The sequence below is a fragment of the Podarcis pityusensis genome, assembly GCF_964106645.2.
Source record: "Podarcis pityusensis genome assembly, contig: HAP1_SCAFFOLD_121, whole genome shotgun sequence".
Taxonomy (NCBI): domain Eukaryota; kingdom Metazoa; phylum Chordata; class Lepidosauria; order Squamata; family Lacertidae; genus Podarcis; species Podarcis pityusensis.
In genome coordinates this window covers 1-71,471 of record NW_028293473.1, presented here as the reverse complement: position 1 = coordinate 71,471, position 71,471 = coordinate 1, and the positions used below count along the sequence as shown (strand labels likewise).

Genomic DNA, 71,471 nt, shown 5'->3' with positions numbered 1-71,471 from the left:
TTTAATCTAAGTGCCATTAAAAAAAGACATGTACCAGCAAAATTGGTAACTGGGTCAAGTGAGTGACGCCTGAATAGGGGCCAATGTTCATCATTAGCATTTAGGGGACCTATTCCACTTTCGTTGATTAACTGTTCGTCTGAGTGGCCTAACCTTGCATTAAAATCCCCACCAATAATTAAGGAGGCAGAGGGAAACTTATTTGAGACAAGGAGAATGCAGTCTTCCAGTTCGTTCCAGATGTTTTTCAGATCAGTTTGTTTCATAAGTGGGTGAATATAAACACTGATGCATATGATCTTAAAGTGGGTAGAGAATATTTTAACAGCCAAAATCCATTTTTTATCGATTTTCAATTGGATAGGAGAGGTTCCTAGATCTGTCGATACGAAGGTGCTCAGACCTCCCGCCGGTCTTCCGCCTTTTGGGCCGATTGAGGCACAGGAATGGAAAGCAAAATAATTGTGTAGTTCAAAAGGATTTTGCATCCAGGTTTCTTGGAGCAGGATGATCTTGAACTGTGATACATAGGATAGAACGTCTTTGTCCATTGTTTTCGATTGCCATCCAGCAACGTTCCAGGATAGTAGTAGAGGTGAGGGACATTTTGTCTCTTTTAACAGTCAAAACGGAGGGGGGGCAGACTCTCTGTTAAAGACAGAAGATGTAACAAAAAAGTCAGTTATTTTACTTTGGGAAGATGGTAACTGTGAGGAGCCCTCCAAATTAAAGTTTTTAACAATTTGGTTCGACTGTTGGCACACCGTGGATGATCCACTGAGAGTAGATCCCTGAACAGGAAGTCTCTTCATTTCGAAATTCTTGGTACAACTTGACAGAGAAATACCCAGGGAGGGGGAAATTGAGTCCGTCGGAGTAAACCCTCTCGCAGATTTATCATCCGACATTCGGATGATTTTATTGATGCGTCCCATCGGGTCTTCAATCATTTCCGACGGCGGGTCCCGAGGTGTAACATTCGCAGTTTCCTTTGAAGGAGGTAATTGAGGGGGCATCACGGGGGTGGGAATTGTGGAAGACTCTCTCAGGGGCATCACTTGTGAACTACTTCTATCTCTGGTCGAAACTGGAGAAGATTCTAGCTCTGGCATAGATGAGTGAGTTAAAGAGGGATTTGAGTCAAGCAGGGAAATCAGAATTTCGTCCTTAGGTATGTTGGTCGATGAATATAGATGAAAGTTCAGTGAGGATGGCAGAGCCTGGTCGTCTCGTGATGTAGCGCACGGGGCAGAAACAACTTGAAGATTTGAGTCTTGTCGGATGGTTTTTGATTTCAGAGTGGGGCTGAGCTGAAGAAGGTCGACCACTTCTGTCCGGTGAGCCCAAGTGGGATTATTTGAGACATCATTAGTATCTTCCCCTCTATGTAGGACTTGCAAAAGCTGAGATTTAAGCGTGTCAAATCTTTGCATCATCACCGACTGTTCTTTCGGAGGGAGGGCTCTGAATGAATCAATAAGTTCCCTTTCGTCAAGGGCAGTCCGCAGGTTATCGTCCTCATATATGGCTGTTTGAGAAGGTATCGAGTTTGGTCGAGGATGGCACGCTGCAGAGTCATCGCGGTTGGGCCTGACAGTATTTTGAAGTAAGGCAAAGTCTCTTGTCCTAATGTCCTCACCGCCAGGGCACCTATTTAGAAGGGGTTTGATCTTGCTGTCTGTAAAAACCCTCGTTGCTACAATGTCGGCCATGGACAAAAGCGTTTTCCTCCTAACAGTAATAGATGGTATCTTTTCAGAGTGGAACGCAAGTATCACCTTCAAGAAGTTGGTCTGCCGGGGAAGGAGCATCACAGCATATAGGTCAATCTGATGTTTCTTAATTTTTAAAAGTTTGCTTGAACAGTCTTTAGCCCCTTCTAGCGTTGACCATCTTCCTATTTCCGACCTGACAGAAAGGCAACTTTTCTTGGGTTGCAGAGTTAATATCTGATTGTTCAATTGGGAATTTAAGATATATTTAATTTTAGTCTCCTTTATTTTATCTGAATTGGGGTGAGGCAATAAGTTTTTCACCTCACAAACTGAAGATTGTGTTGTTGATTCAAGTTTTTCGATTTTCATCAGGATATTGGGTAATTGTGAAGATACCTCGTCCAGCCTTTTAAAAATACAGTGAAGGGTCTTAATTACTAAGTGTAACTGCTCACAACCGGGGAACTCCCCCATAACAGATGCCAAACCATCTTCCTGTGATGAGAGTTTTTCTTTCGTATTCTCCTTTACAGGCTTTACTTTTGAAACATTTTGAGTCATCGGAATTGGAGTAGCTTCTAAATCAATTAGAGGTAGGAAGCGATTTTGGGTTTCCACTGCAAAGCACTGCTCGGCATGGTCACTCCCTCCTCCATTCCGGTGTGGCACCAACCTTGATAGTTTTGGTTTAGGGGATGATAGGGGCTCGTCAAAGTCTCTCAAGCGTTTTTTCTGACCCATGCTTTTCCTCATAACACTTGACACGCAATTAAGATAATGGCGTTCTCAACTCTTTTAGCAGCTAAAGCCGGCCCGCTGATACGAGAGAAACAAAGAGCAGCTTACAGCAGTCTGGAGCAGGGCCAAATCTCTCAGAGAGTTTCCATAGCATGCGGCTGCAGCAATTATAAAATACCTCAAAAACTGACTGAGTCAGTTAAGATAAAAATATAAAAGATTAAAAGAAGATTAAAAGAAGTCCGAAGAGCACCGGCAAGCGCGTCTTACCTCGACGCCATGTTGTTTCGACCTTCTATTTTCCTGGCTTGGCTAATATTCCCTATGACCTGAAGCTTGTTATGAACACTTCTAAACATCCAGCTAACAATACTTTCAGTCCTTCTTTACTACCTCTGAATTTTTTCATGACTCCCTCCAGGAAGGGATTTATATCTCTGAAGTCCCAGATCTTCCACTTCAGGGCAGGAGGAAAAGCCACAGGAGGATCCTCTAAGTTCTCCTTCTCCTGAGACCTGGGAGGAGAAGAACAAAGTCAAGCCACCATCTTTCCAATGCAAGGAGCTTTCTGACAAGGCAGACGTCTCATCCTGATGATAAAGGCACCATGGAAATATCATGAAGACTTGGGAGCAGGGTTTTCCTATGGCAAAAAGGAGCATCTAGAGAGCACCTAAGAAGCTGAAGGAAAACCGACACACCTGCTTCCAAAATATACTGAAGGAAATATATGAATATGAGATTGAAGGTTAAGAAGCTGATATATGCAAATTATTTTTTTGAAGAAAAAACAGTACTGGGTCCCTATGCAGAGATTTTAGGACTGCACTAGTGTTAGTGATGCATTTAAAGTGATTAATGAGCAAAAGAAAATAGATTTGGTATGTGCATTTCTGAAATATAAGGAAGTTCAGAATGCTTTAGAATGGCTTTTGCAATTAACATTATAAATGTATTTTAGCACAGTGGTTAGATTTTCAAAATGGAAGATTCTCAAAATTCATGAGTGTCTAAAGTTGTTTGGACTCGGATCCTGATAACCGCGGATTTCACACTGGCATCTGGTTAGGCACTGTGAAAACAAAATGCTGGACTAGATGGGCCGCTGGCCTCATCCAGCAGGGCCCTTTATCACATTCTTATGTCTGAGGAAGAACCTGCAGGAGCCAGAAAGACACTGGATATTTAAGGGTAAGTTATAGTGAAGATATTTACAAGCCCCTTTGGGATGTCCCCCCTTTTTGTATCAATTGCAGAGTAAATGATTCCATCACAGAGAAGGGCCTCCAGAAATATGCAATGGGAATGGCTTCCTGTCTGTGATTGTACATAGATGGGATCAATAGCGACAAATTACCACAAAAACGTGTCCCTATTTTTGTCTGTGATTTTGTGAAATTGACGATGAAGTCCTAAGCTATCTCTGGAAGGAGAAACTGGAGAGTGAGGTTCTCACTTGTTAAGCAGGAACTTTCCTAGCATCAGAATAAGGCAGGGGTTTTCCATCACTTACCTCTGCAAGAAGCTTCCAATATCCTGGAAGGAAAGAAAGAAAGATGTCAGTGGAGCCATTTCTGCAGTCAGTTATAAATACTAAGCAGCTGAGTGGCAACTGCTGGGGATCACAGGTTTGGAGAGCACTACTGTTTTTTAGGCTTCTCAGAGACCTCTGGTTGGCCAATGAGAGAACATGATGCTAGAATGAAGGGGCCTGTGGTTTCATCTAGCAAGGCCCCTTTTGCAACCCCAGGACTGACGCCTTTCACCCTTCATGTACTGTTTTCCTTCCAGCAACAATTTTATGTGACTAAGGAATGCCTGTGGTTTGAAGCAGCACATTCCACCCTCTCACATCAGGATGAGGCCTCACCTGCAGGAGTTCACTCTCTGGTTCCTGAAGCTTCTCCTCCATCTCCCGGATGAGGCTGTCAAGAGAGGAGAGTTCCCTGGATAGTCTGGCCAGGTGATCCTCCCTTTGGGCTGCAATCTCCTTCTCCACTTCTGCCATCTGGGCCAGAAAAAGCTTCTCTTTTTCTTCCAGAAACTGGTGCAGTCGCCTGAACTCAGCCACCATCTTTTCCCTCTCTGCACCTGTTTGTTTCTGCAGCAAAGAGATTGAAAGAAGAGAAGAGTGGGCCAAGATCAGGCATCTAGTCTGCTCTTGCAGGATGAAGAGGCCAGTTATCCAAATTCCACTGGAAAGCCACTTCTGACATATTCAGCAGAGAAAGAGCTTCATAAAAACTTACAAGCCCACCCTCACCTTTAAATGGCCTTTCATGCTCTGTAGGAGATCAGGCCATTCAAAAATAAACCTCTTTCTGTATTCCATATTCATTTCCGCCCCTCTCACCCATATTGATTTTAGACTATAGCATTTTTCACCTTAAAACAGTAACAATGGTGCTTACAAGCAGGTCCTGGATTTCCTTTTCTGTGTCTGCTTTAAATACTAGAATTTTCTCTCTCTCCTTCCTCACATTGTCTAGGCAGCTGCTGATCTGATCCTGAAAAGAAACAGAATCCAAGTTGGGCTGCATTACACATTAACAGGGAAGCTGAATCTTATGTTTGCTCCCTGCCCCACATCCCTGGGTCTTTTGCAGAGGTTCCCCTTTTTCATCCCAGAGGAGGCAGAAATGGGGCTGCCCTATATCAGAGCTGAGAAACATGGGGGGTTTGCTATTTTGAGAGATCTGCATTGGCTCCCAGTACGTTTCCGAGCACGATTCAAAATGTTGGTGCTGACCTTTAAAGCCCTAAACGACCTCGGTCCTGTATACCTGAAGGAGCGTCTCCACCCCCATCGTTCTGCCCGGACACTCAGGTCCAGCGCCAAGGGCCTTCTGGCGGTTCCCTCGCTGCGAGAAGTGAGGCTACAGGGAACCAGACAGAGGGCCTTCTCGGTAGTGGCGCCCGCCCTGTGGAACGCCCTCCCATCAGATGCCAAAGAGATAAATAATTACCTGACATTCAGAAGACATCTTAAGGCAGCCCTGTTCAGGGAAGTTTTTAATATGTAACACGTTACTGTTTTTAACACTGATTGGGAGCTGCCCAGAGTGGCTGGGGAAACTCAGCCAGATGGGCGGGGTATAAATAATAAATTATTATTATTATTATTATTATTATTAATCCCCCACACTGAGCACACCTCCAACATCTCCCTCCTCCTTTTTATTAAATTAATGCTTGATGTTGCAATCTTTCCTCCCAGGGGAGTTACTGCAGCCTGCATTCAGGGGGTCACTGGGCACACTTTAATCCCTCAAAAAGAAAAATAAATGTTTATTGTATAAAGTTTCAGAAGTTAGTTTTATCAGGCTGCACAAGAATTCCCTTTGGGCTCCAAGTGGAGAGAATACACTACAATATTATTATTATTATTATTATTATTATTATTATTATTACTACTACTACTACTACAAGCCCCTCTAGTCTGCAGCTCTTCCACCCCCAAGAAAGACCCACTGCCATTTCCCACCTTGTACTCCTGGGACGCCTCCTCCAGAGGAACCACCTCGTGGCTTTTGTGCTCCTTGGATCTGTCACACACCACACAGATAGGGGCTTCATCCTCCTTGCAGAAGAGCTTCAGGGGCTCCTGGTGCTTCTCACAAACTCTCCCCTTTCCTTCTGCCTCCTCTTTTCTGCCCAGAAGGCTAAATTTCTTAATTATTTCTACAAAATTTGCCAGCTGCTGGTTTCTCCTGATGCTGCCTTGCTCCACTGTTTTCCTGCACTGAGGGCAGGAAGCCTCTCCCTCGGATTTCCCCCAGCACTGGGTCAGGCAGGATCGGCAGAAGTTGTGCCCGCACTCCGGGATGATCACTGGATCCCTGAAATACTCCAGGCAGATGGGGCAAGTGGCTTCCTCGCAGAGATCCCGGACGGGACCCCCAGAAGCAGCCATGGCTGCTGCCTCGCCAGGAAGAGAGAGCTGGTTTCGTTTTCTCTCTTTTGCGTCAGCAAATGGGAGGGTTTCCTTTTCAGGAAATTCAGGTGTCTCTGTTGCCTTGGAGTTGGGTGGAGCTCCAAGCCGCTCTGATATAGAGGAAATATATGGTTTTATATATTTTATTTTAAATGTTTTTAAATGGAATGCTCATTTTTGGTGGCTGGTTTTTTAAGGAACCATTTCCCTGCGAGAGCTGGTGGAGTTTATTGTTGTTGTCGTTTAACTATCAGCATGTCAGCCTCAGACTACTTTGCAAGCTGATGAATGAATTGCCCCGCCCCGCCCCCCCCCCGCCTTGCTCCATTGACATCTCCTTTCTAGTTAGCAGCCCCCACATACAGAGGAGAAGCAGCCCAGCCCTCCATCCCGGTGCCAGTTTTTAGTGAGTCGGACTGACAGAATCGTCGCGTCTGATAATGTGCAATAACCTCTGGAACCAACTCTGCAAACGGCCTTTGCAAATCATAGATCAACTAAATGGTATCCAGATATTTGCCAGTCACACCACGGGGCACCTATTAACAGCAGGTGCTTTCAATTAGCCCTTTATCAGTGAATTTTAAGGTCTCAAATATAGAATAAAGATTCATAAATGCACACATATCTAAATATATGAACCATGTATCTAAAATACTACGGGAGAGCAATCCTGAAGCGATTTTGACTCCCCCAATGACCCCAAATATTATTCTGAAGGAAGGGAGTCAAATGGGGAAATTCTTCTCATTTTCTCTTTGCTTGCAAATCCTGTTTTAAGGGCATGTTTGTGTATGAATAGGGTGAGCCTCTGACCTGGACTCAGGAACTAAACTATTAACCATCACCACAGAATGGCCAGGCTGCCCTTTCTTGTTTCCAACTTCAAGCTTCAAATGGGGTGGGCTGAAGTAATCTCAACAAAATCCCTGTTTCCTCTCCATCCTCCCCGCTAAACCAATGAATCTTCCTGCAGTCCAGGTGAATTTTTAAGCTGCTCTTCAGGTCCAGCTTCCTCCATTTTCCCCCCATCCACTGATCCCATCTCCAGTCAGTCCATCCTCTCAGAAAAATTAACATTAACCATGGAACCTTTTATCTTTCTTTTTTATTTTTTGGTGTAGGGGAAGAGTTCTCACTCTTTTCACTTGTGATTTTTTTTATCTTTATGTACTGCTGAATTATTCTTTTTCGGTGGTTGACACATTCCTCATAAAATTCTTTACAAATCACACTTTAAAAAAATAATTCAATGTTGATGCTCTGAACATTTCCCCCTGACATTTCATTTGATCCATGCTGAAGTGAGGGTCCCCTTCTTAATTTGGGTCTATGTTCAAGCGTAAAAATGAAGACAAAACATTTGAGGCCATTACAGATCCACCCAAAATTGTTTTCCGTTTCATATTCTGGATCCTTGTGGATTATTATGATTCCTGCTGTCTCTGTGTTGACATTTTGCAGAAGGGTCTTTAACTGAATAAAAGGCTGAGGGGACAGTTCTTTTGGGGTGGATGTCCTCAGGCCCGTAGTCAGCCTAATAGTTCCAGGAGAACAACAAAAAAGTAGCACAAGCAGCAGTTTATCCCAACGGACACACTAATGTTTTTGTTGTTTTCATTAAGTCAATATTAATGAGGATTATGATAATGATAACTGTAACCTGCACAGCTTGAGAGTACTATACCAGGCCAAATGGGCATCCCAAAGTGGGAAAGGGATCCTGAGGGATCCTGACCAGGGCTTCAACAGAAGTGCCAGTCATATCAGCTGGAAAATCCTCCAGCCTCTGAGGGTGGACCATTCTCATGGGTGCCCCACCTCTGCAGAGGGGAAATGGTGCTGAAAAAGCCTAATTTCAACAGGAAGTGATTTGACCAGGACAACAGACTGAGGTCAATTATCTCCCAGTTTCAGATCACTCTCTTCCTGCCCGGTCAAAAAGACAAGAGTCAGAGTGTGACCTGTGATATTAATCAGGCCAACAGCATGTTGGGACAGCCCCATGGTTGTCAAGGCAGCCATGAATTCCTGAGCCACCACCCCCAGAGTCAGTCGCCTCAACATGGAGGTTGAAGCCCCCCAGATGCAGCAGTCTGGGAGCCCCCAACTCTGCCACCAAGACTGGCTCTGCCACTCAGGCAGGGGGACTGCTGGGGAGCGAGGCCAGCAGTAAACTAGCAGAATCCCATATCTGTCCCAATTACTCAGTGCCAGGAACGAACACTGTAGATCCCTATTCATCTGGAGAGAGAAAGAGGAATCTCTCTGGACCACAGCAACCCTCCACTTGCTGGCTCTCAAGTCTGCCCTGATGCTGAAACAAGTACCCAGGTAGGCACAACTGGGCGAGACCAACTCCATCTTGTTTATCCACCCAGGCCTCAGGAATACAGACCAGACGTGGGTGACATTGTAGTCTAAACCACTGAGCCTCTTGGGCTTGCAGATCATAAGGTGGGCAGTTCAAATCCCTGCAACGGAGTAAGCTCCCGTTGCTGAGTCCCAGCTCCTGCCAACTTAAGCAGTTTGAAAGCTTACCAGTGCAAGTAGATAAATAGGCAAGAAGGTAAATGACATTTCCATGCACTCTGGTTTCCATCACAGTGTTCCATTGCACCATAAGTCGTCTAGTCATGCTGACCACATGACCCGGTGATGTAGACTGAAATGAGGGGGCGGGTACTCTATATGAAATATGTCTTCTCTAACAAAACCTGACACTGTGGTGAAAGAGTACTCAATGCTAATGTCAAATGTATACATATGAAGAAAAGGCAACGATGTGAAATGTGTTAATGGCTGATTAAGAGTAATGTTTTCCACAAATGTAGTCACGTATGTATTTTCGCCTGTACCACTGTATACTGAGGAATTAATCCTTCTAATGTCTGATTTCCGAAGATGTATGCCCCACACTTCCATCCACCGGGTCTGCAAGGAAACTATATCCATTCATAAAATCCACACACATTTATTGAATGAACCATTCACAAAACTATATAAAACACCAGACACCAATAAGGGCAGCATCTCCCTCAAAAATGGCCCATCTAGCTAAGATGGTGAGAAGTTGTTCACACCCAGGCACTGCAAGTAAGGGTTGTTGTCCACAGCTCAGCGATTGCGTCTGGCATCTGTCCTATGAAGCAAAATGTCATGGCCTAAAAGGTAGCTGCTGTTTCTTTAAACGAAGAAACAAAAGGAACTGAGGCCCACCATGAATTGGCAAAGCCTGCATGACACATGCTGCCTTTCAGCTATAAATATATATACTGTGCATATGGGATGGTTGTTGGTTGGTTGCATTTGAGGTGTGTAAAGCTGTGTCAGAGGTGATTGGAGACGAAGACTTCAAAGAATAAAAGCTGCATTCTTTAAAGCACTCTTTTTTAAAAGACTATTTGTGCCAGCTAGCGATAAAGAACCAGGCAAAGGAGTCGAATGAGGTCACTTCTTTTTCTAAGACACTGAGGAAATAGTCATTAGTAAGGTCAGACACCAGCACCAGGTAGTTAAGGAAACATGAATATCAACTACAGTACTCAAACATCAACCACCATCACCTGTGTAAAAGTTATCTGTAACCTTATCTCCGACACCTCCTCTCTTGACATTTCTGTGACACGCATGATGGGGAAGGGAAGGAGAGAGGGACACCTGAGGAGGGAAATTATAAATATGTGTTTATCCTTTTGTTCAGGGTTCTTGCCTATCTTGCATAAGTGGGTCAAGACCCTGCTGCAGCAAGAAAAAAAGAAGAAAAAAGAAAGAAAAGACCCTGCTGCAGCAGAAGATAAAGATCGGGTGAAACTGCCGCTTTGCTCCGACTTGCCTTGATTGTTCTGTTTCCCTCCGGCCTACTGAAACTCCTACCTGGGCTCCTCTGACATTCCCATAAGGAAAAGGAGTATCGTATTTGATTTGTCTTCTTCACTGGAAAGCTGCCTGTGGACAAACACCAGCTCCCTTGGCCTGAAAGCGAGATGAGCGCCGCAACCCCATAGTTGCGTTTGACTGGACTTAACTGTCCAGGGGTCCTTTACCTTTACCTATTATCTCATCCCCAATCAAATCATGGAAGAGAGGAACTTTATTCACAGCCAACCTGGCATTAACCGCCAGTCAGGGCTGGCTGATAGGATATTGGTTCCTCAGGTTGGAGGGAGTGCTGGAACATGGCACCTTCACCACCGCCCTCTGCTGTGGGCCCTTGATCCTTTCTTCCCTGTCTCCCACACCATACTTCCCTTTGAACAGGGCAGGAGATCCGTGGAGTTGGAGATGTCCAGTCCGGAGCTGAAGGGCTGAGGTGTCGGAGGAGACACATTGAAAAGCTTTTGGGGGGTGGGTATCCTCAAGCCCATAGGACGCGGGTGGCGCTGTGGGTTAAACCACAGACCCTAGGCCTTGCTGATCAGAAGGTCGGCGGTTCAAATCCCCGCGACGGGGTGAGCTCCCGTTGCTCGGTCCCTGCTCCTGCCAACCTAGCAGTTCGAAAGCACGCAGAGCAAGTAGATAAATAGGTACCGCTCCGGCAGGAAGGTAAACGGCGTTTCCGTGCGCTGCTCTGGTTCACTGGAAACGACTTAGTCCTGCTGGGCACATTACCCGGAAGCTGTACGCCGGCTCCCTCAGCCAATAAAGCGAGATGAGTGCCGCAACCCCAGTCGTCCACGACTGGACCTAACAGTCAGGGGTCCCTTTACCTTTATCCTCAGGCCCACAGACTGCCTTTATGTTTTGCTTGTATTCATTAAGCCTGTATTAATGATTATGAAGTAATTATAACTGTTACCTGCACAGACCCAGCGGCAGCAGTTGGCCAGGTCAGAGGGGAGTCATTTCTGGTGCTGCCAGAGCACAGCATCCTGCTCAATGAAACCTCCTGGGGCAGAGGCAGTCTACCTCTGAATCAGCTGAAGTTGTAGAGGCGAACCACAGGAAAGGGCTTTTGGTCTCAAACCTTTCGTCTCACCAACTTTAAAAGGATGTGTAAGTTAGTGTCCAAAATCATATGATGTGCTGTATGAACAAGTCCTTTCTCTCTAGGCAATCACCAAAACCCGTGAGCTAATCCTTTTTGTCTACAAAATAAAATGCACTCCTATGTCTACTTAACAGTAAGTTCAAAGGGACTTATCCCAGGACACAGGGCTATAGGCTTGATTTCTTGTTTGTGCCATAGAGCTCAGAAGAGATTAGAAAGATGTGCTGCCTTCACTTCCTCTTCCGACTTGCGAATTACCATTCGGAAGACCATGATAAAAATGTTGAATGAAAACGCCTCTCCCTATTTGTTGCCCCATCTGTTTGGCAGTGGTTGCTATGCTTCCGTTGAAAACAAGGCGGGGAACTATTATAATTGGCATTCTTTTCATCCCCCCTTCACTTTGCCCACAACTGACTGTATTTTAAAAAAATAGGGTGTCAATAGGGTAGCTGCTCTCTCGCTGAAATGGCAGGTACGGCTGAGACTCACTTCTCTCCTGGTGGTGGGATTCCCACAAATAAAGGGATGGGCAGACTTCTGACTTGGGGGATTTGCTTTCATTTTTAATCAGAATGCTGAGATCAAGAAATGGATCCAGGTGCAAAATATGAGTTTATGCAGGGAAGCCCCTGAAATCAGCCACTCAAACTGGATCAACTCCTCCTGCAGACATTCACGGTAAACACAAGAAAGTCTGAATATGAGCTTCCACATACAGGAACTTTGCAGGAAGGGCTGTCAAGCAAATCTCTGAAGGGATCCTTGTTAAGATTTCAAATTCTGAGTGCCCAGACTTGGGGTGACAAGGCCCAGGTTCAAATCCCTTTTGACCACAAACTTTAATGTGTTTCCTTTTTTCTAAGTCTCTCAGTTCAGCCTCTTCTACCGCACAGGGTTTCTCTGATATCACCCTCTTAAAATCCCTGGAGAAGTGTCATGGGGAATGGATGGGGCCATTATACTGTTGAGTTTGAAACAACAAAGGAACAATGAGAAGGACAATCTTTAATAAAATCAAACATGCTAGCACATGAAACATATCCACAAATTCTTCCAGTTATACAAAAGGATAAGAAGAGGTGATGAGGAGAAGGCCTTAGATCAGATACTCCAAAACTCAGCCCTCCAGATGTTTTGGGACTACAACTCCCACCATCCTGACCACTAGTTCCTGTTAGCTAGGGATGATGGGAGTTGTAGTCCCAAAACATCTGGGGGGCTGAGTTTGGGGGTGCCTGCCTTAGATAATATCTTGTGGAACTTTATGAAAAAATCTATAGAAATAATAGGGCTCGGGGAAAACTTTAAGAGAGGCATTGAGGCAATATATTGAAACCAGAGAGCCAAACTGATCCTTAATATTGAAATAATGGAAGATTTAAAGATAAGTAAAGGGAGCAGGCAAGGCTGTCCTCTTTCACCTTTAGTATTTATTGTGAACGCAATAAGGTAAGATCAAAATATAAAAAGTATAACAGTGGGAAAGGAATCACATAAGATGAAGGCCTTTGCAGATGATCTGATCCTAACTACCAAAAATCCAGAAGAGAGTGTACCAAAAATAATATAAAGGATTCTTTAATTAGGAAAAGTGACAGGATTTAAACTAAACAAGAATAAAACCAATATGTTAGCAAAAATACGTCAATGCAGGAAAAAGAAGAACTGCAGAAGATATCAGGATTAACAATAGTAAACCAAACTAAGTACTTGGGAATTTGGCCGACGATTAAAAACAGTAACCTATTCAAGGATAACTATATAAAAATATGGAAATAATTCAAGAGAGATTTGGAAATTTATAGTTAAGATAAGTTAAGATGATCAATGTGTGGCAGGATATCAGTTGTGAAAATGAAAGTGTTGCCTAAAATGATGTTCTTATTTCAAATGATACCAATCATTGGAGGGGTGGGATTTAAATCTTGGCAAAAAGATCTATCAAAGTTTATTTGGCAGTATAAAAAAATTTATTTGGCAGTATAAACTTTTAATAGATAAAAAAATAGGGGTGGATTGGCATTACCTGATTTAAATTTGTACAGTGGTACCTTGGGTTAGCCCCATTAGCTAAAGTGATGCTTCAGGTTAAGAACAGTTTCAGGTTAAGAACAGACCTCCGGAACGAATTAAGTACTAAACCCGAGGTACCACTGTAGAGGGGACACTACTACATGTGTGGTGGACATGTGACAAAATTGGAAGCTTTTGGGACATGGTATACGAAGAGCTAAAGAAAATGTTTAAAGAAAACTTTGTTAAGAAAACAGAAGCTTTTTTATTGGGGATATTAGATACGAATATAGCCAGAGAAAATAAGAAAATATTCCTTTATGCTACTACAGCTGCGAAAACATTAATTGCTAAATATTGGAAAAAAGAAATAACACCAACAAGAAAAGAATGGCAAGATAAATTATTTGATTATATAGAATTGGCTAGAATGACAGATGCAATTAGGGGGCAGCCCAAACAAAAATTTCAAAAAGAATGGGGAAAATACAGGGATTACCTTAAAAAGCAGTGCCCTCAAATAAAAAAAAATAAAAACAAAAATAAAGATGGGTAAAAAATATACAAAAAGGAGGAAACAATTTATCAAAAATGAAAATGCAACTGTGCTGAGGATGAAGGAAGTCAACTGGAAGAAAATAATTGAAATATACTTCCGGGTTGGCGCCATCGCCGAATGGCGGACTCCCTCCGAGCTCCGGAGGGAGCCTGCTCGGCAGGGGCTGGGTCCTACCGCACCGGCGATGCGGGGACCCTTAAAAACCACGGCCACGAGGGCCGTGGACATGGAGACTCGGCTGGCACCGTCAGCGCCCTCCCGACTCGTGAAGGAGCCTTTTTAAAGGCTACGGATCGGGTGCCGGGGAGAAGCGTGGTGCTTTGAGTCCTCTGCTATCCCTGCCGAGCGCAGCCGCATGCCATCCGGCGGAGAGCGCTGACTTCTTCCATTGAAAATTCGGACTTTTTAACAACAACCCGTGAGTAATTTGGAAACTGGGTTTAAAAGGAGGGAAAAAAAGAATTTCTTTTTGAATTGGACACGAGCGGGGGGGGGGATCCAAAAAGGAAGTCAGTCCCCCCCCCTATTGTAAACCTTCCAAGACAAGGACGGGGAAACCAAGGTCCAAAAAGATTTGTATTGCTGATAAAAACTAAGAATTCCACGATGGGGAATTATAAGAACTGTGCTGGAGGACGAATTGAGGGAGAAGAAACGTAACCCCCCCCCCCTGGGAACCGGGGTGATTGAAGAGAGAGCCTGGTGAAAAGAGTCGGAGATTTTGACAGCTGTCAAAGTAGCTGTCAAAGTCGGAAAGTAGAGAGGATTTTATTATGAGAACTTTGCTGGCTAAATTTGATACAATTTGTTACAACTTGTTAAAACTTGGATACAAAATGGCGAAAATATGGATAACAATCGGACTTTTGGACTAGAGAAAACAAAGTTACAACAATCCCCCTAGAGGAGTTTCGGGACATTACAAAGATGGTCGTAAGTGGAAAAATACCATTGGAATTTTACAGAACTGGTTATCTTCTGGGAAAGCTGCAAAACGGAAATAATATTTTGTCTACAGGGTGTTCAGCTAAAGGAGACAATAGAATTTTCTATTGAAGAAAGGAAGGGACTGAACGCAAGTTTTTGTTCCTGAATAACAAGAATCCCTGCAGACTTACTAAGCTTCTGAATTAGAACGTTTCAGCAGCGGAACAAGAGGAAACTGGACTACAATTTGGAAAGAACAATGGGGGGAGCTTTATTAAAGATCTGAAGTTAAGTGTTTTAAAAAATAATTATGAAAGGGGAAAAAAAAAAAAAAAAGAGCCAGCAAGGAGTTGGGGGAAATAGGCGATTTATGGATTGTAAGAATTCCAGGCGGATAACATGGTTTGGTGGTCAGGGGGAAATTAAACCGGGGACAGAGGGGGAGAACTAAAATCCAAAGGCTTGTCAACTTCTTTTTTTTGAACTGGCTTTGTTTCATCTATTATATCTTTTATTTCTTATTTCTGATATTTCTATTATGTGGGGTGTCTTTATTACTAAAAAAAAAAAAGGGAAATTGTGGAATGAAAATGGGGTGGGCCCTGGGAAAGAAGTTTTTGGTTTTTTATTAAGGGTATTGATGAGGAATCTAGAAATTTTAAATTCGAATAATGGTTTAAACAAATTAAGTTTTTAATCAGAACCGAGAGCTTGTGGAGCCAACAACATGAAAAATGAATATGATAGGGGTGGGGGAAGGGGGGAGTCCCAGAAAGTGGATATATGAAAAAAAGGATCTGAATGTATTTTAATTTTTACTTTCTGTATTTTTGAAAATTTTAATAAACATTATTTAAAAAAAGAAAAAAGAAAATAATTGAAATATAAAAAGGTAAAGGTAAGGTAAGGTAAGGGACCCCTGGATGGTTAAGTCCAGTCAAAGGCAAGTATGGGGTTGCGGCACTCATCTTCCTTTCAGGCCGGGAGAGACAGCATTTGTCCACAGACAGCTTTCCGGGTCATGGGGCCAGCAGGACTAAACCGCTTCTGGAGCAATAGTTTATTATTTGTATTGTATGAGTTTTTGTATGCTATGCTGATATTGCTTATTCTTTTCACTAGTATTCTTATCTTTTATCTTTTAATGTCTTTTTACCTTGTCTTTTACTACTTTTATGTTTAGTTGTATGAATGTGTGTGCCTGTGCTGCAAAATTTTACACACACACACACACACACACATAGTGGTACCTCTGGTTAAGAACTTAATTCATTCTGGAGGTCTGTTCTTAACCTGAAACAGTTCTTAACCTGAAGCACCACTTTAGCTAATGGGGCCTCCTGCTGCCACCACACGATTTCTGTTCTCATCCTGAAGGAAAGTTCTTAACCCGAGGTACTATTTCTGGGTTAGCGGAGTCTGTAACCTGAAGCATCTGTAACCTGAGGTACCACTGTATAAACAAAAAAAGAAGAGGTGATCTCTAAAAATACAGATAAGTATCTGACTGTTCACTACAAAGCACCTTGGAGAATATAATTGTATACATGGGAATTTACAGGGGGAAAACCCACTCCCCAAAATCCTCTAGATTGTCACTGTTCTCTCCTCAGAACTTCTGACAGAGGCTCTTCACTGTCAGAGGGGATTTTGTTACATCAAGGCCCAAAACCTGTGGGGGGATTATGTTTCTGGGGTCAGAATGCAAAAGCAATATTGGATAAGTCAGGAAGACCCCCGAAAATGCGCCCCAAGCAACCATCCCTACGTGTCCGAAGCCAGAGATCTTGAGAGCTTTATGCAACCTTTGTAGAGGCCAGTAAGCAAGGTGGACTTAGAAACCCTTTCTCCCACTGCCAAAGCGCCCCCCCCCCAATTGCCTTCTGGGCTTTGGAGACTCTTGTGAGATCTCACACAGTCCCTTCCAAGAGGTTTTCCCATCTCTCACCCTCTTTCTATTTATTTATTTATTTATTTATTTGTTTAGACAAAGTGCTCCAGGCTGCAATCACACAAGTAAGTTGTGCGTTCTGGACCGACTAGCAAACAGGTCTCTGATTTTGCTATATTGCCACATAAGCTTCCCTGAGTAGCAGCAAAAAAAAAAGAAAAAAAAGGGGGGGGGGGATTTTGGAACTTCCATTCATGGTCAGTGGAGGTTTTGGGGAAGGAAAGGGAATCTGAGAAAGGGATTGAGGCTGAGGAAGGTTTTAAGTGATGCCCGTGCATAATTCTGGTTTTATTCATAAAAGATGATGGTATTGTCTCTAGAAAACTCAAGTTGGAGGTTGGAGAGAGAACATCAAAACAGGAATATTGCAGGGGGTGTGTGTTGCTGTTGTTTCCTAAATTATTTTCTTGCTTCTTTCCCCCTTTGCACCTCCTGCACTGACAGAAGTAGCCTATTCCCAAGGGAGAGAAAACAGGCAAGTTTGGGGACTGACAGGGGACCCAATCAATCAGTGTCATTTACAAAGCTGGCCTGAGAAGGGAGAGTTGCATCATGATTGACACAAGGGATGGCCAATCACCGTTCTGCAAATATGGTTTCTCCTGAAGTGCCTGTCAGCTCAGTCCTGAAGAGGAGACTGAATGTGCCATGATGACAGTGAATATATGCTTGTCTGTCTGCACCTTCAGTCAAGAGAGTCTCAGGTTCGCTTTCTCGCTCACATAAAAGTAGGGCTGGAGGGTCTCTCCTGAGAAGGGGGCTGCTGTATCTGCATGGAGAAGGGCTGCTGTATCTGCATCGTAAAAGGACACCCGTCTCCCTTCACAGTTCAGGGTCACTCGGATCCTCTCAGGCTCCTCACTTGGAACAGGGTCCTCATAGGGGGAGCATAACTTGTACCCACCGTCCCACTTCCCCAAACCCCAGATCCCTTCCGTAGTATCAAAACCTAAATCACCCTTCCTCTTCACAGACTTTCTGGCCACCCCCACCCCCCACCCCTCCTCTCTTCCCACAATGACCTCCCAGAAATGTCTGCCTGATGTGAAACCCTCACATCCCAGCACATCGCCATGTGTGTCAAATCTCTCAGGGTTGTTCGGCAGGCGTCTACGCACTTCTCCATCTCTCACACTCTTTCGATCCTCAGACAGGATGAGGTAAGGATTTGCTGTGTCTGGATCCAAAGTTACGTTTTCTGTGGGGGCAGAGGAGGAAAGAGAAGAGAAACGACGTCAACGGGGAAGCTGACTCTGTTTTAGGTACATGACAGAAATAGCATCCGCTCTGAAATGAACAGGGTCTCCATGGCTCTGCATTCAGGACAGGTTCTTAATGATTCTTGAAATATTTGCAGTTCTTTCAAGTGTTTGAAGTACTTAACACACATTCTCTACATAGAACCCTTGCAAGTTCCCAGTAAGTTAAGTCAATCTTACTATGGCCATTTTTCAGATGGGAGGACTGAAGCTGAGAGACAGTGGCTTGTCTAAGGCCAAACCCACAGTTCATGGCAGAAGGGTCCTCTAGTCCAACCCCCTGCTATGTAGGGATCCCAACTAAAGCATGCACGACAGGGGGCCACCCAACCTCTGCTTAAAAACCTCCAAAGATGAAGAGTCTACCACCATCTGAGGGACTCCATTCCATGTTCTGCAGTGCAATGCAGTAGTCCCTGGCAGGTGTTTGGGCCTATGGTTTGTTTCCCCCAGGAAAACTATAAGCAGTTAGCCAAGAACAAACTCAATTTTAGCTTGCAGTTTGGTTAGAGCAACGCAGAATATTGATGGTTCTATTACATCGTTGATATGAATGGCTTTCTTTTCCTATGAATTGTGTTAATCGTTAATGCATTCACACACACACACACACACACACATTTGTCACCTTCAATGCAAAGACCCCATCCTGGCTCCCCAGACCTGATTTGGCTATATAATTCATCTTTTTCTTCACTGTTCCTCACATTTATGGAAAAGGGGGGCAGTGGAAGCATCACGAGAAACCAATTTAAAAATTGGTCAGGCTGGTGGACATTAGAAAGAAGATCTGCTCTGCAGTCCTCCCTACCCCTGCCACGTTACGGAAAGTAATCAAGTGATTTCTTTTTAAAAACACACTTTTGCACTTTGGAAATTATGTGGGATATTGGATGTTGCCAGTGCTGCTATTAGTTTTTTGTTTTGTTAAATGTAATGTGTTTTTCTAGTTTATTGTATTGATTAACTTTTATGTATTTTACTAAGTGTTTTCTAAAAGAATCCCAGAATATGATTTTAAAGGTAAATAAGAGTTTCCTTTATGCTGCCATTTTTACATCTTTTCCAGCTCTTATGATTCCCTTTTTGTGGTGTCCAGAATCAGGCCAGACTGGACTTCTATCTTGCCATTGAGCCTTTTCCCCTGGTCTGTGGTGTAATTCTGCCCTGCTCTTTTAGGTTTACTCAACTTTCTCTTGTTTTAGCAGAGAAGTCATGTCTCCCCTCCAATACAAAAGCTGAGGGAAGACCCCCAATCTTGCAGGGACGCTGAACCACTGCAGTTCACACTCAGGCAGCCCCCAGCTCCCTCCACTGACACCAGAACCCATTCACCTTCTAGCCCCCAAAGGTTGTTGCAGCCATTTTCTGAGCTATTTGTGTTCATGCATTTCCCACTCTTACATAAAAGGGGTGGGGATCTTGTATGGCTCAAAGGGATATTTCCCCCTCATGTGCCGGGAGCCTTTGGCTTCACACCACCCCTGTGTCTTATTGAGATTCGGCACAGAAAAGCCAGCCATCCTGGGCTGTGGGCTTCCTAAGAGTCTGCAGGATCAGGCCATGAGCCCCTGTAGCCCAGCAAGCTGCTCTCACGGAACAGATGCCTCTGGGAAATAAGGGAAAATACGGCATGGACGGAAGAGGTGCAGTGGCCTGGTCTTTTGAGATGCGGATCCCATCTCTCCCTAATTAGTGTCTGTGCTTCACCCGGAAATGTACCTTTTCGCAGCTTAAGTCCATATTCCACAGTGTCTGGGAGAGAAAAGGGAACAGAGATTTAGCATCACACCATCATTCAGACAACAAACCTGGAATGAACAATATGAGCTCATGAGATAGTAGCCAGGTGTTGTGGACTACAAGTCCCATCCTCCCTAACCACTGGCCACACCAGCTGGAGATTATGGGAGTTGTAGTTAAAACTATTTGAAGGTCTCCATACTGGCTATCCCTGCATAACCAGGGCAGGGGTGATGTCAAAGGTCAGTCCTGCCCAAATCTTGGGAGGAGGAGCAGGACCCCCAGAAGATCTCCCCATCAACAACAAGGTCCAGACACCCCTGTTCCAGGATGGGAGGCCTCAACCCCAGTCCCCTCTGCTCCTGGCTGGCTCCTGGACAGCCCTCCTCTCTCCTTCTGCCCCCCTTACATCAATCTCAGGGCCAAAGAAACAGGTGAAATGCCCGAAAAGTGAGATGTGTGAAAGCACCCAAAGCCTGGCTGAGAGATGTGAAGAGTTCAAGTACAACTTTTTACAGACACTCACCACTTGAGGGAGGCTTACATTCCTGAAGATTGTGCATAAAGGCAAATGGTGCAAAGTCAGAATGACTCCCGGAATCACCCCTGCCATCAGAGATCTCAAAACGGTCCCTTGAGATCTCGCAGGAGCCTCTCAGAACCAAGTAAGGTCTTAAAAGCGATTTGCACGGTGGCCAAACCCTTCATGGCAAGAGCTTTCAAGCCCTTTACCTTGCTGACTGGAATCTGGGAGGCTCCCCCAAGATCTCGCAGGAGCTTCCAGAGCCCCGCAAGAAGGGTTTATCCTCCTCTTTCAATTGCCTAAATAAAATCAGTTGTGAGTCATCTACATAGCAAAGTGTGGTTTCTAGATATTGAAAGAGAATAAATAAATAAGCCTTCTATTTTCCAGGCATGGCTAATATTCCGTATGACCTGGAGCCTGTCATGAACACTTCTAAACATCCAGTACAAAGTACTTTCAGCCCTTCTTTAAGGTAAAGGTAAAGGGACCCCTGACCATTAGGTCCAGTCGTAGCCGACTCTGGGGTTGCAGTTCTCATCTCGCTTTACTGGCTGAGGGAGCCGGCGTACAGCAGTAAAGTAATGCTTTTCCCTGGCTTGGGCTTAGGATATTTCCGTTTCACCTTAAAAGGGAGCAGGCTTTGTGAGTCACAGAGTCTGCGTATTTCCTGTTCACAGGAAGTTTATGTTTTGTCTCTTGCTTTCGTTTCTCTCTCTGTGTCTGAGACACTGAAGCAGGCAGTCATGTTTTTTCTTTGTTCTGACCAACGCTGAATAAACTTGTAAATATGCTCTCCTGAGTGCGTCTTTCGCTGTGCGAACTCTGCTGAAGCCACCATCCTTCCAATGCAAGGAGCTTTCTGAGAAGACAGGTGTCTCATCCTGATGATAAATGCACCATGGAAATATCATGAAGACTTGGGAGCAGGATTTTCCTACGGCAAAAAGGAGCATCTAGCTGACGTGTGGATCTAGAAAGCATCTAAGAAGTTGAAGGAAAACCGAAAGACACCTGCTTTTGAATTTTGAATGAAATATATGAATAGGAGATTGAAGATAAAGAAGCTGATGTATACCCATTATTATTTTTTTAAGAAAAGTGAACCATACTGGGTCCTTATGCAGAGATTTTAGGACTACACCAGTTTTAGTGAAGCATTTCAAGTGATTAATGAGGAAAACAAAATAGATCTGGTATGTGCATTTCTGAAATATAAGGAAGTTCAGAATGCTTTAGAATGGCTTTTGCAATTAACATTATAAATGTATTTTAGCACAGTGGTTATATTTTAAAAATGGAGAAAATATTAGAAATTAAAGCAGTATTTTCTAAACATGCAAGATTTTCAAAATTCTTTAATTTTTGAACATGTTGTAGGTGTTTGGGGGAGAAGGCTCTCAGCGGCTACTCTTCACAATGGCTGAGTCAAAGGCAGTGGTGCCTCTGAACTCCAGTTGCTGAAACCACCAGAGCAGAGTGTCCTCTGGGGCTCAGATCCTGCCCACTGGTTTCCCACTGGCATCTGGTTAGTCACTGTGAAAACAGGATGCTGGACTAGATGGACCACTGGCCTGATCCAGCAGGGCCCTTTCTCACCTTCTTATGGCTGAGGAAGAAACTGCAGGAGCCTGAAATACACTGAATATTTAAGGGTAAGTTATAGTAAAGATATTTACAAGCACCTTTGGGGTGTCCCCCTTTTTTGTATCAGTTGCAGAGTAAATGAATCCATCACAGAAATGGACCTTCAGAAATATGCAATGGGGAACGGCTTCCTGTCTGTGATTGTAGCAACAAACTACCACAAAAATATGTCTCTTCTTTTGTCTGTGATTTTGTGAAATGGACGGTGGAGTCCTAAGCTATCTCCGGAAGGAGGAACTGGAGAGTGAGTTTCTCACTTGTTAAACAGGAACTTTCCCAATACAGTGGTACCTCGGGTTAAGTACTTAATTCGTTCTGGAGGTCCATCCTTAACCTGAAACTGTTCTTAACCTGAAGCGCCACTTTAGCTAATGGGCCCCCTGCTGCAGCTGCGCCACCAGAGCCCAATTTCTGTTCTCATCCTGAAGCAAAGTTCTTAACCTGAGGTACTATTTCTGAGTTAGCGGAGTCTGTAACCTGAAGCGTATGTAACCTGAAGTGCATGTAACCCGAGGTACCACTGTACATTATCTTAAAGCAGTAGATTTCCATCACTTACCTCTGCAAGAAGCTTCTGATATCCTGGAAAGAAGGAAAGAAAAATATATCCGTGGAGCCATTTCTGCAGAGAGCCCTGCGGTCAGTTATACTAAGCAGCTGAAGCAGAGAGAGGTTAGCCAAGCACAAAACAAAAGACCCCCAATAAAATACACAGCGCCATATAATTTTGGAATAACCATCAGATGGCAAAAGTCAGCCATTCCAGTGATGACTAATAAAAGGTCCCTTTCTTCTCTTTTGACCAAGTCACCCAAACACCGGAGAGATTCAATCCCACCTCCCTGATTTGCCATTTTGCCCTGCAGCGCATGCTGGTTCCATGTTCACATGCGACCAGTCGGTTTACTGGTTTGTACGTCCCACACTCAATCATATCCTATGAACCACCCTGAGACTTGTGGGTATTGGGTGGTACACAAACTTATTTTAATAATAATGATAATGATAATAATAATGATAATGATGATGATGATGATGATGATAATAATAATAATAGGTCACCCCCTCTCTGGCTGGACCCAAGACAGCATCTGAATGAAAAGATGTTGCAGTGCCAATTTGGAATGCCTGTGTTGGAGACAGTATTGGTTGTTTTCAACTAGCTTTTACTCAGACACACTGAAATTAATGAACCTAAGACAGTCTACTCTGAGTAAAGGTTAATTGAATACAGAGTTCTATTGGCTTGTGGGCTTCCGAGAAACCTCTGGTTGGCCAATGCAAGAACAGGAAGCAGGACGGAAAGGGCCTGTGGTTTGATCTAGTGACAACTTGAAGAAGATATTGGGGGGTGGGCAGGTAAGCCCCACTCCACATAATCAATCACAATATGCAGTACACACACCCCATTTCAATAGAAATGCCCATTATTGGTGGCGGGGGGGGGGCTGGCCCCCTCAAATATTTTATTGGGCAGTCTAAGGGACCTTGGCCCCTCAGAGTTAGCTGCTATGTCATGTACTGCTTGTTCCTCTGACAACAGTATTTTTATGTGGGGAAGGACTAAGAAATGCCTGTAGTCTGAAGCAGCCCACTCCACCCTCTCGCATCAGGATGAGGCCTCACCTGCAGGAGTTCACTCTCTGGTTCCTGAAGCTTCTCCTCCATCTCCCGGATGAGGCTGTCAAGAGAGGAGAGTTCCCTGGAGAGTCTGGCCAGGTGCCCCTCCCTTTGGGCTGCAATCTCCTTCTCCACTTCTGCCATCTGGGCCAGAATACGTTTCTCTTGTTCTTCCAGAAACTGGTGCAGTCGCCTGAACTCAGCCACCATCTTTTCCCTCTCTGCACCTGTTTGTTTCTGCAGCAAAGAGGTTGAAAGAAGAGAACAGTGGGCCAAGATCAGGCATCTAGTCTGCTCTTGAAGGATAAAGAGTCAAGTTATCCGAATTCCCTTAGAAGGCCACTTCTGACATATTCAGCAGAGAAAGAGCTTCGTAAAAACTTACAACCCCACCCCCTCCTTTAAATGGTCTTTCAGGCTCTGTGGGAGATCAGACCATTCAAAAATAAACCTCTTTCTGTATTTCATATTTATTTTCCCAGATTTTGATTTTGTTTGCTTCTGCACCAGCAAAAAGAGAAAGAGGAGGAGAAAACCTGGCCAATATTAGGCATAATACTGCAGGATGAAGAGACCAGTTATTAGAATTCACTTGGAAGGGCATGTCTGCAATTTTAGAGAGATCACTCCAGCAGGAAAAGAGTTTCGTAAAAATTTACAAGCCCACCCCCACCTTCAAATGGTCTTCCATGCCCTGTGTGTGATCAGACTGTTCTAAAATACTGTAAACTTCTTTCTGTATTCCATCTTCATTTTTCCCCAGATATTATACTACAGTATTACCTCCAGGTTGCGGATGGGATCCATTCCGGAGCTCCAGTTGGATCTTGAAGTTTCAGCAACTGGAGGTGCCTGTTCTGCGCATGTGCGTGATAGACCGCTTCTGCGCATGCGCGCAGTGAAACCCAGAAAAATACTTCTGGGTTTGCCATGTTCGCATCCTGAAGTTTACATAACCAGAGGGTTGTGTAACGCGAGGTACTACTGCATAACATTTTTCACCTTAAATAAAAATAATGCTTACAAGCAGGTCTTGGCTTTCCTTTTCCGTGCCCGCTTTAAATTCCAGAATTTTCTCTCTCTCCTTCTTCACATTGTCTAGGCAGCTGCTTATCTGTCCCTGAAAAGAAAATCAAACTTTGGTTGTTGTTTTTCTTTGTTGGAGTTTTAGTATTCATAATAACAGGAAAGTTGAATCAGATGCTTGCTCCCTGCCCCAAAGACTGTGGTCTTTGCCTTCGTCATCCTGGGAGCCTGTGGCGCAATGGGTCAGTGTGTCTGGCTGTTAACCAGAAGGTTGGTGGTTCGAGCCCAACCAGGGACGGCTGTGGGCAGAATCCCTGCATTTCGGGGGGGTTGGACTAGAATGCCCTCAGGGTCCCTTCCAACTCCACCATTCTGTGATTCTATCCCTGCCACCTCCATTGCTCCTCCCTCCAGCCCTTTCCTAAGGGAGCTGCTTCCAGAGGATGAACTGGGGGTGAGTTTCTCCTGCAGGGGGACATTAGGGGCACTGTAATCCCCAGAACGGTAAAAATAAATTGAACAGAGTTTCAGAAGTTTACTGACAAGAGACTCTTTGTCTGCAGGAGGGGGAGAATATATTAAAACATTGTCCTGCAAAACCCCCTTCTCTGTAGCTATTTCGCCCTCATCAAACCCAAAGGAAATCCAGAGAGATTTCTTACCTTGTACTCCTCGAAAGCCTCTTCCAGAAGAATCGCCTCGTGGCTTTTGTGCTCCTTGGACGCAATACACACGACACAGATGGGGCTTTCGTCCTCCTTGCAGAAGAGCTTCAGGGGCTCCTGGTGCTTCTCGCAGATCTTCCCCTTTCCTTCGGCCCCCTTTCCCCCATGAAGACGGAGTTTCCCGAGTGTAAGTTTTTCCAAAACATTTGCCAGCGGCCGATTGGGGATGAGGTTCCTGTGCTGAATGATTTCCCTGCACTGAGGGCAGGAAGCCTCTCCCTCGGATTCCCCCCAGCACTGGATCAGGCAGGATCGGCAGAAGTTGTGCCCGCACTCCGGGATGATCACCGGATCCCTGAAACACTCCAGGCAGATGGGGCAAGTGACTTCCTCGCAGAGATCCTGCTCGGGACCCCCAGAAGCAGCCTTGGCTGCTGCCTCGCCCGGAAGAGAGAGCTGGTTTCGTTTTCTCTCTTTTGCGTCTGCAAATGGGCGTGTTTCCTTTCCAGGAAATTCAGGTGCTATAGCTCGAGATCACTGCTGCCCGAAGAGTTGGGTTAAATGGGAGACAGAGTCTTCCCGCCATGGGAATTTATATTTTTTAAAAGGAAGGGTATAATTCCTGGCTGCCGATTTAAGGAGCCGTTTTCCAAGGAGAAGTGGAGGAAGCGAGTTTTTTTTTATGAGCTTCATGTCAGCCTCACTCATTCGAAAGCCAGTGAATGAATTTGAATCTGAAGCCCCTCCCACCCTTAGTAGCAACCCATGCGTAAAAAGCAGGAAAGTCCAGCATGAACAGAATTTACACTGATCTCTAAATAGGCATGAGGGTGGTGGGTGGGGTGGAGTCCGGGACTCCTGAGCTCTCTGGAGGCCAAGAGGGAAGCTGGACATCTTTTCCAACATTTATTGCGCGCGGGCACCCGGCTCCCTTTGCTTTACGAATGAATGGCGCTTTCGCAGGGGACGTTGGGGCGTGAAAGAATTCAGGGCCGACGGCTTACGTGGCTGGAGCTAATGTCAACACGAGTGAAGGGTGCGACGTGGCACAAAGTCCCGGCCCCACGCCCTGGCCCATCCTGCCGCCAGGTCAAGTCACTAGTCCTCGGTGAGGATACCAAGCGGCGTCGAGGCACCGCCGCCCCCTAGCGACCGGGTATGGAAACGCGGAGTGTGTGTGTTAAACAGCACCCTTTCCCCGCTCCATGGAGAGGTTTCAGCTCTGAAGTTGTTGCTTTCGGAGCCCCTTTCCCGCTGTAAGACACAAAAGTTCAGACTCCAAGGAGCATCGCAGCCGGAGCCCAACCATCCCCTGTGATGCACATTCCCACGGGACCATTGGACACCCATCCACAGCCCCTGAGAACATGGGATGGAGGCTAGGGGGTTTCGGAAGAGATTAAGAAAACAATCTGTCTTCACTTCCTCTTCCCATTTGAGGAGTGGGACTCTGTCAGAAATGTTCCTGTCATGTTCCCTCTCCTTGGCCGTTGGCCCTGTTCCCGGTTCTTCAGTTGTCTGGCTGCCATGGCAGATAAGGCTGAGTCTCACTCACCCAAAGGACTTGGAATGCATGCAGAAGTTGCGGAGACAAACATCAGAAAACAGTTTAATAAATCTCCCGCCACCCCTCTCCAAGGAGCCCCTGCAGTTCAATAAAAGCCTCCAGAATTCTCTCTTCAATCCCATTTTCATTAACATTTATTCTGGCAAAAGTGGGTAGTATTTCAAGTCCTGCTCAGAACAGACTCATTGAAGTCAATAAGCATGACTAACATTGGCTTATTCATTTAAATGGGCTTACTCTGAGTAGGACATACTTGAAGCCAACCCAGAGGGTGTATAGGATTGCTAGCCATCCTAGCCCAGACGTTTCTCCCATGCATTTCAGCAGAATCCACCCGAATTCTCTCTTCTCCACCTTACAAGTTTTGCTCCAGGAAACCTGCTGAATGGGGGAACTTGGTTCTCAAAAGCCCCTTTTTCTCACAACCCAGCTGATGACGCAGGCACCCTCCTAAATTCCCTGGAGGAAGTGTCATGGGAAATGGATATTATACTGTTGAGTCTGAAACAACATAGGAGCAACAAGAAGAACAATCTTTAATAGAATCAAACACATTAGCGCATGAAACATATCCCCAAATTCTTACAGGACCATTACACAAAAGGATAAGAAGAGGGGATCTCTAAAAATACAGGTAAGTATCTGACTGTTTGCTACAAAGCACCTTGGAGAAAATAATTGTATACAGTGGTACCTCGGGTTACAGACGCTTCAGGTTACAGACGCTTCAGGTTACAGACTCTGCTAACCCAAAAATATTACCTCCGGTTAAGAACTTTGCTTCAGGATGAGAACAGAAATCGTGCTGCGGTGGCAGCCGGAGGCCCCAGTAGCTAAAGTGGTACCTCAGGTTAAGAATGGACCTCCAGAACAAATTAAGTTCTTAACCCGAGGTACCACTGTACATGGGAATCCCCCCCCCATGCGAAATCCTCTAGATTGTCATTGTTCTTTCCTCAGAACTTCTGACAGAGGCTCTTCACTGTCAGAGGGGATTTTGTTGCATTGAGGCCTGAAACCTATGTGGGGGTTACATTCCTAGAGTCAGCATGCAAAGGCAATATTGCACAAGTCAGGAAGACCCTCAAAAATGCCCCCCACGCAATTAGCGTGGTGTAGTGCTTAAGAGTGGTGGACTCATAATCTGGTGAACCGGGTTTGCTTCCCCGCACCTCCACATGCAGCTGCTGGGTGACCTTGGCCAGTCACACTTCTCTGGAGTCTCTCAGCCCCACTCACCTCACAGAGTGTTTGTTGTGGGGGAGGAAGGGAAGGGAGAATATTAGCTGCTTTGAGACTCCTTAAGGGGAGAGATGGGGAGGATATCAAGTCCAAACCCCTCTTCTTCATCATCCCTACTTGTTCGAAGCCAGAGATCTTCAGAGCTTTATGTAACCTTTCTAGAGGCCGGGAAGCAAGGTGGACTTAGAAACTCTTCCCCCCACTGCCAAAGGCCCCCCCCCCATTGATTTCTGGGCTCTGGAGTCTCTTGTGAGATCTCACACAGTCCCTTCCAAGAGCTTTTCCCGGACTCACCCTCTATTTACTAATTTGTGTTTTGACAAAGGGCTTCAGGCTGTGATCATGTAAGTTAAGTTGTGCTGAGTTTTGGACTGACTGCACCCAACTAGCAAACAGGTCTCTTTGGATATGGGGATTTTGCTGAATTGCCACCTAAGCTTCCCTGAGGAGTAGCAAAAAAAGGGATTTTTGAACTTCCATTTCCCTGGCCAGTGGAGGCTTTGGGGAAGGAAAAGGGAATCTGAGAGCAGGATTGAGGCTGAGGAAGGTTTTAAGTGATGCCAGTGCATAATTCTGATTTTATTTAGCAAAGATGATGGTATTATCTCTAGAAATCTTAAGTCAGAATTGGAGGTTGGAGAAAGAACTACATTGAAACAGGAATGTGTGTGGGGTTGCTGCTGTTTCCTAAATCATTTTCTTGCTTCTTACCCCCTTTCCAACTCCTGCACCGAAAGAAGTACTCGATTCCCAACGGAGAGAAAACAGGCAAGTTTGGAGACTGACAGGGGACCCAGTCAATCAGTGTCATTTACAAAGTTGGCTCAAGAAGGGAGAGTTGCATCATGATTGACACAAGGGATGGCCAATCACCGTTCAGCAAATATGGTTTCTCCTTAAGTGCCTGTCAGCTCAGCCCTGAAGAGGAGACTGAATGTGCCATGATGACAATGAATATACACTTGTCTGTCTGCACCTTCAGTCAAGAGAGTCTCAGGTTCCCTTTCTTGCTCACGAAAAAGTAGGGCTGGAGGGTCTCTCCTGAGAAGGGGGCTGCTGTATCTGCATGGAGAAGGGCTGTTGTATCTGCATCGTAAAAGGACACCCGTCCGCCTTCACAGTTCAGGGTCACTCGGATCCTCTCGGGCTCCTCACATGGAACAGGGGCCTTACGGGGGGAGCAGAACTTGAGCTCACCATCCGACTTCCCCAAACCCCAGATCCCTTCTGTAGTATTAAAATACAAAACCCCCTTCCTCTTCACAGACTTTCTGGCTACCCCCACCCCCCACCCCTCCTCTCTTCCCACAATGACCTCCCAGAAATGTCTGCCTGATGTGAAACCCTCACACCCCAGAACACAGCAACATGTGTCAAATCTCTTAGGGTTGTCTGGCAGGTCTTGACGCACTCCTCCCTCTCTCACACTCTTTCGATCCTCAGACAGGGTGAGGAGGGGATGTGCTGTGTCTGGATCCAAAGTTACGCTTTCTGTGGGGGCAGAGGAGGAAAGAGAAGAGAAACGACGTCAACTGGGAAGCTGACTTTTCTTTAGGCACATGTCAGAAATAGCATCCCCTCTGAAATGAACAGGGACTCCATGGCTCTGCATTGGAGACAGGGATGTCCATCAAGTTCTTAATGACTCTTGAAATATTTGCAGTTCTTTCAAGTACTTAATGCACATTCTCTACATAGAACCCTTGCAACTTCCCTGGAAGTTAAGTCAATATTAACTATGCCCATTTTTCAGATGGGAGGACTGAGGCTGAGAGACAGTGGCTTGTCTAAGGCCAAACCCACCCACCACAGTTCATGGCAGAAGGGTCTTTTGATAGTTCTATTACATCGTTGACATGAATGGCTTTCTTTTCCTATGAATTGTGTTAATCGTTAATGCATTTATTGTTGCAATCCTAAGATAAAGGGTGACACACACACACACACAAAAAACCCACAAAAAAAATTATCACCTTCAATGCAAAGACCCCATCCTGGCTCCCCAGACCTGATTTGGCTATATAACTCGTCTTTTTCTTCACTGTTCCTCACATTTATGGAAAAGGTGGGCAGTGGAAGCACAATGAGAAGCCCATTTAGAAATTACCGGTAGTCAGGCTGGTGGACATTAGGATGAAGATCTGCTCTGCAGTCCTCCCCCTCCTCCTGCCACGTTGTAGAAAGTTAGTCAAGCAATTCCTTTTTAAAGACACACATTTGTACAGTGGCCTTTGGAAATTAAGTGGGATATTGGATGTTGCAAGTGCTGCTATTAGTAAAAAAAAAAAGTAAAATGTAATGGGTTTTGCTAATTTATTGTTGTCTTGATTAGCCTTTATGTATTTTACTTACTGCTGTTTTCTAAAAGAATCCCAGAATATAATTTTAAAGATAAGTAGGAGCTTCCTTTATGCTGCCACCTGCTGCCCCTTTCCCAGCTCTTATGAATCCCTTTTTGTGGTTTTCAGGATCAGACCAGACTGGACTTCTGTCTTCCCATTGAGCCTTTCCTCCTAGTCTGTGCTGTAATTCTGTCCTGCTCTTTAAAGTTTACTCAAGTTTCTCTAGTTTAAGCAGAGACGTCATGTCTCCCCTCCAACAGAAAAGCTGAGGGAAGACCCCCAATCTTGCAGGGAAGCCAGACCCCTGGAGTTCACACTCAGGCAGCCCCCAGCTCCCTCCACTGACACCAGAACCCATTCACCTTCTCGCCCCCCAAAGGTTGTTGCAGCCATTTTCTGAGCTATTTGTGTTCATGCATTTCCCACTCTTACACCTTACTCTTACATAAAAGGGGTGGGGATCTGGTATGGCTCAAAGGGATATTTCCCCCTCATGTGCCGGGAGCCTTTGGCTACACACCACCCCTGTGTCTTATTGAGATTCGGCACAGAAAAGCCAGCCATCCTGGGCTGGGGGCTTCCTAAGAGTCTGCAGGATCAGGCCAAGAGCCCCTGTAGCCCAGCAAGCTGCTCTCACGGAACAGATGCCTCTGGGAAATAAGGCATGGATGGAAGTCCAAGTCCAAGCAGGGACTCCCTAATTCACATCAATCTTTTACCTCACATCACATGGCAGACCATGCTTGACAGGACAGGTAAAACTGGCAGCAGGTGCTCTCACCCTCCTTGAAACCACCATTCACGTTTCAGTTACATATTAAATGTAATGTTATAGCCCATCCTTCCAGACAGATTATAAAAAGAACAACAGTACCCAAAAAAGTATTTCTGTGCTCTGATTGACACTCCCTGTCTAAAATGTCCGGCTCGGGATTCTTGACAGGAGCGGTCAAGCAAGAACAAACATGATTATCTCTTGTGTTTGGTTAGAGCATTGCAGAAAATTGATAGTTCTGCCCTTTAAATTGACATCTATTACATAGTTGCTTCCTTTCGCTATGACTTGTTTTAATGCATTTATTGTTGCAATCCCAAGATAAGAGGCCTTTATTAAAGCCAAACCCAGTAAAATCTAGGAAGTGCCATTCCCACCCTTTAAATTGCCACCTTCAATGCAACCCACCTTCAATGCAAAGACCCCATCCTGGCTCCACAGACCTGATTGGCTGTATGACTCACATTTATGGAGTGGAAGCATCATGAGAAATTCATTTTAAAAGTGCTCATTTAATGTGTCAACATGAATAGAAGTTATAAATATTGCAGCTGTTGTATAAGGGATTATGATGATGACTGGAATGTCATTGAAATCGATAAGATTTTAGAACACAGAAACAAAGAAAATTATCAATTCTAGCACCTTAAATAAGTTATATAATTTGATATTTGAGTGATTTACATTAGAATTGTATTATAAATTGGTATTGTTATAACGATGCTATTATTATAATTGATTTTTTTTAAAAAAATTAAAAATTGGTCAGGCTAATGGACATTAGAAAGAAGATCTGCTCTGCAGTCCTCCCCCCCCCCTGCCATGTTAAGGAAAGTTAGTCAAGCGATTTCTTTTTAAAGACACACATTTGTACAGAGGCCTTTGGAAATTAAATGTGACATTGGATGTTGACAGTGCTATCAGTCAAATTTTTTTTTGTTAAACATAATGGGTTTTTCTAGTTCAGTGTTGTATTTATAAGGCTTTATGCATTTTACTCACTGCTGTTATATTTAAAATTATATTCTGGGATTCTTTTAGACAAGTAAGAGTTCCCTTTATGCTGCCATCTGCTGCACCATTTCCAGCTCTTATGATTCCCTTTTTGTGGTGTCCAGGATCAGGCCGGACTGGACTTCTGTCTTCCCACTGAGCCTTTTTCCACGTTCTGTGGTGAAATACTGTCCTGCTCTTTTAAGTTTACTCAGGTTTCTCTAGTCCACCATCATCTCATGTCTCCCTTTCAATACAAAAGCTGAGGGAAGACCCCCATCTTGCAGGGATGCTGGACCACTGGAGTTCACACTCAGGCAGCCCCCAGCTCCCTCCACTGACACCAGAACCCATTCACCTTCTCGCCCCCAAAGGCTGTTGCAGCCATTTTCTGAGCTATTTGTGTTCATGCATTTCCCACTCTTACATAAAAGGGGTGGGGACCCTGTATGGCTCAAAGGGATATTTCCCCCTCATGTGCCGGGAGCCTTTGGCTTCACACCACCCCTGTGTCTTATTGAGATTTGGCACAGAAAAGCCAGGCATCCTGGGCTGGGGGCTTCCTAAGAGTCTGCAGGATCAGGCCAAGAGCCCCTCTAGCCCAGCAAGCTGCTCTCACGGAACAGATGGCTCTGGGAAATAAGGGGAAATAAGGCATGGAAGGAAGAGCTGCAGTGGCCTGGTCTTTTGAGAAGCGGATCCCCTCTCTCCCGAATTTGTGCCTGGGGAAATGGAAGGGGAAACCCAGCCAGATGAGTGGGGTATAAATAATAAATTATTATTATTATGATGATTAAAAGTACCTTTTCGCAGCTGAAGTCCATATTCCACAGTGTCTGGAAGAGAAAAGGGAACAGAAATTTAGCATCACACCATCATTCAGATAACAAACCTGGAAAAACAATATGAGCTCATGAGATTGTAGCCAGGTGTTGTGGACTACTTGGCCATGCCAGCTGGAGATTATGGGAGTTGGCAGTTAAACCTACCTGAAACTACGTGAAACCTACCTTAAAATGAAACTCTCCATGCTGGCTATCCCTGCAGAACCAGGGCAGGGGTGATGTCAAGGTTCAGACTTACCCAAATCTTGGGAGGAGGAGCAGGACCCCCAGAAGATCCCCCCATCAGCAACAAGATCCAGACATTCCTGTTCCAGGACAGGAGGCCTCAACCCCTCTGCTCCTGGCTGGCTCTTGGACAGCCCCCCTCCTTTCCTCCTCCTGCCCCCCCCCTTACGTTAATCTCAGGGGCAAAGGAACAGAAGATATGCCCAAAAAGCTGTAGGCGAGGCTAGCTGGGAAATGGTTGAGATGTGTGAAAGCACCCAAAGCATGGCTAAGAGATGTGAAGACGTCAAGTACAAATTTTTACAGACAACTCGCGGCTTAAGGGAGGGTTACATCCTTGGCGATTGTGCAAAAAGGCAAATCGAGGAAAGTCAGAATGACCCCCGGATTCACCCCTGCCATCTGCAATCTCAAGATGGCCCCATGAGATCTCGCAGGAGCCTCTCAGAGCCTCGTAATCATGGTAGAGGTCTTAAAAGCGATTTGTGTGCCCGCCAGGCTTCCCCAAGATCTCACAAGAGTTTCCAGAGTCCAGCAAGAAGGGTTTACCATCCCCTTTCAATTGCATAAGAAAAATCAGTTGTGAGTCATCTACATAGGAAAGTGCGGCTCCTAGATAGTGAAAGAGAATAGATAAACCTTCTATTTTCACACTCAAGTTCGAGTTTTATTGCGGCAAAAGCCAGTAACACTAAACACAAGATCAAACAACAAGAAATCAACAACAACATCAGAAAAGAAAAAGATTACACAAGGGAACTTCGCAGTGTGCCATTCAACAGAGATTTACGCTTCCTAATTACTAAAGTGCAAAATTTGGCCACCTCATATGATATTGCGCTTGAGGAATCTTCCAGGAGGTATTTCCGTAGAATTTCGGGGGAGGATTCCAAATAATGTTGTAGGGGTATAAATTTTGATAAAAGCTGCAAAATAAGTTGAGCTCGTTCTTCACTATAAAATTCGCAAAATAAAAGAATGTGTGTGACAGATTCTACCTTATTAGACATACAGGAGCAGAGACGCGCATGCATTGGTACCCACGTGAATTTGCCGTACAGGACTGCTGAGGGCATTGTCTCAAAGCGGGCTCTAGAGAAAGCCCATCTATAAGCTCCGTTAGTGATGTTAGTTAAGTAAGGGGCAGCTGCAAAATTAGGGCAAGCTTTTAAACATCTATACGTCTCCGGGAGTAGGGCGCCTTCTTGTTGTAATTCGACATCGTAAGGTCTCTGAGTGATAATTGCTTTTGCCTTATTCAGAGTTCCAATAAAAAGATTTTCAGGGTTTAGGCCAATTTGTTTGATCTTGTTAGTTATTTGCATAAGCCAAGGAGGATAGGGAACTGCGGCCAGGAAGCAAGGTAACCGTCCCTTAGGATTGTAATGGATTTTCAGCCAGAGGGATATTGCTTGCTCCCAGACTTTTAATTCCACTCTGGGCAGTCCTGCCTCTTGCCTTAAGACTGCATTAGGTGTACACTTAGGGGTAGCGAATAATGATCTTAAGAATTTAGATTGTACTGTTTCAAGGGTCTTAAGGTTGACAGAGAGGCTAATTTGAGAGCCATATAGGAGTTGGGCTAAAGATTTTGCCTGAAAAACTGTTAGGGCCATCGGGAGGAAGCCAGCTCCTTTCCTTCTGAATAATCTAAGGATAGCATTTGCACTTCTTCCTGCTGATATAGCTGATGTGGTCAAGTGTGCTGAGAATTTGGCATTATAAGAGAAAGTAATGCCTAAGTATTGGAAGGTCTTAGTCTGTTCAATGGCGTTTCCCTTTATACTCAAATTATCTTTCCTGAAGGAGCGGTTAAAATGTACAATTTTAGTTTTGGCAAAGTTAATTGTTAACAGTTCAGTGTTACATTGGTCACTAAACTTTCCTAAGGCACGTTTCAGACCCACTTTGGTTTGAGAGAGAAGAACAGCGTCATCCGCATACATTAAAACTGGTACTTTTCTGCCGTTAGAGAACACGGGGGGGGGGGGGGTTTCGATTTCACGGCAGCATGTGACCAGGGAGTTAACATAGATGTTGAATAAAAATGGGGCTAATAGGCATCCTTGTCTAACTCCTCTTTGGACTGGGATTTCTCTAGAGAGTCTGCCGTCCTGTGTGAGTCTTATCTGGAGGGTACTGTTCTCATGAAGCTTAATCATCAGAAGTAGTAACCTTCTGTTAATACCCATATTGGCCAATTTGGCCCAGAGCCTACTCCTGGATACAGAATCAAATGCTGCCTTTAGGTCCACAAAGGCCGCATACAATGAATTTTTCCAATGTTTCACATACTTATAGACAAAGTAATCTAACACTAAGCAGTGATCAATGGTGGAACGTCCAGATGTAAACCCTGCTTGTTCAATTTCTAGCAAGTTATTATGATCTAACCATTCACATAATTTTAGGCATAGATGTTTTGTATAAAGTTTACAGATCACATTCAGAAGACTAATTGGTCTATAATTAGATGGGCCAGAGGGGTTGCCCTTTTTAAATATAGGAACAATTATAGCTAGTCCCCAATCTTTAGGGATTTCAGTTGTCTTATCTATATATGAGAATAGATTTGCAAGGACCGGGGCCCACCAGTTTATTTGCGCTTTCAGAAGTTCAGCGACGATGAAATCACTTCCTGGGGCTTTGCCAGATTTCATTTGTAGAATTAGCGAAGTGATTTCAGTTTCAGATGTTGGGGGCCATGGTGTATCATTATCTAAGGGGATGTTAAGCGGCGCAGAAGGACGATGTTCCCTAAACAGCACTTTATAGTGCTCTTCCCATGAATTTGCAGGGATTATTGTGCCCTCATTAGGAGCTTTGGTTTGACTGGAGATAATTTTCCAGAAGTTGGTATTGTCTTTTTCTATTGACGCTTTTGTGAGGGCCTGCCAGATGAGAGAGTCTGCGGTTCTTTTTTTGGTTTTTAGTAACTCTTTGTAGTTCTTTTTTTTAAGTTGTAAGTCTAATTTAGTGATAGGGTTAGGATTTTGCTGGAAGACCTTAAAGCATTCCCTGAGTATAAGTTTTGCCTGAGTGCATTCGTGGTCAAACCATTTTTTGTTGGTAGGGGACTCATTTTGGTTAGATCTCCTGGGTCTTGACAATAACGGTTGGAGTTTTCGGATTAATGTGTTATAATGGTCAATTGGGGAGGTCTCTTCAGTGTCGTTGGAAGTCAGATCAGCCCAGAGGAGTTGACCTTCCATTGATTGTGTCCAAATGCTAAAATTGTTATTAACATAAGGGGACCATTTAATTCTGGATCTGCCTATTTGTTGTAAAGCATTAGGATCAGGTGCCTGTGGGGCAAGCCCACATCTAGAGGGTTCCCAGAATTCAGTCCTTTTAAGATTTAGGGGTAAATGGTCACTTTCGGTTCTTATATCTACAGTAAATTCAATATATTCATCAAAGAGTTCTTGGGAGACAAGGATGTAGTCAATAACAGAATGCCTTAAGCCTGACCAATAAGTAAATTGGCCAGGGCAGTCTCCCGAGGAGAGGCCGTTTAAGATAACAAGGTTTAATCTAAGTGCCATTAAAAAAAGACATGTACCAGCAAAATTGGTAACTGGGTCAAGTGAGTGACGCCTGAATAGGGGCCAATGTTCATCATTAGCATTTAGGGGACCTATTCCACTTTCGTTGATTAACTGTTCGTCTGAGTGGCCTAACCTTGCATTAAAATCCCCACCAATAATTAAGGAGGCAGAGGGAAACTTATTTGAGACAAGGAGAATGCAGTCTTCCAGTTCGTTCCAGATGTTTTTCAGATCAGTTTGTTTCATAAGTGGGTGAATATAAACATTGATACATATGATCTTAAAGTGGGTAGAGAATATTTTAACAGCCAAAATCCATTTTTTATCGATTTTCAATTGGATAGGAGAGGTTCCTAGATCTGTCGATACGAAGGTGCTCAGACCTCCCGCCGGTCTTCCGCCTTTTGGGCCGATTGAGGCACAGGAATGGAAAGCAAAATAATTGTGTAGTTCAAAAGGATTTTGCATCCAGGTTTCTTGGAGCAGGATGATCTTGAACTGTGATACATAGGATAGAACGTCTTTGTCCATTGTTTTTGATTGCCATCCAGCAACGTTCCAGGATAGTAGTAGAGGTGAGGGACATTTTGTCTCTTTTAACAGTCAAAACGGAGGGGGGGCAGACTCTCTGTTAAAGACAGAAGATGTAACAAAAAAGTCAGTTATTTTACTTTGGGAAGATGGTAACTGTGAGGAGCCCTCCAAATTAAAGTTTTTAACAATTTGGTTCGACTGTTGGCACACCGTGGATGATCCACTGAGAGTAGATCCCTGAACAGGAAGTCTCTTCATTTCGAAATTCTTGGTACAACTTGACAGAGAAATACCCAGGGAGGGGGAAATTGAGTCCGTCGGAGTAAACCCTCTCGCAGATTTATCATCCGACATTCGGATGATTTTATTGATGCGTCCCATCGGGTCTTCAATCATTTCCGACGGCGGGTCCCGAGGTGTAACATTCGCAGTTTCCTTTGAAGGAGGTAATTGAGGGGGCATCACGGGGGTGGGAATTGCGGAAGACTCTCTCAGGGGCATCACTTGTGAACTACTTCTATCTCTGGTCGAAACTGGAGAAGATTCTAGCTCTGGCATAGATGAGTGAGTTAAAGAGGGATTTGAGTCAAGCAGGGAAATCAGAATTTCGTCCTTAGGTATGTTGGTCAATGAATATAGATGAAAGTTCAGTGAGGATGGCAGAGCCTGGTCGTCTCGTGATGTAGCGCACGGGGCAGAAACAACTTGAAGATTTGAGTCTTGTCGGATGGTTTTTGATTTCAGAGTGGGGCTGAGCTGAAGAAGGTCGACCACTTCTGTCCGGTGAGCCCAAGTGGGATTATTTGAGACATCATTAGTATCTTCCCCTCTATGTAGGACTTGCAAAAGCTGAGATTTAAGCGTGTCAAATCTTTGCATCATCACCGACTGTTCTTTCGGAGGGAGGGCTCTGAATGAATCAATAAGTTCCCTTTCGTCAAGGGCAGTCTGCAGGTTATCGTCCTCATATATGGCTGTTTGAGAAGGTATCGAGTTTGGTCGAGGATGGCACGCTGCAGAGTCATCGCGGTTGGGCCTGACAGTATTTTGAAGTAAGGCAAAGTCTCTTGTCCTAATGTCCTCACCGCCAGGGCACCTATTTAGAAGGGGTTTGATCTTGCTGTCTGTAAAAACCCTCGTTGCTACAATGTCGGCCATGGACAAAAGCGTTTTCCTCCTAACAGTAATAGATGGTATCTTTTCAGAGTGGAACGCAAGTATCACCTTCAAGAAGTTGGTCTGCCGGGGAAGGAGCATCACAGCATATAGGTCAATCTGATGTTTCTTAATTTTTAAAAGTTTGCTTGAACAGTCTTTAGCCCCTTCTAGCGTTGACCATCTTCCTATTTCCGACCTGACAGAAAGGCAACTTTTCTTGGGTTGCAGAGTTAATATCTGATTGTTCAATTGGGAATTTAAGATATATTTAATTTTAGTCTCCTTTATTTTATCTGAATTGGGGTGAGGCAATAAGTTTTTCACCTCACAAACTGAAGATTGTGTTGTTGATTCAAGTTTTTCGATTTTCATCAGGATATTGGATAATTGTGAAGATACCTCGTCCAGCCTTTTAAAAATACAGTGAAGGGTCTTAATTACTAAGTGTAACTGCTCACAACCGGGGAACTCCCCCATAACAGATGCCAAACCATCTTCCTGTGATGAGAGTTTTTCTTTCGTATTCTCCTTTACAGGCTTTACTTTTGAAACATTTTGAGTCATCGGAATTGGAGTAGCTTCTAAATCAATTAGAGGTAGGAAGCGATTTTGGGTTTCCACTGCAAAGCACTGCTCGGCATGGTCACTCCCTCCTCCATTCCGGTGTGGCACCAACCTTGATAGTTTTGGTTTAGGGGATGATAGGGGCTCGTCAAAGTCTCTCAAGCGTTTTTTCTGACCCATGCTTTTCCTCATAACACTTGACACGCAATTAAGATAATGGCGTTCTCAACTCTTTTAGCAGCTAAAGCCGGCCCGCTGATACGAGAGAAACAAAGAGCAGCTTACAGCAGTCTGGAGCAGGGCCAAATCTCTCAGAGAGTTTCCATAGCATGCGGCTGCAGCAATTATAAAATACCTCAAAAACTGACTGAGTCAGTTAAGATAAAAATATAAAAGATTAAAAGAAGATTAAAAGAAGTCCGAAGAGCACCGGCAAGCACGTCTTACCTCGGCGCCATGTTGTTTCGACCTTCTATTTTCCTGGCTTGGCTAATATTCCCTATGACCTGAAGCTTGTTATGAACACTTCTAAACATCCAGCTAACAATACTTTCAGTCCTTCTTTACTACCTCTGAATTTTTTCATGACTCCCTCCAGGAAGGGATTTAGATCTCTGAAGTCCCAGATCTTCCACTTCAGGGCAGGAGGAAAAGCCACAGGAGGATCCTCTAAGTTCTCCTTCTCCTGAGACCTGGGAGGAGAAGAACAAAGTCAAGCCACCATCTTTCCAATGCAAGGAGCTTTCTGACAAGGCAGACGTCTCATCCTGATGATAAAGGCACCATGGAAATATCATGAAGACTTGAGAGCAGGGTTTTCCTATGGCAAAAAGGAGCATCTAGAGAGCACCTAAGAAGCTGAAGGAAAACCGACACACCTGCTTCCAAAATATACTGAAGGAAATATATGAATATGAGATTGAAGGTAAAGAAGCTGATATATGCAAATTATTTTTTTGAAGAAAAAACAGTACTGGGTCCCTATGCAGAGATTTTAGGACTGCACTAGTGTTAGTGATGCATTTAAAGTGATTAATGAGCAAAAGAAAATAGATTTGGTATGTGCATTTCTGAAATATAAGGAAGTTCAGAATGCTTTAGAATGGCTTTTGCAATTAACATTATAAATGTATTTTAGCACAGTGGTTAGATTTTCAAAATGGAAGATTCTCAAAATTCATGAGTGTCTAAAGTTGTTTGGACTCGGATCCTGATAACCGCGGATTTCACACTGGCATCTGGTTAGGCACTGTGAAAACAAAATGCTGGACTAGATGGGCCGCTGGCCTCATCCAGCAGGGCCCTTTATCACATTCTTATGTCTGAGGAAGAACCTGCAGGAGCCAGAAAGACACTGGATATTTAAGGGTAAGTTATAGTGAAGATATTTACAAGCCCCTTTGGGATGTCCCCCCTTTTTGTATCAATTGCAGAGTAAATGATTCCATCACAGAGAAGGGCCTCCAGAAATATGCAATGGGAATGGCTTCCTGTCTGTGATTGTACATAGATGGGATCAATAGCGACAAATTACCACAAAAATGTGTCCCTATTTTTGTCTGTGATTTTGTGAAATTGACGATGAAGTCCTAAGCTATCTCTGGAAGGAGAAACTGGAGAGTGAGGTTCTCACTTGTTAAGCAGGAACTTTCCTAGCATCAGAATAAGGCAGGGGTTTTCCATCACTTACCTCTGCAAGAAGCTTCCAATATCCTGGAAGGAAAGAAAGAAAGATGTCAGTGGAGCCATTTCTGCAGTCAGTTATAAATACTAAGCAGCTGAGTGGCAACTGCTGGGAATCACAGGTGTGGAGAGCACTACTGTTTTTTAGGCTTCTCAGAGACCTCTGGTTGGCCAATGAGAGAACATGATGCTAGAATGAAGGGGCCTGTGGTTTCATCTAGCAAGGCCCCTTTTGCAACCCCAGGACTGACGCCTTTCACCCTTCATGTACTGTTTTCCTTCCAGCAACAATTTTATGTGACTAAGGAATGCCTGTGGTTTGAAGCAGCACATTCCACCCTCTCACATCAGGATGAGGCCTCACCTGCAGGAGTTCACTCTCTGGTTCCTGAAGCTTCTCCTCCATCTCCCGGATGAGGCTGTCAAGAGAGGAGAGTTCCCTGGATAGTCTGGCCAGGTGATCCTCCCTTTGGGCTGCAATCTCCTTCTCCACTTCTGCCATCTGGGCCAGAAAAAGCTTCTCTTTTTCTTCCAGAAACTGGTGCAGTCGCCTGAACTCAGCCACCATCTTTTCCCTCTCTGCACCTGTTTGTTTCTGCAGCAAAGAGATTGAAAGAAGAGAAGAGTGGGCCAAGATCAGGCATCTAGTCTGCTCTTGCAGGATGAAGAGGCCAGTTATCCAAATTCCACTGGAAAGCCACTTCTGACATATTCAGCGGAGAAAGAGCTTCATAAAAACTTACAAGCCCACCCTCACCTTTAAATGGCCTTTCATGCTCTGTAGGAGATCAGGCCATTCAAAAATAAACCTCTTTCTGTATTCCATATTCATTTCCGCCCCTCCCACCCATATTGATTTTAGACTATAGCATTTTTCACCTTAAAACAGTAACAATGGTGCTTACAAGCAGGTCCTGGATTTCCTTTTCTGTGTCTGCTTTAAATACTAGAATTTTCTCTCTCTCCTTCCTCACATTGTCTAGGCAGCTGCTGATCTGATCCTGAAAAGAAACAGAATCCAAGTTGGGCTGCATTACACATTAACAGGGAAGCTGAATCGTATGTTTGCTCCCTGCCCCACATCCCTGGGTCTTTTGCAGAGGTTCCCCTTTTTCATCCCAGAGGAGGCAGAAATGGGGCTGCCCTATATCAGAGCTGAGAAACATGGGGGGTTTGCTATTTTGAGAGATCTGCATTGGCTCCCAGTACGTTTCCGAGCACGATTCAAAATGTTGGTGCTGACCTTTAAAGCCCTAAACGACCTCGGTCCTGTATACCTGAAGGAGCATCTCCACCCCCATCGTTCTGCCCGGACACTCAGGTCCAGCGCCAAGGGCCTTCTGGCGGTTCCCTCGCTGCGAGAAGTGAGGCTACAGGGAACCAGACAGAGGGCCTTCTCGGTAGTGGCGCCCGCCCTGTGGAACGCCCTCCCATCAGATGCCAAAGAGATAAATAATTACCTGACATTCAGAAGACATCTTAAGGCAGCCCTGTTCAGGGAAGTTTTTAATATGTAACACGTTACTGTTTTTAACACTGATTGGGAGCTGCCCAGAGTGGCTGGGGAAACTCAGCCAGATGGGCGGGGTATAAATAATAAATTATTATTATTATTATTATTATTATTATTATTATTATTAATCCCCCACACTGAGCACACCTCCAACATCTCCCTCCTCCTTTTTATTAAATTAATGCTAGATGTTGCAATCTTTCCTCCCAGGGGAGTTACTGCAGCCTGCATTCAGGGGGTCACTGGGCACACTTTAATCCCTCAAAAAGAAAAATAAATGTTTATTGTATAAAGTTTCAGAAGTTAGTTTTATCAGGCTGCACAAGAATTCCCTTTGGGCTCCAAGTGGAGAGAATACACTACAATATTATTATTATTATTATTATTATTATTATTATTACTACTACTACTACTACAAGCCCCTCTAGTCTGCAGCTCTTCCACCCCCAAGAAAGACCCACTGCCATTTCCCACCTTGTACTCCTGGGACGCCTCCTCCAGAGGAACCACCTCGTGGCTTTTGTGCTCCTTGGATCTGTCACACACCACACAGATGGGGCTTTGGTCCTCCTGGCAGAAGAGCTTCAGGGGCTCCTGGTGCTTCTCACAGACCCTTCCTTTTCCTTCTCCCTCCTCTTTTCTGCCCAGAAGGCTGAATTTCTTAATTATTTCTACAAAATTTGCCAGCTGCTGGTTTCTCCTGATGCTGCCTTGCTCCACTGTTTTCCTGCACTGAGGGCAGGAAGCCTCTCCCTCGGATTTCCCCCAGCACTGGGTCAGGCAGGATCGGCAGAAGTTGTGCCCGCACTCCGGGATGATCACTGGATCCCTGAAATACTCCAGGCAGATGGGGCAAGTGGCTTCCTCGCAGAGATCCCGGACGGGACCCCCAGAAGCTGCCATGGCTGCTGCCTCGCCAGGAAGAGAGAGCTGGTTTCGTTTTCTCTCTTTTGCGTCAGCAAATGGGAGGGTTTCCTTTTCAGGAAATTCAGGTGTCTCTGTTGCCTTGGAGTTGGGTGGAGCTCCAAGCCGCTCTGATATAGAGGAAATATATGGTTTTATATATTTTATTTTAAATGTTTTTAAATGGAATGCTCATATTTGGTGGCTGGTTTTTTAAGGAACCATTTCCCTGCGAGAGCTGGTGGAGTTTATTGTTGTTGTCGTTTAACTATCAGCATGTCAGCCTCAGACTACTTTGCAAGCTGATGAATGAATTGCCCCGCCCCGCCCCCCCCCCGCCTTGCTCCATTGACATCTCCTTTCTAGTTAGCAGCCCCCACATACAGAGGAGAAGCAGCCCAGCCCTCCATCCCGGTGCCAGTTTTTAGTGAGTCGGACTGACAGAATCGTCGCGTCTGATAATGTGCAATAACCTCTGGAACCAACTCTGCAAACGGCCTTTGCAAATCATAGATCAACTAAATGGCATCCAGATATTTGCCAGTCACACCACGGGGCACCTATTAACAGCAGGTGCTTTCAATTAGCCCTTTATCAGTGAATTTTAAGGTCTCAAATATAGAATAAAGATTCATAAATGCACACATATCTAAATATATGAACCATGTATCTAAAATACTACGGGAGAGCAATCCTGAAGCGATTTTGACTCCCCCAATGACCCCAAATATTATTCTGAAGGAAGGGAGTCAAATGGGGAAAGTCTTCTCATTTTCTCTTTGCTTGCAAATCCTGTTTTAAGGGCATGTTTGTGTATGAATAGGGTGAGCCTCTGACCTGGACTCAGGAACTAAACTATTAACCATCACCACAGAATGGCCAGGCTGCCCTTTCTTGTTTCCAACTTCAAGCTTCAAATGGGGTGGGCTGAAGTAATCTCAACAAAATCCCTGTTTCCTCTCCATCCTCCCCGCTAAACCAATGAATCTTCCTGCAGTCCAGGTGAATTTTTAAGCTGCTCTTCAGGTCCAGCTTCCTCCATTTTCCCCCCATCCACTGATCCCATCTCCAGTCAGTCCATCCTCTCAGAAAAATTAACATTAACCATGGAACCTTTTATCTTTCTTTTTTATTTTTTGGTGTAGGGGAAGAGTTCTCACTCTTTTCACTTGTGATTTTTTTTATCTTTATGTACTGCTGAATTATTCTTTTTCGGTGGTTGACACATTCCTCATAAAATTCTTTACAAATCACACTTTAAAAAAATAATTCAATGTTGATGCTCTGAACATTTCCCCCTGACATTTCATTTGATCCATGCTGAAGTGAGGGTCCCCTTCTTAATTTGGGTCTATGTTCAAGCGTAAAAATGAAGACAAAACATTTGAGGCCATTACAGATCCACCCAAAATTGTTTTCCGTTTCATATTCTGGATCCTTGTGGATTATTATGATTCCTGCTGTCTCTGTGTTGACATTTTGCAGAAGGGTCTTTAACTGAATAAAAGGCTGAGGGGACAGTTCTTTTGGGGTGGATGTCCTCAGGCCCGTAGTCAGCCTAATAGTTCCAGGAGAACAACAAAAAAGTAGCACAAGCAGCAGTTTATCCCAACGGACACACTAATGTTTTTGTTGTTTTCATTAAGTCAATATTAATGAGGATTATGATAATGATAACTGTAACCTGCACAGCTTGAGAGTACTATACCAGGCCAAATGGGCATCCCAAAGTGGGAAAGGGATCCTGAGGGATCCTGACCAGGGCTTCAACAGAAGTGCCAGTCATATCAGCTGGAAAATCCTCCAGCCTCTGAGGGTGGACCATTCTCATGGGTGCCCCACCTCTGCAGAGGGGAAATGGTGCTGAAAAAGCCTAATTTCAACAGGAAGTGATTTGACCAGGACAACAGACTGAGGTCAATTATCTCCCAGTTTCAGATCACTCTCTTCCTGCCCGGTCAAAAAGACAAGAGTCAGAGTGTGACCTGTGATATTAATCAGGCCAACAGCATGTTGGGACAGCCCCATGGTTGTCAAGGCAGCCATGAATTCCTGAGCCACCACCCCCAGAGTCAGTCGCCTCAGCATGGAGGTTGAAGCCCCCCAGATGCAGCAGTCTGGGAGCCCCCAACTCTGCCACCAAGACTGGCTCTGCCACTCAGGCAGGGGGACTGCTGGGGAGCGAGGCCAGCAGTAAACTAGCAGAATCCCATATCTGTCCCAATTACTCAGTGCCAGGAACGAACACTGTAGATCCCTATTCATCTGGAGAGAGAAAGAGGAATCTCTCTGGACCACAGCAACCCTCCACTTGCTGGCTCTCAAGTCTGCCCTGATGCTGAAACAAGTACCCAGGTAGGCACAACTGGGCGAGACCAACTCCATCTTGTTTATCCACCCAGGCCTCAGGAATACAGACCAGACGTGGGTGACATTGTAGTCTAAACCACTGAGCCTCTTGGGCTTGCAGATCATAAGGTGGGCAGTTCAAATCCCTGCAACGGAGTAAGCTCCCGTTGCTGAGTCCCAGCTCCTGCCAACTTAAGCAGTTTGAAAGCTTACCAGTGCAAGTAGATAAATAGGCAAGAAGGTAAATGACATTTCCATGCACTCTGGTTTCCATCACAGTGTTCCATTGCACCATAAGTCGTCTAGTCATGCTGACCACATGACCCGGTGATGTAGACTGAAATGAGGGGGCGGGTACTCTATATGAAATATGTCTTCTCTAACAAAACCTGACACTGTGGTGAAAGAGTACTCAATGCTAATGTCAAATGTATACATATGAAGAAAAGGCAACGATGTGAAATGTGTTAATGGCTGATTAAGAGTAATGTTTTCCACAAATGTAGTCACGTATGTATTTTCGCCTGTACCACTGTATACTGAGGAATTAATCCTTCTAATGTCTGATTTCCGAAGATGTATGCCCCACACTTCCATCCACCGGGTCTGCAAGGAAACTATATCCATTCATAAAATCCACACACATTTATTGAATGAACCATTCACAAAACTATATAAAACACCAGACACCAATAAGGGCAGCATCTCCCTCAAAAATGGCCCATCTAGCTAAGATGGTGAGAAGTTGTTCACACCCAGGCACTGCAAGTAAGGGTTGTTGTCCACAGCTCAGCGATTGTGTCTGGCATCTGTCCTATGAAGCAAAATGTCATGGCCTAAAAGGTAGCTGCTGTTTCTTTAAACGAAGAAACAAAAGGAACTGAGGCCCACCATGAATTGGCAAAGCCTGCATGACACATGCTGCCTTTCAGCTATAAATATATATACTGTGCATATGGGATGGTTGTTGGTTGGTTGCATTTGAGGTGTGTAAAGCTGTGTCAGAGGTGATTGGAGACGAAGACTTCAAAGAATAAAAGCTGCATTCTTTAAAGCACTCTTTTTTAAAAGACTATTTGTGCCAGCTAGCGATAAAGAACCAGGCAAAGGAGTCGAATGAGGTCACTTCTTTTTCTAAGACACTGAGGAAATAGTCATTAGTAAGGTCAGACACCAGCACCAGGTAGTTAAGGAAACATGAATATCAACTACAGTACTCAAACATCAACCACCATCACCTGTGTAAAAGTTATCTGTAACCTTATCTCCGACACCTCCTCTCTTGACATTTCTGTGACACGCATGATGGGGAAGGGAAGGAGAGAGGGACACCTGAGGAGGGAAATTATAAATATGTGTTTATCCTTTTGTTCAGGGTTCTTGCCTATCTTGCATAAGTGGGTCAAGACCCTGCTGCAGCAAGAAAAAAAGAAGAAAAAAGAAAGAAAAGACCCTGCTGCAGCAGAAGATAAAGATCGGGTGAAACTGCCGCTTTGCTCCGACTTGCCTTGATTGTTCTGTTTCCCTCCGGCCTACTGAAACTCCTACCTGGGCTCCTCTGACATTCCCATAAGGAAAAGGAGTATCGTATTTGATTTGTCTTCTTCACTGGAAAGCTGCCTGTGGACAAACACCAGCTCCCTTGGCCTGAAAGCGAGATGAGCGCCGCAACCCCATAGTTGCGTTTGACTGGACTTAACTGTCCAGGGGTCCTTTACCTTTACCTATTATCTCATCCCCAATCAAATCATGGAAGAGAGGAACTTTATTCACAGCCAACCTGGCATTAACCGCCAGTCAGGGCTGGCTGATAGGATATTGGTTCCTCAGGTTGGAGGGAGTGCTGGAACACGGCACCTTCACCACCGCCCTCTGCTGTGGGCCCTTGATCCTTTCTTCCCTGTCTCCCACACCATACTTCCCTTTGAACAGGGCAGGAGATCCGTGGAGTTGGAGATGTCCAGTCCGGAGCTGAAGGGCTGAGGTGTCGGAGGAGACACATTGAAAAGCTTTTGGGGGGTGGGTATCCTCAAGCCCATAGGACGCGGGTGGCGCTGTGGGTTAAACCACAGACCCTAGGCCTTGCTGATCAGAAGGTCGGCGGTTCAAATCCCCGCGACGGGGTGAGCTCCCGTTGCTCGGTCCCTGCTCCTGCCAACCTAGCAGTTCGAAAGCACGCAGAGCAAGTAGATAAATAGGTACCGCTCTGGCAGGAAGGTAAACGGCGTTTCCGTGCGCTGCTCTGGTTCACTGGAAACGACTTAGTCCTGCTGGGCACATTACCCGGAAGCTGTACGCCGGCTCCCTCAGCCAATAAAGCGAGATGAGTGCCGCAACCCCAGTCGTCCACGACTGGACCTAACAGTCAGGGGTCCCTTTACCTTTATCCTCAGGCCCACAGACTGCCTTTATGTTTTGCTTGTATTCATTAAGCCTGTATTAATGATTATGAAGTAATTATAACTGTTACCTGCACAGACCCAGCGGCAGCAGTTGGCCAGGTCAGAGGGGAGTCATTTCTGGTGCTGCCAGAGCACAGCATCCTGCTCAATGAAACCTCCTGGGGCAGAGGCAGTCTACCTCTGAATCAGCTGAAGTTGTAGAGGCGAACCACAGGAAAGGGCTTTTGGTCTCAAACCTTTCGTCTCACCAACTTTAAAAGGATGTCTAAGTTAGTGTCCAAAATCATATGATGTGCTGTATGAACAAGTCCTTTCTCTCTAGGCAATCACCAAAACCCGTGAGCTAATCCTTTTTGTCTACAAAATAAAATGCACTCCTATGTCTACTTAACAGTAAGTTCAAAGGGACTTATCCCAGGACACAGGGCTATAGGCTTGATTTCTTGTTTGTGCCATAGAGCTCAGAAGAGATTAGAAAGATGTGCTGCCTTCACTTCCTCTTCCGACTTGAGAATTACCATTCGGAAGACCATGATAAAAATGTTGAATGAAAACGCCTCTGCCAATTTGTTGCCCCATCTGTTTGGCACTGGTTGCAATGCTTCTGTTGACAATGGGGTGGGGAGCTATTATAATTGGCATTCTTTTCATCCCCCCCTTCACTTTGCCCACAACTGACTGTATTTTAAAAAATAGGGTGTCAATAGGGTAGCTGCTCTCTCGCTGAAATGGGAGGTACGGCTGAGGCTCACTGCTGTCCTGGTGGTGGGATTCCCACAAATAAAGGGATGGGCAGACTTCCGACTTGGGGGATTTGCTTTCATTTTTAATCAGAATGCTGAGATCAAGAAATGGATCCAGGTGCAAAATACGAGTTTATGCAGGGAAGCCCCTGAAATCAGCCACTCAAACTGGATCAACTCCTCCTGCAGACATTCACGGTAAACACAAGAAGGTCTGAATATGAGCTTCCACATACAGGAACTTTGCAGGAAGGGCTGTCAAGCAAATCTCTGAAGGGATCCTTGTTAAGATTTCAAATTCTGAGTGCCCAGACTTGGGGTGACCAGGCCCAGGTTCAAATCCCTTTTGACCATAAACTTTAATGTGTTTCCTTTTTTCTAAGTCTCTCAGTTCAGCCTCTTCTACCGCACAGGGTTTCTCTGATATCACCCTCTTAAAATCCCTGGAGAAGTGTCATGGGGAATGGATGGGGCCATTATACTGTTGAGTTCGAAACAACATAGGAACAATGAGAAGGACAATCTTTAATAAAATCAAACATGCTAGCACATGAAACATATCCACAAATTCTTCCAGTTATACAAAAGGATAAGAAGAGGTGATGAGGAGAAGGCCTTAGATCAGATACTCCAAAACTCAGCCCTCCAGATGTTTTGGGACTACAACTCCCACCATCCTGACCACTAGGTCCTGTTAGCTAGGGATGATGGGAGTTGTAGTCCCAAAACATCTGGGGGGCTGAGTTTGGGGGTGCCTGCCTTAGATAATATCTTGTGGAACTTTATGAAAAAATCTATAGAAATAATAGGGCTCGGGGAAAACTTTAAGAGAGGCATTGAGGCAATATATTGAAACCAGAGAGCCAAACTGATCCTTAATATTGAAATAATGGAAGATTTAAAGATAAGTAAAGGGAGCAGGCAAGGCTGTCCTCTTTCACCTTTAGTATTTATTGTGAACGCAATAAGGTAAGATCAAAATATAAAAAGTATAACAGTGGGAAAGGAATCACATAAGATGAAGGCCTTTGCAGATGATCTGATCCTAACTACCAAAAATCCAGAAGAGAGTGTACCAAAAATAATATAAAGGATTCTTTAATTAGGAAAAGTGACAGGATTTAAACTAAACAAGAATAAAACCAATATGTTAGCAAAAATACGTCAATGCAGGAAAAAGAAGAACTGCAGAAGATATCAGGATTAACAATAGTAAACCAAACTAAGTACTTGGGAATTTGGCCGACGATTAAAAACAGTAACCTATTCAAGGATAACTACCGTATTTTTTGCACCATAACACTCACTTTTTTCCTCCTAGAAAGTAAGGGGAAATGTCTGTGCGTGTTATGGAGGGAATGCCTATGGGTGGCGGGGGGGATCTGCTGCAGTCGTGAGCAGAGGATCCATGGTTCCCCTTCCTTCCCTCCTCCGTGGCTCGCTTTGAAACAGCAAAGCGGGAGAAGAGCCGCTGAGTGGGGAGGAGAAAGGGACAGAGAGCCTGCTTCTTTAAAGGAGCAAAGCGGGAGAGGAGAGGAGCCGCTTACACAAGTGTAAGCGGCTCCTGTCCGGTTGGTTCCTTTAAAGCAAGCAGGCTCTCTGTCCCTCTCTCCTCCCCACTCAGCTTGCTACATAGCAGCAAAGTTTTTCAGCTCGCTAAGCCAGGGATGAGCGGGGAGGAGGGAGAAAAGCAGAGCCTGCTTGCTTTAAAGGAGCAAAGTGGGAAAGGAGCCTTCTCCCCTTATATCCCTCTTCTTCATTATTAGCAGCATCCTTCTCCACCCACCCCACGCGTGCTTCTTCTCCCCTTAAACCCCTCTTCTTCATTATTAGCAGCATCCTTCTCCACACACCCCACGCGTACTCCTTGTCCCTTGAGTGCTTTTCCTTCCCTCCCCACTTAAAATGTGGTTACAAAGCACAGATCCACATGGATCCTCAGGATTTTTGCATTAGGCTACTCCAAACTCACTGTCAGATCACATGTCTGTGGCCACAGCATGAACCACAAAACTCATACATCCACTGTTTCGTTTAGAATATTTTTTTTCTTGTTTTCCTCCTCTAAAAACTACGTGCGTGTTATGGTCAGGTGCGTGTTATAGAGCAAAAAATACGGTATATAAAAATATGGAAATAATTCAAGAGAGATTTGGAAATTTGTAGTTAAGATAAGCAATGTGTGGCAGGATATCAGTTGTGAAAATGAAAGTGTTGCCTAAAATGATGTTCTTATTTCAAATGATACCAATCATTGGAGGGGTGGGATTTAAATCTTGGCAAAAAGATCTATCAAAGTTTATTTGGCAGTATAAAAAAATTTATTTGGCAGTATAAACTTTTAATAGATAAAAAAATAGGGGTGGATTGGCATTACCTGATTTAAATTTGTACAGTGGTACCTTGGGTTAGCCCCATTAGCTAAAGTGATGCTTCAGGTTAAGAACAGTTTCAGGTTAAGAACGGACCTCCGGAACGAATTAAGTACTAAACCCGAGGTACCACTGTAGAGGGGACACTACTACATGTGTGGTGGACATGTGACAAAATTGGAAGCTTTTGGGACATGGTATACGAAGAGCTAAAGAAAATGTTTAAAGAAAACTTTGTTAAGAAAACAGAAGCTTTTTTATTGGGGATATTAGATACGAATATAGCCAGAGAAAATAAGAAAATATTCCTTTATGGTACTACAGCTGCGAAAACATTAATTGCTAAATATTGGAAAAAAGAAATAACACCAACAAGAAAAGAATGGCAAGATAAATTATTTGATTATATAGAATTGGCTAGAATGACAGATGCAATTAGGGGGCAGCCCAAACAAAAATTTCAAAAAGAATGGGGAAAATACAGGGATTACCTTAAAAAGCAGTGCCCTCAAATAAAAAATAAAAACAAAAATAAAGATGGGTAAAAAATATACAAAAAGGAGGAAACAATTTATCAAAAATGAAAATGCAACTGTGCTGAGGATGAAGGAAGTCAACTGGAAGAAAATAATTGAAATATAAAAAGGTAAAGGTAAGGTAAGGTAAGGGACCCCTGGATGGTTAAGTCCAGTCAAAGGCAAGTATGGGGTTGCGGCACTCATCTTCCTTTCAGGCCGGGAGAGACAGCATTTGTCCACAGACAGCTTTCCGGGTCATGGGGCCAGCAGGACTAAACCGCTTCTGGAGCAATAGTTTATTATTTGTATTGTATGAGTTTTTGTATGCTATGCTGATATTGCTTATTCTTTTCACTAGTATTCTTATCTTTTATCTTTTAATGTCTTTTTACCTTGTCTTTTACTACTTTTATGTTTAGTTGTATGAATGTGTGTGCCTGTGCTGCAAAATTTTACACACACACACACACACACACATAGTGGTACCTCTGGTTAAGAACTTAATTCATTCTGGAGGTCTGTTCTTAACCTGAAACAGTTCTTAACCTGAAGCACCACTTTAGCTAATGGGGCCTCCTGCTGCCACCACACGATTTCTGTTCTCATCCTGAAGGAAAGTTCTTAACCCGAGGTACTATTTCTGGGTTAGCGGAGTCTGTAACCTGAAGCATCTGTAACCTGAGGTACCACTGTATAAACAAAAAAAGAAGAGGTGATCTCTAAAAATACAGATAAGTATCTGACTGTTCACTACAAAGCACCTTGGAGAATATAATTGTATACATGGGAATTTACAGGGGGAAAACCCACTCCCCAAAATCCTCTAGATTGTCACTGTTCTCTCCTCAGAACTTCTGACAGAGGCTCTTCACTGTCAGAGGGGATTTTGTTACATCAAGGCCCAAAACCTGTGGGGGGATTATGTTTCTGGGGTCAGAATGCAAAAGCAATATTGGATAAGTCAGGAAGACCCCCGAAAATGCGCCCCAAGCAACCATCCCTACGTGTCCGAAGCCAGAGATCTTGAGAGCTTTATGCAACCTTTGTAGAGACCAGTAAGCAAGGTGGACTTAGAAACCCTTTCTCCCACTGCCAAAGCGCCCCCCCCCAATTGCCTTCTGGGCTTTGGAGACTCTTGTGAGATCTCACACAGTCCCTTCCAAGAGGTTTTCCCATCTCTCACCCTCTTTCTATTTATTTATTTATTTATTTGTTTAGACAAAGTGCTCCAGGCTGCAATCACACAAGTAAGTTGTGCGTTCTGGACCGACTAGCAAACAGGTCTCTGATTTTGCTATATTGCCACATAAGCTTCCCTGAGTAGCAGCAAAAAAAAAAGAAAAAAAAAGGGGGGGGGATTTTGGAACTTCCATTCATGGTCAGTGGAGGTTTTGGGGAAGGAAAGGGAATCTGAGAAAGGGATTGAGGCTGAGGAAGGTTTTAAGTGATGCCCGTGCATAATTCTGGTTTTATTCATAAAAGATGATGGTATTGTCTCTAGAAAACTCAAGTTGGAGGTTGGAGAGAGAACATCAAAACAGGAATATTGCAGGGGGGGGTGTTGCTGTTGTTTCCTAAATTATTTTCTTGCTTCTTTCCCCCTTTGCACCTCCTGCACTGACAGAAGTAGCCTATTCCCAAGGGAGAGAAAACAGGCAAGTTTGGGGACTGACAGGGGACCCAATCAATCAGTGTCATTTACAAAGCTGGCCTGAGAAGGGAGAGTTGCATCATGATTGACACAAGGGATGGCCAATCACCGTTCTGCAAATATGATTTCTCCTGAAGTGCCTGTCAGCTCAGTCCTGAAGAGGAGACTGAATGTGCCATGATGACAGTGAATATATGCTTGTCTGTCTGCACCTTCAGTCAAGAGAGTCTCAGGTTCGCTTTCTCGCTCACATAAAAGTAGGGCTGGAGGGTCTCTCCTGAGAAGGGGGCTGCTGTATCTGCATGGAGAAGGGCTGCTGTATCTGCATCGTAAAAGGACACCCGTCTCCCTTCACAGTTCAGGGTCACTCGGATCCTCTCAGGCTCCTCACTTGGAACAGGGTCCTCATAGGGGGAGCATAACTTGTACCCACCGTCCCACTTCCCCAAACCCCAGATCCCTTCCGTAGTATCAAAACCTAAATCACCCTTCCTCTTCACAGACTTTCTGGCCACCCCCACCCCTCCTCTCTTCCCACAATGACCTCCCAGAAATGTCTGCCTGATGTGAAACCCTCACATCCCAGCACATCGCCATGTGTGTCAAATCTCTCAGGGTTGTTCGGCAGGCGTCTACGCACTTCTCCATCTCTCACACTCTTTCGATCCTCAGACAGGATGAGGTAAGGATTTGCTGTGTCTGGATCCAAAGTTACGTTTTCTGTGGGGGCAGAGGAGGAAAGAGAAGAGAAACGACGTCAACGGGGAAGCTGACTCTGTTTTAGGTACATGACAGAAATAGCATCCGCTCTGAAATGAACAGGGTCTCCATGGCTCTGCATTCAAGACAGGTTCTTAATGATTCTTGAAATATTTGCAGTTCTTTCAAGTGTTTGAAGTACTTAACACACATTCTCTACATAGAACCCTTGCAAGTTCCCAGTAAGTTAAGTCAATCTTACTATGGCCATTTTTCAGATGGGAGGACTGAAGCTGAGAGACAGTGGCTTGTCTAAGGCCAAACCCACAGTTCATGGCAGAAGGGTCCTCTAGTCCAACCCCCTGCTATGTAGGGATCCCAACTAAAGCATGCACGACAGGGGGCCACCCAACCTCTGCTTAAAAACCTCCAAAGATGAAGAGTCTACCACCATCTGAGGGACTCCATTCCATGTTCTGCAGTGCAATGCAGTAGTCCCTGGCAGGTGTTTGGGCCTATGGTTTGTTTCCCCCAGGAAAACTATAAGCAGTTAGCCAAGAACAAACTCAATTTTAGCTTGCAGTTTGGTTAGAGCAACGCAGAATATTGATGGTTCTATTACATCGTTGATATGAATGGCTTTCTTTTCCTATGAATTGTGTTAATCGTTAATGCATTCACACACACACACACACACACATTTGTCACCTTCAATGCAAAGACCCCATCCTGGCTCCCCAGACCTGATTTGGCTATATAATTCATCTTTTTCTTCACTGTTCCTCACATTTATGGAAAAGGGGGGCAGTGGAAGCATCACGAGAAACCAATTTAAAAATTGGTCAGGCTGGTGGACATTAGAAAGAAGATCTGCTCTGCAGTCCTCCCTACCCCTGCCACGTTACGGAAAGTAATCAAGTGATTTCTTTTTAAAAACACACTTTTGCACTTTGGAAATTATGTGGGATATTGGATGTTGCCAGTGCTGCTATTAGTTTTTTGTTTTGTTAAATGTAATGTGTTTTTCTAGTTTATTGTATTGATTAACTTTTATGTATTTTACTAAGTGTTTTCTAAAAGAATCCCAGAATATGATTTTAAAGGTAAATAAGAGTTTCCTTTATGCTGCCATTTTTACATCTTTTCCAGCTCTTATGATTCCCTTTTTGTGGTGTCCAGAATCAGGCCAGACTGGACTTCTATCTTGCCATTGAGCCTTTTCCCCTGGTCTGTGGTGTAATTCTGCCCTGCTCTTTTAGGTTTACTCAACTTTCTCTTGTTTTAGCAGAGAAGTCATGTCTCCCCTCCAATACAAAAGCTGAGGGAAGACCCCCAATCTTGCAGGGACGCTGAACCACTGCAGTTCACACTCAGGCAGCCCCCAGCTCCCTCCACTGACACCAGAACCCATTCACCTTCTAGCCCCCAAAGGTTGTTGCAGCCATTTTCTGAGCTATTTGTGTTCATGCATTTCCCACTCTTACATAAAAGGGGTGGGGATCTTGTATGGCTCAAAGGGATATTTCCCCCTCATGTGCCGGGAGCCTTTGGCTTCACACCACCCCTGTGTCTTATTGAGATTCGGCACAGAAAAGCCAGCCATCCTGGGCTGTGGGCTTCCTAAGAGTCTGCAGGATCAGGCCATGAGCCCCTGTAGCCCAGCAAGCTGCTCTCACGGAACAGATGCCTCTGGGAAATAAGGGAAAATACGGCATGGACGGAAGAGGTGCAGTGGCCTGGTCTTTTGAGATGCGGATCCCATCTCTCCCTAATTAGTGTCTGTGCTTCACCCGGAAATGTACCTTTTCGCAGCTGAAGTCCATATTCCACAGTGTCTGGGAGAGAAAAGGGAACAGAGATTTAGCATCACACCATCATTCAGACAACAAACCTGGAATGAACAATATGAGCTCATGAGATTGTAGCCAGGTGTTGTGGACTACAAGTCCCATCCTCCCTAACCACTGGCCACACCAGCTGGAGATTATGGGAGTTGTAGTTAAAACTATTTGAAGGTCTCCATACTGGCTATCCCTGCATAACCAGGGCAGGGGTGATGTCAAAGGTCAGTCCTGCCCAAATCTTGGGAGGAGGAGCAGGACCCCCAGAAGATCTCCCCATCAACAACAAGGCCCAGACACCCCTGTTCCAGGACGGGAGGCCTCAACCCCAGTCCCCTCTGCTCCTGGCTGGCTCCTGGACAGCCCTCCTCTCTCCTTCTGCCCCCCTTACATCAATCTCAGGGCCAAAGGAACAGGAGAAATGCCCCAAAAGTGAGATGTGTGAAAGCACCCAAAGCCTGGCTGAGAGATGTGAAGAGTTCAAGTACAACTTTTTACAGACACTCACCACTTGAGGGAGGCTTACATTCCTGAAGATTGTGCATAAAGGCAGATCGTGCAAAGTCAGAATGACTCCTGGAATCACCCCTGCCATCAGAGATCTCAAAACGGTCCCTTGAGATCTCGCAGGAGCCTCTCAGAACCAAGTAAGGTCTTAAAAGCGATTTGCACGGTGGCCAAACCCTTCATGGCAAGAGCTTTCAAGCCCTTTACCTTGCTGACTGGAATCTGGGAGGCTCCCCCAAGATCTCGCAGGAGCTTCCAGAGCCCAGCAAGAAGGGTTTATCCTCCTCTTTCAATTGCCTAAATAAAATCAGTTGTGAGTCATCTACATAGCAAAGTGTGGTTTCTAGATATTGAAAGAGAATAAATAAATAAGCCTTCTATTTTCCAGGCATGGCTAATATTCCGTATGACCTGGGGCCTGTCATGAACACTTCTAAACATCCAGTACAAAGTACTTTCAGCCCTTCTTTAAGGTAAAGGTAAAGGGACCCCTGACCATTAGGTCCAGTCGTAGCCGACTCTGGGGTTGCAGTTCTCATCTCGCTTTACTGGCTGAGGGAGCCGGCGTACAGCAGTAAAGTAATGCTTTTCCCTGGCTTGGGCTTAGGATATTTCCGTTTCACCTTAAAAGGGAGCAGGCTTTGTGAGTCACAGAGTCTGCGTATTTCCTCTTCACAGGAAGTTTATGTTTTGTCTCTTGCTTTCGTTTCTCTCTCTGTGTCTGAGACACTGAAGCAGGCAGTCATGTTTTTTCTTTGTTCTGACCAACGCTGAATAAACTTGTAAATATGCTCTCCTGAGTGCGTCTTTCGCTGTGCGAACTCTGCTGATAGAGCGTGCAAGAGCTCTGGAATGTGGGAAACTATTTCTGGGGCTCGTGTCGCTAATTGCTGATACTGTATCTACGGGAGATCGATGGATCGTCCGGAGGCGACATGGAGTCATGATGGGCTTTATCTGCCTGGCAGTATCCCAACAGTCATGTGGCCAGAATGACTAAGCCACTTCTGGCAAACCAGAGCAGCACATGGAAACGCCGTTTACCTTCCCGCCAGAGCGGTACCTACTTGCACTTTGGCGTGCTTTCAAACTGCTAGGTGGGCAGGAGCAGGGACTGAGCAACGGGAGCTCACCCCATTGCGGGGATTTGAACTGCCAACCTTCTGATCAGCAAGCCCTAGGCTCTGTGGTTTAACCCACAGCGCCACCCGCGTCCCCTTCAGCCCTTCTTTACTACCTCTGAATTTCTTCATGACTCCCTTTACCATCCCCTTTCAATTGCCTAAGGAAAATCAGTTGTGAGTCATCTACATAGGAAAGTGTGACTTCTAGATATTGAAAAGAATAAATAAATAAACATTCCATTTTCCTAGCACTGCTAATGAGCTGGAGTCTTTCATGAACAATTCTAAATATCCAGTACAAAATATTTTCAACCCATCTTTACTACCTCTGAATTTCTTCATGACACCCTTCAGGAAGGGATTTATATCTTTGAAGTCCCAGATCCTCCACTTCAGGGCAGGAGGAAAAGCCACAGGAGGATTCTTTTATTTCTCCTTCTCCTGAGACCTGGGAGGAGGAGAACAAAGTGAAGCCACCATCCTTCCAATGCAAGGAGCTTTCTGAGAAGACAGGTGTCTCATCCTGATGATAAATGCACCATGGAAATATCATGAAGACTTGGGAGCAGGGTTTTCCTACGGCAAAAAGGAGCATCTAGCTGACGTGTGGATCTAGAAAGCATCTAAGAAGTTGAAGGAAAACCGAAATACACCTGCTTTTGAATTTTGAATGAAATATATGAATAGGAGATTGAAGATAAAGAAGCTGATATATACCCATTATTATTTTTTTAAGAAAAGTGAACCATATTGGGTCCTTATGCAGAGATTTTAGGACTACACCAGTTTTAGTGAAGCATTTCAAGTGATTAATGAGGAAAACAAAATAGATCTGGTATGTGCATTTCTGAAATATAAGGAAGTTCAGAATGCTTTAGAATGGCTTTTGCAATTAACATTATAAATGTATTTTAGCACAGTGGTTATATTTTAAAAATGGAGAAAATATTAGAAATTAAAGCAGTATTTTCTAAACATGGAAGATTTTCAAAATTCTTGAATTTTTGAACATGTTGTAGGTGTTTGGGGGAGAAGGCTCTCAGCGGCTACTCTTCACGTTGGCTGAGTCAAAGGCAGTGGTGCCTCTGAACTCCAGTTGCTGAAACCACCAGAGCAGAGTGTCCTCTGGGGCTCAGATCCTGCCCACTGGTTTCCCACTGGCTTCTGGTTAGTCACTGTGAAAACAGGATGCTGGACTAGATGGACCACTGGCCTGATCCAGCAGGGCCCTTTCTCACCTTCTTATGGCTGAGGAAGAAACTGCAGGAGCCTGAAATACACTGAATATTTAAGGGTAAGTTATAGTGAAGATATTTACAAGCACCTTTGGGGTGTCCCCCTTTTTTGTATCAGTTGCAGAGTAAATGAATCCATCACAGAAATGGACCTTCAGAAATATGCAATGGGGAACGGCTTCCTGTCTGTGATTGTAGCAACAAACTACCACAAAAATATGTCTCTACTTTTGTCTGTGATTTTGTGAAATGGACGGTGGAGTCCTAAGCTATCTCCGGAAGGAGGAACTGGAGAGTGAGTTTCTCACTTGTTAAACAGGAACTTTCCCAATACAGTGGTACCTCGGGTTAAGTACTTAATTCGTTCTGGAGGTCCATCCTTAACCTGAAACTGTTCTTAACCTGAAGCACCACTTTAGCTAATGGGCCCCCTGCTGCAGCTGCGCCACCAGAGCCCAATTTCTGTTCTCATCCTGAAGCAAAGTTCTTAACCTGAGGTACTATTTCTGAGTTAGCGGAGTCTGTAACCTGAAGCGTATGTAACCTGAAGTGCATGTAACCCGAGGTACCACTGTACATTATCTTAAAGCAGTAGATTTCCATCACTTACCTCTGCAAGAAGCTTCTGATATCCTGGAAAGAAGGAAAGAAAAATATATCCGTGGAGCCATTTCTGCAGAGAGCCCTGCGGTCAGTTATACTAAGCAGCTGAAGCAGAGAGAGGTTAGCCAAGCACAAAACAAAAGACCCCCAATAAAATACACAGCGCCATATAATTTTGGAATAACCATCAGATGGCAAAAGTCAGCCATTCCAGTGATGACTAATAAAAGGCCCCTTTCTTCTCTTTTGACCAAGTCACCCAAACACCGGAGAGATTCAATCCCACCTCCCTGATTTGCCATTTTGCCCTGCAGCGCATGCTGGTTCCGTGTTCACATGCAACTAATCGGTTCACTGCTATGTACATCCCGCACTCAATCATATCCTATGAACCACCCTGAGACCTGTGGGTATTGGGTGGTACACAAACTTATTTTAATAATAATAATAATAATAATAATAATAATAATAATAGGTCACCCCCTCTCTGGCTGGACACAAGACAGCATCTGAATGAAAAGATGTTGCAGTGCCAATTTGGAATGCCTGTGTCGGTTGTTTTCAACTCGCTTTTACTCAGGCACACTGAAATGAATGGACCTAAGATAGTCTACTCTGAGTAAAGGTTAATTGAATACAGAGCCCTATTGGCTTGTGGGCTTCCCTGAGACCTCTGGTTGGCCAATGAAAGAACAGGAAGCAGGACAGAAAGGGCCTGTGCTTTGATCTAGTGACAACTTGAAGAAGATATTGGGGGGTGGGCAGGTAAGCTACGCCCCACATAATCAATCACAAGATGCAGCACACAAACCCCATTTCAATAGAAATGCCCATTATTGGTGGGGGGGGGGGCTGGCCCCCTCAAATATTTTATTGGGCAGTCTAAGGGACCTTGGCCTCTCGGAGTTAGCTGCTATGTCATGTACTGCTTGTTCCTCTGACAACAGTATTTTTATGTGGGGAAGGACTAAGAAATGCCTGTAGTCTGAAGCAGCACACTCCACCCTGTCACATCAGGATGAGGCCTCACCTGAAGGAGTTCACTCGCTGGTTCCTGAAGCTTCTCCTCCATCTCCCGGATGAGGCTGTCAAGAGAGGAGAGTTCCCTGGAGAGTCTGGCCAGGTGCGCCTCCCTTTTGGCTGCAATCTCCTTCTCCACTTCTGCCATCTGGGCCAGAATACGTTTCTCCTGTTCTTCCAGAAACTGGTGCAGTCGCCTGAACTCAGCCACCATCTTTTCCCTCTCTGCACCTGTTTGTTTCTGCAGCAAAGCGATTGAAAAAAGAGAACAGTGGGCCAATATCAGGCATCTAGTCTGCTCTTGCAGGATAAAGAGGCCAGTTATCCCAATTCCCTTGGAAGGCCACTTCTGACATATTCAGCAGAGAAAGAGCTTCGTAAAAACTTGCAAGCCCAACCCCTCCTTTAAATGGTCTTTCAGGCTCTGTGGGAGATCAGACCATTCAAAAATAAACCTCTTTCTGTATTTCATATTTATTTTCCCAGATTTTGATTTTGTTTGCTTCTGCACCAGCAAAAAGAGAAAGAGGAGGAGAAAACCAGGCCAATATTAGGCATAATACTGCAGGATGAAGAGACCAGTTATTAGAATTCACTTGGAAGGGCATGTCTGCCATTTTAGAGAGATCACTCCAGCAGGAAAAGAGTTTCATAAAAATTTACAAGCCCACCCCCACCTTCAAATGGTCTTTCATGCCCTGTGTGTGATCAGACTGTTCAAAAATACTGTAAACTTCTTTCTGTATTCCATCTTCATTTTTCCCCAGATATTATACTACAGTATTACCTCCGGGTTGCGGATGGGATCCATTCCGGAGCTCCAGCCGGATCTCAAAGTTTCAGCAACTGGAGGTGCCTGTTCTGCGCATGTGCGTGATAGGCCGCTTCTGCGCATGCGCGCAGTGAAACCCAGAAAAATACTTCTGGGTTTGCCATGTTCGCATCCTGAAGTTTACATAACCAGAGGGTTGTGTAACACGAGGTACTACTGCATAACATTTTTCACCTTAAATAAAAATAATGCTTACAAGCAGGTCTTGACTTTCCTTTTCTGTGCCCGCTTTAAATTCCAGAATTTTCTCTCTCTCCTTCTTCACATTGTCTAGGCAGCTGCTTATCTGTCCCTGAAAAGAAAAGAAAATCAAACTTTGGTTGTTGTTTTTCTTTGTTGGAGTTTTAGTATTCATAATAACAGGAAAGTTGAATCAGATGCTTGCTCCCTGCCCCAAAGACTGTGGTCTTTGCCTTCGTCATCCTGGGAGCCTGTGGCGCAATGGGTCAGTGTGTCTGGCTGTCAACCAGAAGGTTGGTGGTTGGAGCCCAACCAGGGACGGCTGTGGGCAGAATTCCTGCATTGCGGGGGGTTGGACTAGATGGCCCTCAGGGTCCCTTCCAACTCCACCATTCTGTGATTCTATCCCTGCCACCTCCATTGCTCCTCCCTCCAGCCCTTTCCTAAGGGAGCTGCTTCCAGAGGATGAACTGGGGGTGAGTTTCTCCTGCAGGGGGACATTAGGGGCACTGTAATCCCCAGAACGGTAAAAATAAATTGAACAGAGTTTCAGAAGTTTACTGACAAGAGACTCTTTGTCTGCAGGAGGGGGAGAATATATTAAAACATTGTCCTGCAAAACCCCCTTCTCTGTAGCTATTTCGCCCTCATCAAACCCAAAGGAAATCCAGAGAGATTTCTTACCTTGTACTCCTCGAAAGCCTCTTCCAGAAGAATCGCCTCGTGGCTTTTGTGCTCCTTGGACGCAATACACACGACACAGATGGGGCTTTCGTCCTCCTTGCAGAAGAGCTTCAGGGGCTCCTGGTGCTTCTCGCAGATCTTCCCCTTTCCTTCGGCCCCCTTTCCCCCATGAAGACGGAGTTTCCCGAGTGTAAGTTTTTCCAAAACATTTGCCAGCGGCCGATTGGGGATGAGGTTCCTGTGCTGAATGATTTCCCTGCACTGAGGGCAGGAAGCCTCTCCCTCGGATTCCCCCCAGCACTGGATCAGGCAGGATCGGCAGAAGTTGTGCCCGCACTCCGGGATGATCACCGGATCCCTGAAACACTCCAGGCAGATGGGGCAAGTAACTTCCTCTCAGAGATCCTGCTCGGGACCCCCAGAAGCAGCCATGGCTGCTGCCTCGCCCGGAAGAGAGAGATGGTTTCGTTTTCTCTCTTTTGCGTCTGCAAATGGGCGTGTTTCCTTTCCAGGAAATTCAGGTGCTATAGCTCGAGATCACTGCTGCCCGAAGAGTTGGGTTAAATGGGAGACAGAGTCTTCCCGCCATGGGAATTTATATTTTTTAAAAGGAAGGGTATAATTCGTGGCTGCCGATTTAAGGAGCCGTTTTCCAAGGGTGTTATGTACTGAGTTGAATAGGATCCAAACTGTAGCAGTCTGATTGGTCCTAGAACAATAGGATCCAAAAGGCAGCAGTCTGATTGGTCCTAGAACAATAGGATTCAGAATGCAGCAGTCTGATTGGTCCTAGAACAATGCAGCAGTATGATTGGTTGGCAGGAACCACCCAATCCTGCTCCAGATAGAAGTGAATCCACAACCTGATTGGCTTACAGTAGAATTCCAGAATTAGCCAATCATGTGCAGCCCATTGTGTAAATAATGTATATAAAGCAGATACTGTGAGGGGACATTTATTCATTCCTCCTCACCACTATGAGCTGAATAAAGAGCATGAAATCACTTTGCGACTCTGAGTATATTTCACTGGCGACGAAGGTGGGATCCCGCTGAGCTGACTGCCACACACAGCACCGCAGCACTGCCAACTGCCGCACCGCTGCCTCGCACCGTGTATCCAGGCTTCAGCTCCGGGGCACAAGGAACTCAGAATGGCAGCCAACAGCAGCTTCTCGCCATTCAACCCAGCATCTGGAGACTGGGAAGCGTACGCCTCCCGTTTCACCTTCCTCCTAGAAGCCAAAGGGGTCACCGACGAAGAAGACGCCAAGAAGAGGGCGATATTCTTCAGCGTCTGCGGAGAGGAGACGTTTGAAATCGCCCGGGCTCTCCTTGCGCCTGAAGACGTCGCTACTGTTCCATACAAAACAATAATGGAACAGCTGAAGGGGCACTTTTCGCCGCAGCCCTCAGTGGTGGCTCGTCGAAATGCCTTCTACGCAAAGCGGCAAGCCCCTGGGGAAACCATAACTGGGTTTGTGACCTCTCTCCGCCAAGCCGCCCGGTTCTGCAACTTCTCAGAGCTGGAGAACATGCTTCGTGACCGCCTCGTCGGTGGCCTGAAGGATGAGAAGCTGCAACGGCGCCTCTACGCTAAGAAGGACCTAACGTTCCAGGTCGCTCTGGAGGAGGCCCTGGCAACAGAAGCTGCCGAGAGGTCGACCCAAGAGGCACGGCCGAGCCTGCCATCCCAACCGAGGGTCCACCATGAAGACCTCACCGACGACTCAGGATCCGACAGGGAGGAGGTGCACCGAGTACAGCAGCGCACTCAAGCAGCGCACAGACCACAGCTGCCTCGACGAGAAGGAGGGAACTGCGCAAGCTGCGGGGAGAGTCACGAGAGGAGGACCTGCCGTTTCCGCAACGCAGAGTGCAGGCAGTGCAGAAAATCGGGACACATCGCCCGGGTGTGTCGGGCTCGGCCCACCCGACACCAGGCATCAGATGACCAATCCAAGAGCCCCAGGTCCCGGGGCCCAACGCACCAAGGCAACTCGACGGAGCTCACGGACTTCCAGGTATACCAGTTGCCCCACCCCAACGTAGAGAAAATTTATGTAGAGGTACAGATAGAGGGGGCCCCATGCCGCATGGAGCTTGACACGGGTTCAACTCTATCCATAATCTCGGCAAGGACCTTAAGGAAACTGTGTCCCACTGGGGGTCCCAAACTCAGGCCGGCCCCATTCACCCTCCGGGACTTCCAGAAACGTAAGGTCCCCACAATGGGGGTGGGGACCTTCAGGGTGCAATACCGAGGGCGGACGCGGCAACTGGACTTGCTTGTGGTCAAGGGCCCCTACATTAGCTTACTGGGATTGGCATGGTTTGGACCACTGGGGCTAGCTGTCACCGGGGTGAACCACACTAGCTTACAAGTGGACGTGGACGCCATATGCAAGGAATTTCCAGGGGTTTTCGATGGGAAATTGGGACAGTATACGGGCCCCCCCATTGCGCTACAGCTTGACCCCGCAGTACGACCGGTCAGGCTCAAGGCCCGCCGGGTCCCGTTCGCCTTGAAACCCCGTATAGACGAGGAATTGGACCGACTCGTAGAGCAAGGAGTGCTGGAGCCGGTGCCTAATGCTCCCTGGGAAACCCCAATCGTCACACCCGTCAAGCCTAATGGTTCGGTCCGCATCTGCGCAGACTACAAATGTACCATAAACAAGGCCCTCACGGCCCACGCATACCCAGTGCCAGTGGTCAGCCATGTCCTTGCCACCCTGGCTGGGTCGAAAATTTTTGGCAAGCTGGACTTGGCCCAAGCATATCAACAGCTGCCAGTAGATGAGGCCACAGCAGAGGCACAGACGATTGTGACGCACAGAGGAGCGTTCAGGGTAAAGCGGCTGCAATTCGGTGTCAGCGTGGCACCAGGCATATTCCAGAATATAATGGACTCTCTCCTTAAAGGGATTCCTGGCGTCACCCCCTTCTTCGATGATGTGTTGATTGCCGGCCCCACACCAGAGGAGTTTGAGGACCGCCTCCGCACCGTTCTGCACCGTTTCCAGACGGCGGGTCTCAAGGTGAAGCGGGAAAAATGTCTACTAGGAGTGCCTCAGGTGGACTTTCTGGGATTTATGGTGGACGCAGAAGGGGTCCACCCGACTGGGGACAAGGTACGGGCCATTTGTGATGCCCCAGCGCCCAAGAGCAAGACTGAACTTCAGGCCTTCTTGGGACTATTGAACTTTTACCATTCCTTCCTTCCCCACAAGGCGGCGGTAGCGGAGCCCCTACACAGACTCCTGGACAAGCGGGCCCCTTGGGTGTGGGGCCAGCGCCAGGAGGCCGCATTCCAGGCAGTCAAGGACTTGCTTGTCTCAAACTCGGTCTTGGCACACTTCGACGAGAGGCTGCCGGTGGTGCTAGCATGCGACGCCTCACCCTATGGCATTGGAGCTGTCCTGGGGCACCAACTCCCGGATGGAAGAGAGGTACCGGTGGCGTACTTTTCCCAGACACTCAACACAACCGAGCGGAACTACTCGCAAATCGACAAGGAGGGTCTGGCAATCGTAAAGGGAGTAAAAAAATTCCATGATTTCTTGTACGGGCGGCCCTTCACCGTGGTGACTGACCACAAGCCGTTGCTTGGCTTGTTTGCCCCCGAAAAGCAGACCCCCCAAGTGCTGTCTCCTCGCGTCCTCAGGTGGTCAATTTTCCTTGCCAGCTACCAGTATGCACTGATTCACCGACCTGGGAAGGCGATGGGCCATGCGGACGCCCTCAGCAGGCTACCACTACCGGAAACAGGCCCTGACCCAGCACCTGCACAAGAGGTTATGAGCCTGGAGCTGCTTCCCGACCGCCCCATTCAGGCACAAGAAGTTGCACACCATTCCAAGAAAGATAGGGTCATCTCCCGGGTCCTGGACTGGGTGTGGAGGGGATGGCCCAGCAGCAGCCCCGGGCCAGAATTCGCCGGCTACACAACCCGCAAACATGAACTGTCGGCCCACAAGGGGTGCCTGTTATGGGGAAGCAGAGTCGTTGTTCCCCAGCCCCTCTGCAAAAGGGTCCTCACAGCCCTACACGAGACACATCCAGGGGTAGTAAGAATGAAGGCCCTTGCCAGGAGTTATGTGTGGTGGCCGGGGATCGATGGAGAGATAGAGGCCTGGGTCAAACACTGCCAGGCCTGCCAAGAATCCCGCCCAGATCCCCCAAGGGCCCCAGTCCAGTCCTGGGAGTCCGCCCGAGCACCATGGTCACGCCTGCATGTGGATTTCGCTGGCCCCTTTCAGGGGAAAACATTCTTCATAGTGGTGGACTCCTACACCAAATGGCTGGAAGTCGCACTGGTACCGTCCACTTCCACGTCCGCAGCCATCCGGGTACTACGCAGGCTGTTTGCAACCCACGGGCTCCCTGACACTCTCGTCTCAGACAACGGGACTGCATTTACGTCAGGAGAATTCCAAACCTTCACAGCGCAGAACGCCATCCGCCACATCCGTTCGGCGCCGTTCCACCCTGCCACCAATGGCCAAGCAGAACGCATGGTGCGGACCACCAAGGACACCCTTCGCCGCATGACGCAAGGGGACTGGGAGTACCGCCTTGCCACATTCCTTCTAGCACAGCACAGCACCCCCAGCTCAACGACTGGCCGGAGCCCCGCTGAACTACTAATGGGTCGGCGCCTTGCAATCAGATTGGACCGCCTTCACCCCGATAGAGCTCAGGATGAGGTAGTGGTGGGGGAAGGCAGGAACCCCCGGACCTTCGAGGCCCAGGACCCAGTGTACGCAAAGAATTTTGGGGCAGGCCCAGCATGGGTACCCGCCACAATCACCAGGGTCACTGGCCCCGTGTCGTACGAGGTGCTAACGGATGGGGGGCAATGCTGGCGCCGCCACTGCGACCAGATACGGCGACGATTCCCGGGAGAAAACCAGGAGGAGGACAGGTCAGAGGAGTCCCAAGGGAACAGCGGGGCAGTGAGGCCCATAGAGCAGGAGGGGCCAGCAGGAGAGGCAGAATCAGTAAATACAGAGAGGACCCGTGAGGCCGAAAGGACACCGGAACCAGAACCACGACTGAGCGAGCCGGTTGCACCAGACCAAACAGCCACATCACAGCCAGCATCCTTGGAACACGAGCCAGAACCCGGAGCCCGGACCAGGGAACACCCCAGGCCACAACGCACACGTAGGCCGCCGGCATACCTTGAGGACTATGAATGCGACCTCCCGGGCAGGACTGGAACTTAGAGGGGAGGGGTGTTATGTACTGAGTTGAATAGGATCCAAACTGTAGCAGTCTGATTGGTCCTAGAACAATAGGATCCAAAAGGCAGCAGTCTGATTGGTCCTAGAACAATAGGATTCAGAATGCAGCAGTCTGATTGGTCCTAGAACAATGCAGCAGTATGATTGGTTGGCAGGAACCACCCAATCCTGCTCCAGATAGAAGTGAATCCACAACCTGATTGGCTTACAGTAGAATTCCAGAATTAGCCAATCATGTGCAGCCCATTGTGTAAATAATGTATATAAAGCAGATACTGTGAGGGGACATTTATTCATTCCTCCTCACCACTATGAGCTGAATAAAGAGCATGAAATCACTTTGCGACTCTGAGTATATTTCAAAGGAGAAGTGGAGGAAGCGAGTTTTTTTTATGAGCTTCATGTCAGCCTCACTCATTCGAAAGCCAGTGAATGAATTTGAATCTGAAGCCCCTCCCACCCTTAGTAGCAACCCATGCGTAAAAAGCAGGAAAGTCCAGCATGAACAGAATTTACACTGATCTCTAAATAGGCATGAGGGTGGTGGGTGGGGTGGAATCCGGGACTCCTGAGCTCTCTGGAGGCCAAGAGGGAAGCTGGACATCTTTTCCAACATTTATTGCGCGCGGGCACCCGGTTCCCTTTGCTTTACGAATGAATGGCGCTTTCGCAGGGGAGGTTTGGGCGTGAGAGAATTCAGGGCCGACGGCTTACGCGGCTGGAGCTAATGTCAACACGAGTGAAGGGTGCGACGTGGCACAAAGTCCCGGCCCCACGCCCTGGCCCATCCTGCCGCCAGGTCAAGTCACTAGTCCTCGGTGAGGATACCAAGCGGCGTCGAGGCACCGCCGCCCCCTAGCGACCGGGTATGGAAACGCGGAGTGTGTGTGTTAAACAGCACCCTTTCCCCGCTCCATGGAGAGGTTTCAGCTCTGAAGTTGTTGCTTTCGGAGCCCCTTTCCCGCTGTAAGACACAAAAGTTCAGACTCCAAGGAGCATCGCAGCCGGAGCCCAACCCTCCCCTGTGATGCACATTCCCACGGGACCATTGGACACCCATCCACAGCCCCTGAGAACATGGGATGGAGGCTAGGGGGTTTCGGAAGAGATTAAGAAAACAATCTGTCTTCACTTCCTCTTCCCATTTGAGGAGTGGGACTCTGTCAGAAATGTTCCTGTCATGTTCCCTCTCCTTGGCCGTTGGCCCTGTTCCCGGTTCTTCAGTTGTCTGGCTGCCATGGCAGATAAGGCTGAGTCTCACTCACCCAAAGGACTTGGAATGCATGCAGAAGTTGCGGAGACAAACATCAGAAAACAGTTTAATAAATCTCCCGCCACCCCTCTCCAAGGAGCCCCTGCAGTTCAATAAAAGCCTCCAGAATTCTCTCTTCAATCCCATTTTCATTAACATTTATTCTGGCAAAAGTGGGTAGTATTTCAAGTCCTGCTCAGAACAGACTCATTGAAGTCAATAAGCATGACTAACATTGGCTTATTCATTTAAATGGGCTTACTCTGAGTAGGACATACTTGAAGCCAACCCAGAGGGTGTATAGGATTGCTAGCCATCCTAGCCCAGACGTTTCTCCCATGCATTTCAGCAGAATCCACCCGAATTCTCTCTTCTCCACCTTACAAGTTTTGCTCCAGGAAACCTGCTGAATGGGGGAACTTGGTTCTCAAAAGCCCCTTTTTCTCACAACCCAGCTGATGACGCAGGCACCCTCCTAAATTCCCTGGAGGAAGTGTCATGGGAAATGGATATTATACTGTTGAGTCTGAAACAACATAGGAGCAACAAGAAGAACAATCTTTAATAGAATCAAACACATTAGCGCATGAAACATATCCCCAAATTCTTACAGGACCATTACACAAAAGGATAAGAAGAGGGGATCTCTAAAAATACAGGTAAGTATCTGACTGTTTGCTACAAAGCACCTTGGAGAAAATAATTGTATACAGTGGTACCTCGGGTTACAGACGCTTCAGGTTACAGACGCTTCAGGTTACAGACTCTGCTAACCCAAAAATATTACCTCCGGTTAAGAACTTTGCTTCAGGATGAGAACAGAAATCGTGCTGCGGTGGCAGCTGGAGGCCCCAGTAGCTAAAGTGGTACCTCAGGTTAAGAATGGACCTCCAGAACAAATTAAGTTCTTAACCCGAGGTACCACTGTACATGGGAATCCCCCCCCCATGCGAAATCCTCTAGATTGTCATTGTTCTTTCCTCAGAACTTCTGACAGAGGCTCTTCACTGTCAGAGGGGATTTTGTTGCATTGAGGCCTGAAACCTATGTGGGGGTTACATTCCTGGAGTCAGCATGCAAAGGCAATATTGCACAAGTCAGGAAGACCCTCAAAAATGCCCCCCACGCAATTAGCGTGGTGTAGTGCTTAAGAGTGGTGGACTCATAATCTGGTGAACCGGGTTTGCTTCCCCGCACCTCCACATGCAGCTGCTGGGTGACCTTGGCCAGTCACACTTCTCTGGAGTCTCTCAGCCCCACTCACCTCACAGAGTGTTTGTTGTGGGGGAGGAAGGGAAGGGAGAATATTAGCTGCTTTGAGACTCCTTAAGGGGAGAGATGGGGAGGATATCAAGTCCAAACCCCTCTTCTTCATCATCCCTACTTGTTCGAAGCCAGAGATCTTCAGAGCTTTATGTAACCTTTCTAGAGGCCGGGAAGCAAGGTGGACTTAGAAACTCTTCCCCCCACTGCCAAAGGCCCCCCCCCCATTGATTTCTGGGCTCTGGAGTCTCTTGTGAGATCTCACACAGTCCCTTCCAAGAGCTTTTCCCGGACTCACCCTCTATTTACTAATTTGTGTTTTGACAAAGGGCTTCAGGCTGTGATCATGTAAGTTAAGTTGTGCTGAGTTTTGGACTGACTGCACCCAACTAGCAAACAGGTCTCTTTGGATATGGGGATTTTGCTGAATTGCCACCTAAGCTTCCCTGAGGAGTAGCAAAAAAAGGGATTTTTGAACTTCCATTTCCCTGGCCAGTGGAGGCTTTGGGGAAGGAAAAGGGAATCTGAGAGCAGGATTGAGGCTGAGGAAGGTTTTAAGTGATGCCAGTGCATAATTCTGATTTTATTTAGCAAAGATGATGGTATTATCTCTAGAAATCTTAAGTCAGAATTGGAGGTTGGAGAAAGAACTACATTGAAACAGGAATGTGTGTGGGGTTGCTGCTGTTTCCTAAATCATTTTCTTGCTTCTTACCCCCTTTCCAACTCCTGCACCGAAAGAAGTACTCGATTCCCAACGGAGAGAAAACAGGCAAGTTTGGAGACTGACAGGGGACCCAGTCAATCAGTGTCATTTACAAAGTTGGCTCAAGAAGGGAGAGTTGCATCATGATTGACACAAGGGATGGCCAATCACCGTTCAGCAAATATGGTTTCTCCTTAAGTGCCTGTCAGCTCAGCCCTGAAGAGGAGACTGAATGTGCCATGATGACAATGAATATACACTTGTCTGTCTGCACCTTCAGTCAAGAGAGTCTCAGGTTCCCTTTCTTGCTCACAAAAAAGTAGGGCTGGAGGGTCTCTCCTGAGAAGGGGGCTGCTGTATCTGCATGGAGAAGGGCTGCTGTATCTGCATCGTAAAAGGACACCCGTCCCCCTTCACAGTTCAGGGTCACTCGGATCCTCTCGGGCTCCTCACATGGAACAGGGGCCTTACGGGGGGAGCAGAACTTGAGCTCACCATCCGACTTCCCCAAACCCCAGATCCCTTCTGTAGTATTAAAATACAAAACCCCCTTCCTCTTCACAGACTTTCTGGCTACCCCCACCCCCCACCCCTCCTCTCTTCCCACAATGACCTCCCAGAAATGTCTGCCTGATGTGAAACCCTCACACCCCAGAACACAGCAACATGTGTCAAATCTCTTAGGGTTGTCTGGCAGGTCTTGACGCACTCCTCCCTCTCTCACACTCTTTCGATCCTCAGACAGGGTGAGGAGGGGATGTGCTGTGTCTGGATCCAAAGTTACGCTTTCTGTGGGGGCAGAGGAGGAAAGAGAAGAGAAACAACGTCAACTGGGAAGCTGACTTTTCTTTAGGCACATGACAGAAATAGCATCCCCTCTGAAATGAACAGGGACTCCATGGCTCTGCATTGGAGACAGGGATGTCCATCAAGTTCTTAATGACTCTTGAAATATTTGCAGTTCTTTCAAGTACTTAATGCACATTCTCTACATAGAACCCTTGCAACTTCCCTGGAAGTTAAGTCAATATTAACT

General features: G+C 45.8%; 1 protein-coding gene and 2 pseudogenes across 3 annotated transcripts in view; all 3 read right to left on the bottom strand.

The window, feature by feature from the left end:
* Positions 1 to 6,439, bottom strand: part of LOC308468924 — a 55,193-nt pseudogene extending 48,754 nt beyond the window's left edge. Inside the window, exons 1-5 of the transcript XR_013991534.1 lie at positions 5,938 to 6,439; positions 4,865 to 4,960; positions 4,324 to 4,554; positions 3,967 to 3,989; positions 2,847 to 2,968 (exon numbers count right to left, since the gene is read on the bottom strand). The product of XR_013991534.1 is annotated as an uncharacterized misc_RNA (transcript). The remainder of the gene's footprint in view (positions 1 to 2,846; positions 2,969 to 3,966; positions 3,990 to 4,323; positions 4,555 to 4,864; positions 4,961 to 5,937) is intronic.
* A 5,928-nt stretch (positions 6,440 to 12,367) lies between these two features.
* LOC308468923 (E3 ubiquitin-protein ligase TRIM11-like) lies at positions 12,368 to 25,847 on the bottom strand (the record flags this gene model as incomplete). The annotated part of the gene is made up of 7 exons (XM_081024248.1): positions 12,368 to 18,028; positions 19,812 to 19,844; positions 20,377 to 20,504; positions 22,562 to 22,584; positions 23,629 to 23,859; positions 24,647 to 24,742; positions 25,311 to 25,847. Coding segments are annotated over 7 exons (1,557 nt in total), but the record flags the coding sequence as incomplete, so codon positions are not given.
* A 1,545-nt stretch (positions 25,848 to 27,392) lies between these two features.
* On the bottom strand, positions 27,393 to 62,530 carry LOC308468922 (annotated as a pseudogene). Its single transcript, XR_013991423.1, has 14 exons — positions 61,966 to 62,530; positions 61,298 to 61,393; positions 60,280 to 60,510; positions 59,257 to 59,279; positions 57,738 to 57,859; positions 55,742 to 55,774; positions 53,467 to 53,960; positions 42,777 to 43,336; positions 41,695 to 41,790; positions 41,154 to 41,384; positions 40,797 to 40,819; positions 39,677 to 39,798; positions 33,036 to 33,068; positions 27,393 to 29,613 (listed from the first exon to the last, which is right to left on the bottom strand). The product of XR_013991423.1 is annotated as an uncharacterized misc_RNA (transcript).
* Between the last annotated feature and the right edge of the window lie 8,941 nt (positions 62,531 to 71,471).